The sequence below is a fragment of the Corylus avellana genome, chromosome 6 (genome assembly GCF_965113065.1).
Source record: "Corylus avellana chromosome 6, dhCorAvel1.hap1.2, whole genome shotgun sequence".
In the NCBI taxonomy this organism is placed as follows: Eukaryota; Viridiplantae; Streptophyta; class Magnoliopsida; order Fagales; family Betulaceae; genus Corylus; species Corylus avellana.
Genome location: NC_142495.1, coordinates 12,525,629 through 12,597,717, shown reverse-complemented (window position 1 = coordinate 12,597,717; position 72,089 = coordinate 12,525,629). Strand labels below are relative to the sequence as shown.

The 72,089-nt window shown below is 39.4% G+C and overlaps 1 protein-coding gene across 4 annotated transcripts; it reads right to left on the bottom strand.

Moving 5' to 3' along the window:
- Window positions 1-29,140: 29,140 nt before the first annotated feature.
- Window positions 29,141-67,042, bottom strand: LOC132186271 (P-loop containing nucleoside triphosphate hydrolases superfamily protein). 4 transcript variants are annotated; one of them, XR_009440738.2, is made up of 23 exons: window positions 66,870-67,042; window positions 65,494-65,878; window positions 64,188-64,304; window positions 64,011-64,090; window positions 63,233-63,379; window positions 62,985-63,133; window positions 62,759-62,889; window positions 62,499-62,621; window positions 62,261-62,334; window positions 53,673-54,266; window positions 53,400-53,511; window positions 53,120-53,257; window positions 52,583-52,912; window positions 51,877-52,150; window positions 50,477-51,693; window positions 49,584-49,986; window positions 48,600-49,501; window positions 48,439-48,504; window positions 48,229-48,354; window positions 37,102-37,346; window positions 35,772-37,000; window positions 30,353-30,561; window positions 29,141-30,003 (listed from the first exon to the last, which is right to left on the bottom strand). XR_009440738.2 is itself a non-coding variant. In XM_059600161.2 (22 exons), the coding sequence occupies exons 1-22, from the start codon at window positions 66,995-66,997 to the stop codon at window positions 30,461-30,463; spliced, it is 7,071 nt and encodes a 2,356-aa protein (XP_059456144.2). In that variant the 5' UTR covers window positions 66,998-67,042; the 3' UTR covers window positions 29,141-30,460. The 4 variants fall into 4 exon arrangements, 1 of the variants encoding a protein (XP_059456144.2); XR_009440737.2 differs by having other exon boundaries at window positions 29,141-29,932; XR_009440739.2 differs by having other exon boundaries at window positions 29,141-29,860.
- Window positions 67,043-72,089: the final 5,047 nt, after the last annotated feature.

Here is a 72,089-nt window from a genome sequence, read left to right as displayed (position 1 = left end):
TTTATTTGTCCTAAGTTCAACTAACATGAACCTAAGACACAAAAACAGGAACGGTAGAACGTTAGGTCAAGACGACGTTCTGTGAACATCCTTGGGCGAGTGCTCAGCCCTTAGGAGCCAACGCTCGGCCAAAAAGGTTCAAGTAGAACCTTATTTGGTCCAACTTGCTCCTAAGTGATGTGCGAAATATCTACCTAAATTAATAGGTAAATAATTGTACGTTTTACCTGCAAGTGCACAAGGTCAACATAGTAGTATATGGTGCAAGTACAGGATCATTCCCACGAGGATTGCTGAATTTATGTTTAAAAATAAATTCCTTAAGTAAAACAAAGATTGATTGTTTAAGTGATGATAATAAAAGGTAGGGTCTTGATATCCACCACTAATTATATTTAGTTAATATAGCAATATGCCAATGCTTTGATCATGTTATGCATATCTAATGTTTGTCAACCTAAGGCCATGGCGTATACTCCTAAGGCTATAGATTTTTCTAAGCAACAAGTTAGGCATGGCGTATACTCTAACTCTTTTCTTGTCTAAGGGATTTAGCATGATGTATACTAAGTTGGTCCTTAGAAAAGCATATACTCTTTGAAAATCGACAAACACATGAGGCCTAGGGCATAGCATATACTCCCGGTTCCCCATGTTGATTAACCTAAGAATCGCGGTGTGCATTCTTTTGTTACTTATGTTAAACCCAGGACTTGGCCATCCAAATTGATTCTTCTCCTTACAAAGTATATCTATTCTAGAGGCTTTAGGGTCTATTTATAGGTTTTAGAAGTCCTTGACAAAGTAGTAAACCTAGGGATTTCGTAGGGTTTTGAGACCTATTATAATTGGGAGTTGGAAAACCCTAATATGGAAAGAGGGACATTATGGCCGCCACTTGATGTATCTCATGCGCACGGGTGCGATCGATCGCAGCCCGTGTGCGCTCGATCGCAGGTCTGCAATCGATCATTCTTCTGTCATGCGCTCGATCGCTTTTGGCCTGATTTGTGCTGTGTCCTCTCTGGTATTGCGCTCAATCGAAAGTACCCTATGATCGATCGCAGTGTCAGGGAGCTCCAATTTTTCCCATCTTCTCTCTTTGAACCAAAATCATCTAGATTTACTTCATTTTCTTCCAAAACCCTGCAAAAGTATGAAAAACACAAAAAGGAATTAAAATGGCCTAATTAACTAAAACCAAAGGATTAAAATATGCAAGTTAAGGGCTGAAAATATGAATATTTTAGCACTTATCACTAAGCCTTCTAACTGCCCCTTATGCTACGAAAAGGTTTTCTAACACTATTCTAGGCAAAACAACGTATCCAAATAACAAGATTGAGCCTAGTGGAAAAGAACGACTAAACAAGTTTAAAGCTTAAAACTCTTTATAATAACCAAGAATCAAGCTAACAACCCAATAACTTATGGAAAAAGGGTAGAAATTACCTCAACAAGCAAGTCCTTCAAGAAGACTCCTCCTTATCCACCAAATGCACACAAAATCTCACCACACTCTCAAAACCAAACTAATAGAGTTTCCCCAAGCTTCAGAGGTGAGAAAACTCGAATGGGGAGTGGCGTATTTATGGGGAAAAGAGGCTGAGGGAAAAATAGAAAATTTCTGGAAAGGTGCGACAGCTCGTGTACTGTAGCTTAGAGGGGTTAGGGTTGCAGGTGGCATGCGTGGGTAAAAACCAGCGGTCAACAAAAGGTCAACGAGCTCTTGTCCGGGTCTGAACATGAGCGCTCATGTACGGTTGCTAGGCGAGCGCTATGTGGTCCCCCCACACAAGCGTTCTTCTATTATCGCATCGAAATTCTAAAATATCCAAAATGCCCATCTAGATGTTCCTAGTGACTCAAAGTCCAATTAATCCTACCACACTACCACCATTTTCCACCACTTTAACCACCACCGCCGCACCACACCACATCTTGCAAGGCCCCATTTGGCCCCACAGCCATCATCCTTTCGTACCTCTTCCCATCAACCACCCAACTCTGACCACCTCCATCTCCATTTTTCCTTTCAATTTTAGCACAGTGTGGTGTTTATCCACCCACATTGTCGCTCTGTGTTGATTTTTGTGTTTTTTGCAGGGGGTTTTCAGCTGTTTACCTTGTGTTGCATAGTTGACCATCTCCAGTGCACACCAACTGTTTGATAAAAGTCCCCACTCAAACTCAAAATGCCTAGAACCCGTGCTTCATCCTCCCGGTGGTCCGAGGCCCAAGCCATTTCTCCCCTGCCCACTTTTGAAGAGCGGGAGATACTTTTTGAGACTACCTTCGCCATTCGCGAAGATTTTCAAAACCTTGAAGCAACCAAATGGACGGTTGCCGAATTCAAGCGTCGGGGGCTCAAAAAGCTTTTCAAGCCGGTCACCACCGCGGCCTACCGAAAGCTGGTGATCGAATTTTATGCCAAACTCTCCCATGACTACAGCAATTTGGCTGCTCTCTTCAAAGGTGAAAGGCCAGACTATTGTGGTGACCAGGGCCGACATAGCCGCAGCCCTTCAGTGCAATGATGAGCATCCTCCAGAAGCCACACAACTTGCTGAGCAACCGCCCCGATACTATGTGGTGGAAATCATTGAGGATATGTGCCAAGGGCACTATGCGGATGCCCACCATAATGCCGACATGCTACCTCAAAGGCTTTGGTTTCTGGACTCAGTACTACACCGAAATGCCTTCCCCTAGGGACACAAAACTCAAAGGCGTGATCAATTTCTCCAAACTCTTTACGCCTTCCACAAGGATGCTTGGTACTCCATTCCCGAAATCATTTGGAACCAAATCCATAAATTTTGGAATGGAGTGCACATTGGGGGAGCAGAGTCCACACACTATTGGGGGTTGCATTTCCCACACTTGATCACATACATTCTTCTAAAAAAGGGCATCAAGGGCACTGCAGCTGATGAACCGGTCACTATTACTCCAATATTTGGCATTCGCCAATGGAACAAGAGCTGCGCCCATATGCCCCGAGCACTTTCAGCACCAGAAGCTGGTGAAGAAGCAGATGAGGCCGAGCCAATGGCAGAAGATGACCCGGCAGCTGAGCTGGTGGCAGTAGAAGAGGAGGAGGCCCTAATCGTCTTTCAAGCCGCCCAATAGCGCTCCCTTAGTGAACAGATGGCGGGCCTTCGGAGAGAGCTAGCTGATCAAAGAAGGGAGGCTCGGGAAGATAAAGCACTAATGGATCAATGATTAGCTGCTTTGGAAGAATTGATGCGGTCCATACTTAGCCGTTTGCCACCACCATCTAGAGCATCTACTTCTGGACAGCATTGAGAAGGGATCATCGTCTGGCTAAAGACGTAAAACTTACCACTCATGGGAGGCACCCCATAGTTTATCCTTTTCTTTTGTTTAAAGTGTTTTCAGTTCAATTTTTTTTTTTATTTAGTTTTCGTTTTGTTCCTTTTTACTTGTTTGTGTGTTTTCTTATTTTGCAAGGACAAGTGTGCTTCACTTCAAGTTTGGGGGTGTGTGCTATGAGCCATGCTTTCCACGACCATATCGACCATCTCTCGGGTACATTCTTTCCTTTAATTAGACACATTGGGGACAATGTGTCATTTAAGTTTGGGGGTATAGGCACACATGTTCACACACACTTTGTCCCAATTTCATGTTATTTGTTTTGTGTTGTTGTTTGTTTATTTGACAAAAAAAAAAAAAAAAAATTATGCATATTCATGTTTGCTCTAAAATTTTAAGTTGATCTAAAAAGAATTGTGATTTGAATTCATCAGTGAGCTTAAAATTTTGAACACATGATCTGATGAGTGAATCTGTTAGTTTGGTTACTTGTTGAGGATAGTTGAAAAATCACATGTTTGATCTGATCACACAAGCACATTAGCACATAATTTGTGAGGAATGACATGAGGTCTAATATGTGTGTTTCTGCATCTTGCATGAAATTGGATGACTTATTAGATGACACCATGGCATATATAGTAATGAATAAATAAATGGTCATTGATGACTTAATTGGATGACTTATCTAGATGACTTAAGAATAAATAAATGATCATTGATGGCTTTTCACTGAGTAACGGGACCACTTGCCTCAAAGCATTGAGTGTTCACGTCAAAAGGTGAAAAATTTGGATTTGATCAATGTCATGGTTAGTTGCTTTTGTAGCCTTTTTCACTCAAGTTAATAGGTCCTTAGGGGTGTCTTTACACTTAATGGCCTAAAACCATCTGGTTTGGGAGTCATTGACTTAACACTCGCTACAAGGGTCAAATAGAAAGCTTAAGGGAACCAACATTGCACAACCTGACCAAAAAAAAAAAAAGAGAAGAGAAAAAGAAATATGCCATCGTGTCATTCTAACAAAAATTTCAGTGAATTCTGAGATAAGGAGACATTGCATATTGGAAAGATTTGGAAGCCTCATAATTTTGTACTAATTCACTGTACACAAATTTCAAACTTGTGATGATTTAGCATGTCCTTTGTAAGTAATTGCACTTTGAGATTCCAAATCATTGTGATGATGGAATTCATCTTTTTAAGCTTGTTTAGGAATGAAAATCATAATCTTGAAGTGATGCTTTAATTTTTGGAATAACATGAACTGTGCATGATGTTTGTGGGTAACATTTCTGAAAAACCCTCACGAGACTTCACTCATCCACTAGGGAATTCCTAGGGGTTTAAAACGCTTGTTGCATATGCTAAATGCAATCGTACATCCTACGAAAGATGAATTTATCAAGAGGAAGGAGAGGAATCAAAAGCAAGGGCATGTATGAAGTAAACCTCAGTGGGGGATCAACCAATCAGTTGGCTACTGTAGAAAAGAAGTTGGACATGATTGTCAAGGCCATGACTGTTCAGAAAATCTCACCTCTGCAACAGGACACACCAATCCAGGTATGTGCTATCTGTTCCTATTTAGATCACACCACTGAGACGTGTCCTTTTGCAGCGCAAGAAGAGGTGAATTTTGTGAGACAAAACAATTATCCCCACAAGAATAACCCATACTCCAATACTTACAATCCAGGATGGCGCAACCATCGGAGTAATAATCAAGGACAGCAGAAAGGGCCCCAACAAGCAAGCCAACCAACTTAAGAGTCAAAGATGAACCAACTAGAGAATATGATATACAACCTAGTGACTTCACAACAGCAATTCACGGCTGATAAAAAACAATTCAATGCAAAGACTGATCAAGCCATTCAAAGACTGGAAGTGCAAATGGGTCAGATGGCAAAGGAGCTGAGTGAGAGGAAGCAGGGAGAATTTCCAGCTCAAACAATACCTATCCCAGAGAGTCACCAGCAGTTGAAGGCAACCACAATTCTAAGAGGTCCTGCTCCTACAAGGGCACTTGAGCCAAATTCTGAAGAGCTCAAGTGCAGCTCTTCACACTAGGAGCATTACAGTCACAAGAAGATGCGTTTGAGCAGTCAAGAACCTCAAGCACATCTACTCAAAATAGTGGTACTGAAGCCACTGAAGGCGGTAACATTTTCCCTCTTGTTTTCTTCATATTACTTTCTTTATTTTACATATGTCTCAATTATCCTTTATGTTTCATTTTCATTATTGACTTTTATTTTTACTTTTCTTTTGTTTTGTTTTTAAACAAACAAACAAAAATTTTGACATTCTGTTGCTACAATCGATCGCAACAAGTATGCGATCGAGCGCAGTAACAAAATGAGGGCCTTAACATTCTATTAGTGCAATTGAACGCACCGCACCCACACACACACACCTTTGGCCGAATGCGATCGAGCGCACTCGGACAGCGGGGGCACGTGACCTATTTTAGGTCACTTTCCCCCTAATCTCCCTCACAATCACTCAGCGCCGTACAAGCCACCCCAGCACCCAACTCCGGCCACCTCCAATACTACCACACTACCACCATTTTCCACCACTTCTTCAGTTAGGCAACTTCAGTACTGCTGGTCCGGATGCTCCCTGGAACTGCGCTCGTTCGCAGGTTGGTGCGTTTGATTGCAGAGTGCTCGATCGCACCTGGGTGACGATTGATCACAATCACAGAATGCCAATCCGCAACCTGAACAGAAAACAGAAAAGTTAGGGAAAACAAAAAATATTTTTGATTTTTGCTAACTACTAATGTATCCGTCGAATGAAACACATCGAATATCCAATATATCACAAATATCAATCAAAATATTCAATTAAAAGAAATTAATCTAATAACTGATTTGGAATAAAACAACAATTTCATTTATAGTCGGAATTATACGAACAAAATAACAAGAATGTATCTGTAAATCAAAGTTGTGGCTTCATCTTCAACCTTAGTTGAAGGATTTTGCCTCTCATGACTAAAAATAACACTCTAAATTCAATTGAAAACATCTAAAGAATAAACTTACAAATAGAAACGTACCAAGAGCTCAAGAACAACAATAGGTCGAAAATATGCTCTAAACGGTGCCTCCCAATGTATTTTAAAATAGAAAAATATGCTATAAATACTAAAAAAAACATAGGGTTTCGGCGCTGCCAAGTCAGCCTGAGTGCTCTCGATCGCACACTAGGTGTGCTTGAGAGTACTCGGGATTTCTTCTATGTTTCCGCGGTGCAGTGCATGGGCGCTACTTGCTTGGGTGAATGCAGGAGTGCATTGGAACGTGGTTATGCTGGGCTCGAGTGCTGATGCACTCGAGCATGGTATTGTGCGCTCGATCCCACTTCTAGAATCTCACTTATTCCCACTTGTTTGCAATCTTCGCAGTTTTAACCAAAACAAACAAAAGCATCAGAAAATAACAAAGCTAAAGGTTTAGTAAATGCAAATTAAGGGGTCCAAATATGCAATATTTGGCACTCATCACCTTATGGTCAAATGTGTGTGTGATATATGGGCCTTGGATCCAATTGATGTTTGTGACCCACGTAGTCTTAACGGGCGATCACTACAGGACGTACATCATTAGTAGCGTGGGCCACTCAAGGTTGGACTCAGTCGGGCTACTAGTGCTATTGTAGTGACCCAAATAATTAACTAAGCTTATGTAGCTTAGTTAGAGGGTTAATTTAGCCTTTCGGTCACTAGGGACAGCTGGAAGAGCATTTTTGTAATTTTAAACTTTCTAACCAGACGTACGCAGGGGTACCACCATACGTACGCTCTTGTCTTTACATGAGGATGTACGCCGGGGGACCACTGGACATACTCTACCAATAGTACGCCATACTCTGCAAATAGTAGGCAGACTTACTCCCCAACAGTTGTAACGACCCCAATGGGCAAGTCAATTAACTAGTAATTGATCCCATGGTCCGTCTCCTAGCCCTATCCCTCACGGGACAAGACCTAGGGATTTCAACCTCTCATAGACAAGAGACATCAGCGGAAGACTTTCTAAATTATAGAAATAAAGAGCATTACATATACAACCACACATTCATACACCAGAGTAAACAAAATGCCTCATAATATAAAGATAATCATTAGATGTACCGGTCATCAGACCATCATCAAATAAGGTTACAACCTATAGTATAATTGTCTTAACAAAAGATCATCAGATCAAATCCTAAGTTTAAGCAAAGCTAAGGAGATAACAATCTCAATCATATCTGCTTAGGTGGTTCCTCCATTAGTCCACATTGAATGTAACCAAACTGGATCCAAGTCCTAAAAAATTATTCGAATCAGATCCTGCGCAATCACCCACATCTGCTCCCAAAGCATCTTTGTCTAAGCTAGCTAAACCGTACAAGTATTCATAATGGGGGGGCAGGAAAAACATAAAATAATAGGGTAAGTCTAATAACTTAGTGAAAGTTAACACATATAATGCCCGTGCTAGTTTTTGTAATGAACTCTAATTTTTATAAAGTATGCAATAATTCCATCATGGCAATTTTCATAGGTCTAATATAGATATATGATGTATGCATATGATACAGAGTAACAGTCATAGTTCAATAGTATCCCGAGGGACCTGTATTACAATGCCGGTGCCCCGACTATTGTACACTACTGTACATAACACTAGCGCCACGACCGAGTTTAACCTCTGGTGGCCCACACCACTAATGATGTCCGTCCTTTAGTGACCGCCCGTTAAGGCAGTGCCGGCCACTAAACAACCATTGGATTCAAGGCCCATATAACACACACACATTTGACCATAAAGTTAACATGCATAGTAAAACTATGGCCATTATACTGCACGTACCGGTATACCATCTCATACGATGCAATTTATCTTGTCTGTATTTTACATGCACGCTTTTTACAAGTCTCGCTTTGTTAACATATTCAGCACAACGTTTTTCTCAAAAATGCTAGAGTTCATGTGCAACAAGTGTAAATCGTGATAGTTGCAAATATGCATGTTTTAGTACACAAAATAGTCGTGCAGTCATGGAAAATAACAGTGAGCATTATGTGAGTTAAAACTCACATGGGTCGTATAAATTCTCCGAATACTCTTCCGAACGGTCCGGGTTCCCCAAATCTATGGAAAACCTTCTATTAGTCCAAATTCCACTAAAACAACTCTATAACAAGAAAACATGACCAATCGGACAGCCGAACAAAATAGCGTTCCCTGGAATGCTTCAGACCGTACATTAGGGCTTGATGTTGTGCGTCCACTCCGAAGGATTTCAGGTAGAACCTTATTTTGTCCATTCATCCTCCTATCCTCCCAAATCGATTTCTAAGGCTACCAAAAGACTTTCTAAGACTACCTATCTCAAAATAATGTCTCCATGAAATACAAAACACGCTAAATCAAGATAAACTACTAAACCACCAAGATTAAATCATAACCAATCTAGAAACTCAAAACCAATAACTGAGCTAGCAATTAAACAGCATAACAACTAAGAAACGAGTTAAGCTTAAGGATATTACCTCCTTGAACCTAAACTTCAAGAACCACCTCTCTTCTCCACACAAAACACACAAAATCTCACAAAACACACTCTCACTAAGTTCTGGGAGCTTAGGGGCGTAAATGAGCGTGTGAGAGTTAGGGGGTAGAGGGGTATATATAGCAGAGGACGCTAACAACTTCTCTAAAAAGTAGCGGATGTCTGGTACTATTTACACAACAATCCAAAGGCTGTAGCGTCCATGTCTTATCTAGTGGCTATCCAAAAAGCAGCGTACGTTCGGTGGTCCCCCATCGTATGTCCTTGTACCTTTTTGCAGGCATACGTACGTTGGTCCCCCCACATGTGTCCTTTACTATAGACAAGAGCTTACATCCGACAACGCTAGCGTACGTCCGGTCCGAAAGTCCAAAAGTCCCAAAATTCCCCTCTAGCAGTCCTTAGTGACCTGAAACCAAAATTAACCCTCTAACTAAGCTACCTAAGCTTAGTTAATTTATTTGGGTCACTACAATAGTACTGGACGCACTCTACTTTTTGGTTGACTGCTGGTCAATACCCATATGTACGTTGCAGCCTTTGGACCACTGAGTAAATAGTACCGAATGTACGGTCCAATAGTATCGGATGTCCGCTACTTTTCAGAATAGTTGGTAGCACCCTTTGCTTTTTCTTACTCATAAATACCCCCTACCCTCAACGTTTAAGCCGCATTCTAGCCCCCAGGCTCTCTAAAATCCTGTGTGAGTGTGTTCTTGTGAGTTTTGTGAGTCTTGGAGAAGGATAGGTGATTCTTGGAGGTTTTTGGCTTCAAAGAGGTAGTATTATACGCTTAGTTTGTTCCTTAGTCGTTATGTTGTTTAAGTACTTTTCATAGTTAGCTTAGTTGGTAGTTTTGAGCTTCTAGTTATGTTGTTTCCCTTAATCTTGGTCTAAGCATAGGTTAGCGTTTAATTCTTGTTGGGCATATTTCCTTTTGCATAGAGGTGTTGTTTTGAGATATGAGGTCCTCAGAATCCTTTTGGTAGCTTTAGAACTAGTTTGGGAGGATAGGAGGACAGTTGAACCAAATGAGGTTCTACATGAACCTTCTAGGCGGACGTACAGCCACGAGATTGGACATACGAGCCTTCTAGACAAACGTACAGCCACGGACCCAAACTTACGGTCAGAACTGTTCCTAGGAATGCCACTTTGGCCAGTCATCTGATAGCCTCTGTCTTCATGTTCTAGGTTCGTTTTAGTTGGATTTAGAACTAATGATAGGTATTTTCTCAGTATTCAAGGTTATAGAGCCTCAAGGGCATTTTATGGAGGAGTCTTACGACCCGGGTGAGTACAAACTCACACGAATGCTTGTTGTTACTTTTTCCACATTGCACGTCTGTTTTATATATATCAAACATGCATATTTTGCAACTCTCATGAAATACATTTTGGAACTACTATTACTTTTTTTCGCATTGCACACACACACACACACACATATATATATATATATATATATATATATATATATATATATATATATATTTTAGAATTACTGTGAACTCTCTTTTGTGAAAATGTGTGTCGATTAATAAGATAACATTGAAGCTTGTAAAACTATGCATGTAAAAGACTGATAAGATTAATTGCACTGTATGACATGGTACACCAGTACGTGTGGGATAACAGCCATGGGCTTATTATACAGGTTAACTTTATGGTCAAATGTGTGTGTGGTGCAGCCATTCCCTAATAGATGGTCTTTATAGGACGAATATCATTAGTGATGTGGGCCACCTAAGGTCGGACTCGGTCGTGCCACTAATGTTATGTACGGTAGCATACAATATCCGGGGGCACCGGTGTTGTATTACAGGTCCCTTAGGACAACGCCAACCCTGCTGACAAAGCGTAATATCTCGGGTAAACCATACGGTTAAACTATTACTATTACTATTACTCATGATTATAAGCATATATTATATCTATATCACATTCATGATAAACTGTCATCTCTTAATGTTGCATGTGCTTTATAAATAACTAAGTTCATCATTTAATGACAAATACGTCATGTGCATTTATACTCACTAAGTCATCAGACTTACCCTTGTATTATTTTCCCTTTTTTTTCATATGTACAACTATGTTGTTATAGATAGCTTAGTAGAAGATGGATACTTCGAAGCTTCCAGTTATATTAGAGGATTCGACCCGGGAGATGCTTGAGGACTTATTATGAGCTTAAGCAAGTGCTCACAGTAATTAGTATGTTGCGTTATGCTGTGTCAAATTATAATACTCACGAGTGCACAAATCAATTGTAGTTAATGGATCGCAAGTGCGAGGTCGATCTCACAGAGAATTGTATTTTTTAATACAAAATTTAAATCTAAATTAATCGAACCCTAACCTAGTTCCAAATTTTGAGAGATTATTGTTTGAATGAAAAATCAAAGGCACAAGCAATTTAAAATGAATGTAATCTAATGATGAAGCACTAGGATTTCAGAATCCGCACTCACAAATTCATAGCAATATAGTTCCATGATCTATAATATTTCCCAAAGTTCTCACATGTAAATCTTAGGTTTGTTTTACTATTGCTTCAAAGAATTCATCAAAACATCCTATGTATCTATTCATAACCCAAATCACAAAAGAATCTAATAATTAATTAAATCATTAACTGTATCCGTAAATCACAAGAAAATATCCAATTTTTATCAAAACATCTATTGTATTGAGAGAATAAATCAAAGGGGAAATCCAATTTTTTTACAAAGAAAACCAAGCAATCAATTGTATTGAATAATCTAAAATCATCAAGTGTATCCTTGAATCACAAAAGCTGTCCAAGAATTATTCAATCCAATTGAGTTGAAGTAAAACAATAGGGCAATTAAACCATTAAATTGGGAAACAATACATACATGGAACAAAGTGTTAATCATAAGTAAGGCTTCATCTTCAACCTTAGTTAAGGGTTTAGCCTCTCATGGTATTAAAGGACAAAACAAGATTGATTGAATTCATAATGGAAAATTGAGTACTTACAAATATGGAATCACAAAGTTGAGATCCAAAAGCTAGAAAACCCAAAAACTCTCCTCTTTCTCCTCTGAAATCTCAAAATTCGTAGCCTCCCTAAACTAATCTAATAATTATCTATCTATAGGACTAAAACTAGGGTTTACAAGTTGAATTCAACTAAAACTCGATGCCAGATCGGACAGGTGTGCTCGATCGCACAGTTAGTCCACTCGTGCATCAACTCCTCTCTGCGGTGCAAGCGTACACGCGCGATGAGCTTTGGGCTGGGCGTGTCCGCACTCGATCGTTGGGTGCTGGGCTCGAGCACAGGTGCTCTCAAGCATAATATCTTGCACTTGATTGTAGGTCTATTGGCAGCTTCTCCTATGCAACTTTCACATAAATCCCGCAAGTTTCCCACAGCAACCTACAAAATACTGAAGACACAAAACTAACCCAAAACATCTGATAATAACGCAGCTAAAGGATTAACCATAGTAAATTAAGGGGTCCAAATATGCAATATTTGGCACACATCACGTTATGTTGTAGACTTAGACCTTTTATGCATGTCTGCATATTAAGGTATAGCATGAATCCCTTGTAAAGATGATATGCATAGTATTTCAACTACTTTGATGATCCTTGGTAGATGCTCTGGTTGTGATGATTAATGTTTATCAAATCTTTTTGTTTCCACTATTTAGTATCCTCTCTTTTCGAGGAGTAGAGGTCCCTGAGTCTTGTTCTATGAGGGATAAGGCTGAGAGATGGACCGTGAAGTTAATTAGCAGTTGGTATCAATGCAATTACTCTTCGGACAATAGGAATTGATGTGTTAAGTATTAGGTCTTGACTTATCAGAGCCTTTGGCTTTGCGGACTATAGGAACTGATCTATTAGGTGTTAGGAGATGATCTACCAGAGCATAGGATTGATTAAATGTATACAAGGGATACATAGTTTTGATACCTAATGATCTCGAGAATATTAGGATTTTAGGTATTTGATATGGTATTGAAGTCAGGACTAGGACCGCTTTGATGATGCAACTTTGCAGATTAGGAATGATCTGCACTAAGATAGTTATTTAAGGTCTTAAGCTTAGATCTACATTAGGACATTGGATAAAGTGGTAGTAGCTTAGGCCCTTAGTAAGGATAGGTTTGCGATTAGGTTTGATGTTTTAAATGAGACGCTACGTGACGCTTCGAAGTAGGGGCTAATGACCGTTGTGACTGCACAGATGTCACTCCACGATGGCATTGGGAGCAACGATGGTAAAAGGCCATCCCAACCCAATGAAAAGACGAGGAACGTTCTGGACGCCACCCAAGCATTGGAAACTATGGCAAGTCTTCTGGTGGACGCTTTGGTCAATGTACGAGGAGAAGGGACTCCAAGTGGAATCAAGGGTTGCTTTTTCAAGGAGTTTTATGAGCATCATTTCCCTGTGTTTAAGGGGAACCTAAACTCTAGATAAGCGAGGGATTGGCTTACGAACTTGGAGGACCTGCTACGAATTATGAATTGCACTGAGCAACAAAGAGTCAAGTACACGGCTTACAAGTTCTCTGGAGGAGCAAAGCAATGGTGGTATGCTAAGTGAAGCTCGCTAGTAATGGAATTAAGAAGCGAGGATGCTATTACGTGGACCCGATTCAAGGAAGAGTTCTATTGGGAGTACTTGCGGAGCTTAAGAAGGAGGACACCCCAAGAGTTGCGGTCCAGCAAGAAAAAGAGTTGTTTGTGCCATATGTGTGGCAGGCTACATTTTGGAAAATGCTGATCAAGGAAGAATTGGTGCTACAGATGTGGCAAGGTGGGACACTTCGTTCGAAATTGCAACCAGCCCTAAAAGGAACGGTACTGGTTTACTTAGAAGGAAATGATGGCAGGACATGGTATAAGCGTAACCACTAGAATTGTTAAAGCAGGTGGGTTCGCTTTGTTTTGGAGTTAGGGTTTGGGCTACTCAGACATCAACTAGTTGTATTTTGTTTTGCACTTACTTGATTTGGGGTTTTGGACCTAAAAGTGTAACATTAACTAAGAATTTTTTTAAAATGCATGATGCTTGTTACATTGATGTGTGATGATACGATTCCTGATTTTGTTAATTGCCCATTAGAAGGATGTTAAGGAATGATATTCTTGAACTTGGATTCTGGTAAAGGGCAATTGGTGAATCTTGTACCTTTGGATCTTATATGCATGAATTACATGATTTTGGGTTACATATGAGCTAAGAAATTCAAGAGGATCTTTTTGTACTAGAATGGACTAAGGAGTTCTCGGGTACAATTGTCTATGGAGACAAAGGAGGTGGCTAGAGCTAATCTAAGGATTATGAACACAAAATCAATTATCATCTTGGCAAGACTAACATAGTAGCTGACGCAATGAGTAGTGATGAGAGCCAAATATTGTATATTTGGGCCCCTTTACTTATGTTTGTTAAGCTCTTAGCTGTGTTAATTTATGATATTTTTTGTTAGTTTTGGTGTTTTGGTGTGTTACAGGTCATTAAGAGAAAACTGCGGTTTGAGGGTGGAAATAAGCAAAATAATTGGAGATTTTTGGAAGTGCGATCAAGCGCACAGAGAGACTATCGAGCGCAACTGCGCTCGAGCGCAAGAATGGCACACTCGAGCGCACGACCATGTTAGCCCTAGCATGCATCGCTTAATTGCTGCGCAGCAGGAGCCTTGAAAAAAATCCGAGTACGCTCGAGCGCACCTTGGGTGCGATCGAGCGCACTCACGCTGACTTGGCAGCGCTGAACCCTAGTTTTTATTGTTTATATACAATGTTTTTCTCTTGTAAACACACATTGGGAGGCGCCGTTTTAAGCTAAAATACGACGTTTTGTCGTGTGGAAGCTTGTGCTTCGTTTTTCATTGTAAGTTTTATTTTTCTCATGATGTCAATTCAATTTTTTGTTGTTTTTGTTATCATGAGTGGCTAAAACCTTCAACTAAGGTTGAAGATGAAGCCTCGTCATTGATAAACATACATGTCTTGTCATTTTATACATACAATGAGATTATATTATGAAAGTCGTTCAAAAGCCAATTCAACAGTTTAATTAAGTTTAATTGATTAAATGTTGCTAATATAGTGTCGTTCAAAAGCCAATTCAACAGTTTAATTAAGTTTAATTGATTAAATGTTGCTAATATAGTGTTGTTCAAAAGCCAATTCAACAGTTTAATTGAGTTTAATTGATTAAATGTTGGTAGTATACTCATGTTCAATTTAATATTCGTTGTGTTTCGTCCGGGGGTACATCGAATGATTGGATTGAAACTAATATCCATTGTGATCTACGGATACAGAGGATGATTTGATCTCAATTAAATATTCGTTGTAGTTCTTTGAACGGATGAATTCATCGAATGATTTAATTTGCATGTTTACAACTTTTGAACAGTATATTTGGATTGAATATTGTATGCATAAAATGCAAGATATGTTGTTTGATTTGACGAGGGGGATTCAAAAACCTTAGTAATTTACCATTACTTATTTTTAATTTGTTTAGTTTTAGTTTATGATTTTGCACGACACAGTTACAAAAATTGGAACTAGGTTAAGATAGAATTAGGTTAAACTAGAAAATTGATTCTTGCAAACACGTCTCCCTATGGATTCGACCTCGCACTTGCACACACTTTACTGCACACAACTTGTGCGCTTACGAGTACAATTAAATTTGTACATCAAGTAGGAAGTCGACGGTAGAGCTTGCCGCTCTTGGAATTTCCCAACCCCAATTGGTTATGGAATTCGCTAGGATGGGAGTAGAAGTGGTAGATGAGGGTGCGCCTACACACTTGTCTAACCCGGTGGTTGAATCAAAATTGCTTGCTAGGATTAAGGCCGCTCGGTTGGAGGACGCTGAGTGCACCAAGATTAAGTAGTTGCTAAGGCACAAGGGTTTTGCCTTAAGGATGACGAGTTGCTCACCCATTTCAAACAAGTGTGTGTCAGAGGATGAATGACTAAGAAATGATATCATGAGCAAGGCTCGCCATTCTCTGTGTACTATACATCACGAAAGTACCAAGATGTACAAGGACAAAAAGAGGACAAAATTGAAGTTTAGTAATGCTTTCCACCCACAGACGGATGCTCAGTCAGAGTGGACTAACCAAATCCTGGAGGACATATCACGGCTTGCGTGCTGGACTTCAAAGGTAGTTGGATTTAGTACCTACATTTGATCGAGTTCACCGACAATATTAGCTATAGGCAACTATTGGAATGCCGCCTTACAAAGCACTTTATGGACATAAGTGTCAGTTGCCCTTGTATTTGGACAACGTTGGAGAAAGAAAAATGTTGGGGCCTGAAATGATTCAAGATACTCGTGACATAGTGCTTACTATCAAACAAAGGATGAGTGCATCCTAGAGTCAGTAGAAGAGCTACGCCGATAATCGGAGACGACCTTTGGAATTCGAAGTAGGAGATCATGTGTTCCTTAAGATATCATCGATGGGGGGAGTGATGCGATTTGGAAAGGAAGGGAAAATTGGCATACATGGTTGCCTTACCCCCAAACTTGGTGAGAACACATGATGTTTTTCATGTCTCGGTATTAAGGAAATACATCACTAATCTAGATTTAGTGGTGAAGTACGAACCTTTGAGGATTCGGGAAGAATTGATGTATACCAAGGAGCCGGTGAAGATCATGGATCGGAAGGAACAAGTACTACATACAAAGACGATTCCCATCGTCAAGGTATTGTGGCATAATCATGGTGAGAAGTGGAGTAGGACATTCGGAACCATTATCCGCATTTGTTTAAGACTCGATTGGTTATGACTCTTTTTCTCAAGATTGTACTTGGACAGTATACCGATTCCTGTTTTGGTTAAAGGGATAGTCGAGTAAGAAAGAGTTTGTTTTCCTCTATAGGGTTATGGCATAGGTACCCACCAATCCAGACTGTATGTGGAATCACTCGACTTGGGTGTTGAGATTGACGAGGACTGGTACAGTGTAGGAAACACTAAGCACGATGTCTTTCATGTCTTACATTGAGGTTCAAGGATTTTATTCGTATGGTTAATTTCTTTTGTCTTAGATTGTATGCCTATTTGTTACGATTATAGGTAACCGTTATATTGGGATTGTCTAAGAGTAGTTGATTAAGATAAGTTTGCTTTTGGTTAGGAAATATGGCATCATGTCAAAGATGCCCACGAATTTGACTCCATATGGAACTACTTGTTTTGATGAATTTAGGATCTGTCAAGTTTGACGATGATTGATATAGTGTGGGTAAGATCAACTACGACACCCTTGGTGACTTACAAGTGGATTTGCTACAACTTTTGAGGATGCTGACGTGGATCACTTTTTATGGACGAAGGGGCTCAGTGCCAGAAGAAAGGATGAGATAAGATTTTTCCAATGATGGACTGGGCACAAACCTTATAAAACTACGAACATTAAGGTGATGTTACTGTATCTTCTTGTGTTTTGGGGCTACAAAATTTCGAGGATGAAATGTTTATAAGTAGGGGAGAATGCAGTGACCCAAATAATTAACTAAACTTAGGTAGCTTAGTTAGAGGGTTAATTTAGACTTTGGGTCACTAGGGACAGCTGGAAGGGCCTGCTTGAAATTTTAGACTTTCTGACCGGACGTATGTAGGGGGACCAACTTACATACGCTCTTGTCTTTAAGTAAGGATGTACGCTGGGGGACCACCATACGTACGCTCTTGTCTTTAAGTGAGGACGTACGCTCTTATCTTTAAGTGAGGACATACACTGGGGGACCACCGGACATACTTTTCCAATAGTACTCTGAACTCTACAAATAGTACACGGACGTACACCCCAATAGTACGGGACATACTCTACTTTTTCTTTGACCACTGGTCAATGCCCATACATACAATGCAGCCTTTGGACCGCAGAGTAAATAGTACCAGACGTACGCTCCAATAGTACTGGACGTCCGCTACTTTTTAAAATAGTTGGTAGCGCCCTCTGCTTTTTCTCACCTATAAATACCCCCTACCCTCAATGTTTAAGCCTCATTCTCGCCCCTAGGCTCTCTAAAATCCTGTGAGTGTGTTCTTGTGAGTTTTTGTGAGTCTTGGAGAATGATAGGTGATTCTTGGAGGTTTTTGGCTTCAAGGAGGTAATCTTCTAAGCGAAGCTTTTTCCTTAGTCGTTATATTCTTTAAGTGCTTTTCATAGTTAGCTTAGTTGGTAGTTTTGAGCTTCTAGTTATGTTGTTGCCCTTAATCTTGGTTTAAGCATGGGTTAGCGTTTAATTCTTGTTAGGCATATTTCCTTTTGCATGGAGGTGTTGTTTTGAGATAGGAGGTCCTCGGAATTCTTTTGGTAGCTTTAAAACCAGTTTGGGAGGATAGAAGGACGGTTGAACAAAATGAGGTTCTACCTGAACCTTTTGGGAAAACATATCGCCATGGACCCGGACGTACGATCAAAAGTATTCTAGGGAATGCCACTTTGGCCAGTCGTCTAATGGCCTCTGTTTTCATGGTCTATGTTCGTTTTAGTTGGATTTAGAACTTATGATAAGTCTTTTCTCAGTATTCAAGGTTGTGGAGCATCAAGGGAGTTTTATGGAGGAACCTTACGACCCGGGTGAGTACAAACTCACATGAATGCTTGTTGTTACTTTTCCCGCATTGCACGTTTATTTTATATATATCAAATATGCATATTTTTCAACTCTCATGAAATACATTTTGAAACTACTGTAAACTCTCTTTTGTGAAAACGTGAGTTGATTAATAAGATAATAAAGAGGCTTGTAAAACTATGCATGTAAAAGACTAATAAGATTAATTGCATCGTATAACATGGTACACCCGTACGTGCGGGATAATGGCTATGGGCTTACTATACATGTTAACTTTATAGTCAAATGTGTGTGTGTGTGGGCTTTGGATCCAATGGTTTCATGACCAGGTGCAACCATTTACTAATTGATGGTCACTATAGGACGAACATCATGATAAACTGTCATCTCATAATGTTGCATGTGCTTTATAAACAATTGAGTTCACCATTTAATGATGGCTACGTCATGTGCATTTATACTCACTAAGTTGTCGGACTTACCCTTGTATTATTTCCCTTTTTTCTCCATATGTACCACTATGCTGTTATAGAAAGTTTGGCAGAAGATGGATACCGCGAAGCTTCTAGTTATTGTGGAGGATTCGACCCGGGAGATGGTTGAGGACTTATTGTGAGCTTAAGCGGGTACTCATGGTAATTAGTACGTTGTGTTATGTTGTAGACTTCGAGCTTTTATGCATGTCTGCATATTAAGGTATAGCATGAATCTCTTGTAAAGATGATATGTATAGTATTTCAGCTACTTTGATGATCCTTGGTAGATGCTCTGGTTGTGATGATTAATGTTTATATAATCTTTTTGTTTCTGCTATTTAGTATCCTTTCTTTTCAAGGAGTAGAGGTCCCTGAGTCTTGTTCCGCGAGGGATAAGACTTGGAAACGAACCATGAAATTAATTACCAATTAATTAATTTTTGCGGCGTTGTAGTTATGGACGATAGCAGACAATATTTGGGGCATTGGTATTGTATTACAGGTCCCTCGAGACAACGCCAATCCTGCTCAGAAGAAATAATATCTCGAGTAAACCATACTGTTGAACTATCACTGTTACTCATGATTATAAGCATGTACTATATCTATATCGCATCCTTGGATAACTATCATGACTAAACTGTTGCATTCTTGACCAAACGGAGTTCATCACAAAAATGGCATGGGTATTATGTACATTAATCTTCACTGAGTCCATGGACTTACCCCCTTTATTTTTATTTCTTCCCCCTCCATTGTATACAATTTCACTGTCTAGCTAGTCTAGAGGAGGATGCCTATGGACTGGACCTATGTGGTGGTGCAAGATTTGATTAAGGCTATGCTTGAAGACCTGGACCCAGTATGGCTGAAATCGATGAGGGATGATGAAGGAACTACACAGGCAGACATGATAGAGATTGTCATCTCGCTAGCAATACTCAAGCTTAGGATTTGATATTTTATCTTATTGCAAGACAATTATAATATGGATCTGTAATATGCTTATTTTGATGATGGTCTGTTGACCGATACATTTTGTTAACTTATTTATATTATAAGGTGTTATTATTAGTTTGGTGTATGAATTTGTGGTTGTATTAGTTACTATTTTCCTTTTCCCTAGAGTAACAAAGTCTTCCACTGAATTCTCTCGTATAGGAGAGGTTAAGATTCTTGAGTTCTATCCCATGAGGAATAGGGCTGGGAGATGAACCATGGGGTCAATTACCAGTTAATTGATTTTCCATTGGGGTCGTCATAGCTTCCCACATCAAGTAAATGTCCAAACCTATAGCTGTAGAAGTAGGAATGATGGTAGCATAAATAATATTGTTTCCGTAAAGTAGAGATCTAGAAATTAGTCCACAAATGCCATCAATATCCACTAGAAGAGCATCAATGAAAGCAATAATAAATACGAAAGGACTATGATGGAGATGTATTGCAGCATTCTCCTATTCATCAAATTGAGCTTCATTCTTTAGTAGTTGATGTTATGGATCAGCCTCACTCTTCATGCCAGTAGATTTGCCCAGCATCTTTTGCCGATCATCATCCTAATCAACTAACCTCAGACGATTCCAATCACCTAACACAACATGTTTATTCTTGATTGCGACCTCCTTTGTGAGGAGGCACCCCTTCTTCCCCTTGCTCTCATCAGAACAGAGTTATTCCAAAACAAGGCACCTCACTAGTGCAACTCTTGATATTCATAGAAAATCTGCCTCTACACCTAAAGTTGAACTTAGGCATGTGTGTATATTTCAAGAACGTCCAAAAACGCCTTCTCCATGAGTGGTGATGTAATACCTCGACAAAACACCCGTTTTAAAAGGTTAAAGATTTCTTATTTAAGCGGTTAATGTTTCCTTAAAACAAAGCCTTAAACCAAGAGACCTAAACCTTCTTCAAATAACCCAAACCCCTTGAGACTTTTAGAAGCAAAAACTCCAAAACACCCTTACTGGCCGAACACTTGCCCTGGGACCACATGAGCACTTGCTCTTGGCCTAGATGCGAGCGCTCGCACAAGGACCACATGAGTCCTCGCTTAACAGTCTATTACCCATTGGGCAAAACTCTATCGTACGCCTGAACCTTTTTACTCATTGTGTGAATAGTCTCGAGCACTCGCTCAATAGTACCCGAGCACTTGCTGCCAACTCTGAAAAGCATTTTTAACCCATTATCCAATTTTCCAAACAATGGCAAGCCCCAAGCCTTATATAAAGCCCCCATTCAACCTTTAGCTATCTCCTACACCAAAGAAACCCTAAAACCTAGTGTAAGGAGTGATCTTGAGAAAGAAGGAGGAGATTTGGAGGAGTTTGCAATCTTCTAAGGTAACCCCTTGTCCATTTACAGGACCTTCATATGGTTCTTACTGTTTTCATAAGTATTTCAAATTCTAAAGATGCCTTGTTAAGGTTAAGTGCCTATTTCAAAAAAAGAGGAAGAAATGTTTTGAAAAGGCTTTAAACACCTTTTTTATTCTTTGTATTGTGTTTTCTTATGATACATGTGTCCAGTATCAGCCTAGGAAGAGATGTATCAACCCATAGTTCTAGATAGGAACCTAAAACACATTTTGAGAGTCTGAGCCTTAATGTAACGACCTTGATGGAAAAATCAATTGACTGGTAATTGACCCTATGGTTCGTCTCCCAGCCCTATCCTTCACGGGATAAGACTCAGGGATCATAACCTCTCATAAATGAGAGAATTCAAAGGAAGACTTCTAAACTATAGGGAAGGAGAATAATGATAGAACAACCATACATTCATGCACCAGAGTAAACATAATACCTCATATCCTAAAGATAAGTCAACAAATGTATCAGTCATCAGACCATCATCAGAACAAAATATTACATTCCCAAATGATAATTGTCTTACAAAAGATCAATAGGTCACATCCTAAGCTTAAGTAGGGCTAGAGAAATAATAATTTCCACCATATCTGCTTGGGTAGTTCCTCCATCATCCTCATGGACTTCAACCAGGCTAAGTTCATATCCTCAAAAATGACTCGGGTCAGATCCTGTGCAATCACCCATGTCGGATCCGAAGGCAACCTCATCTAGACTAGCTAAACTGTGCAATTATGCGTAATGAGGGGGAAAACATAAAAACGAAGGGGGTAAGTCTAAAGACTTAGTGAATGTTAACGCACATAATACCCAGGCCAATTTAGTGATGAACTCTATTTGATAAAGTATGAAACAGTTTAATCATGCCGGTTTTCCATAGGTACGATATAGATATATGATACATGCTTATAATCATGAGTAACAGTGATAGTTCAACAGTATAGTCTACCCGAGATATTACCCCTTCTCAGCAGGGTTGGCGCTGTCTCGAGGAACCTTTAATACAACACCAGTGCCCCGGATATTGTACACTACCATCCATAACACTAATGGCACGACCGAGTCTGACCTCGGGTGGCCCACACCACTAATGATGTACGTCCTGTAGTGACCGCCCTTTAAGGTAGCGCCAGTCACGAAACTACCATTGGATCCAAGGCCCATATAACAACACACACATTTGACCATAAAGTAAACATGTATAGTAAGCCCATGGCCTTAATCCCGCACGTACCGGTGTACCATGTCATACAATGCAATTTATGTTGTCTGTATTTTACATGCATGCTTTTACAAGTCTCACTTTCGTTAACATGTTAAGTACAACATTTTTCACAAATGCTAGAGTTCATGTGCAGCAGAATATATGTTTCCATGAGACTTGCAAATATGCATGTTTTGGTACACAAAATAGACATGCAAATGTGGGAAAATATATGGTGAGCATTATGTGAGTTAAAACTCACCTGGGTCGATTAAAGTCTCTGAATAATTCTCCAAGAAGTTCAGGTTCTCCAAATCTGTGGAAAATTGTTCCATTAGTCCTAAGTTTGCTAAAAACAAACCCTAGCTTGAAAACAGGGGCGTTGGGTGCTTGGCCAAACTGGCCATCTACTAAATGTCCCTAGGCGAGCGCTCGACCTAGGGACAAGCATTCGTCCAGTGAGGTTCAGGTGGAAACTTTATTTGACCCACTTAATTCCCGAGCTTTCTAACGGTCTCTTATGCTATTAAAATGCTTTCTAACACTATTCTAAGCATAACAATGTTTCTTAAATAGTAACATTAAATCTAAGCAAGAGGAAACGGTAACCAACTATAAAGCTTACAACAACTAAGCTATTAGAACGAAACTCAAGGAAAATGGTAAGGATTACCTCAATCGAGCAAGACCTCCAAGTGACTCCACCAAACACTCACAAAATCTCATTCCTCTCACAAAACCAAAATGACAATGTTTCCCTAAGCTTCTGGGGTGGAAGAAATCGAATGGGGTTGAGTCGTATTTATAGGGGATGAGTCTGAGGGCAAAATGGTGAATAACAGGAAAAGGGGCGAGCGCGCATGATACTACAGGGAGCGAGCGCTCGTGTACTGTTGCTTAGAGGGGTTAGGTGGCAAGTGACACCCGCGGATAAAAACCAGAGACGAGCACTCAACCTGGTCCCCACACGAGTGTTCGTGTATGGTTGCCAAGCGAGCACTCATGTGTTGTCCGCCACATGAGCGTTCGTCTACTGTAGCTCCGATTTACAAAAATTTCAAAAATGCCCCTCCAGGTGTCCATAGTGACCCAAAACCTAATTAAACTTTTAATTAAGTTGTCTTAAGCCTAATTGATTATTTGGGTCACTACACTTAACCTTTTAGCCGAACGCTCGCTTTCCCAGAAAGCAGGTCACACGCCCCTTAGCCCCAAATATGTGGTACAAAGGTTTTAGTAGCCCTTTTTGTTAGATGGAACCTCGTAGATTTCTCTAGTACTGCTTATAATGATGAGTCATGTTTTGTCATAGTAGAGATTCGTGGTGTCATAGGACTCGAGCAAGCAAATGAGGTAAGTAAACACTTAAGACCACTTTCCTTAAAAACGTGCGATATGTCAGTTGACTGAGCACGCGTATGATATGAGCATGCCTATATTTTTGTACAACTTGGTAACTGCTTTAATAACTGGTTGATAAGATGCATTATATGGCATGATACACCAGTACATGCAGTATAATGGCCATGCGATTACTATATAGACTTGATTCAATGGTTAAACGGTATGGATGTGGTATATGGGCCTTGGATCCAATGGTTATTTCGTGACCGGCGCAGCCTTAACGCGATGGCCACTACATGACATACATTATTAGTAGCGTGGGCCACCCAAGGTCTGACTCGATTAGGCTACTAGTGTTATGAAAGGTAGAGTACAATGGTTGACTCACCGGCATTGTATTACAAGTCCCTCGGGACAATGCTAACCCTACTGAGAATGAGTAATATCTCGAGTAGACCATATATAATAGTTATAAGTTATAAGCATTATTTTTCTACATTAAAATACTTAGTCAATTGCTGCTGGGAGTACAACACTCTTTTATTAACCAAACAATACCTTTACGGTGTATTACGGAGACAACACCTCTTTTAAATGTTTACCAACACTGCACATTTATTTCTACTTAATAATAATAGGTTCATGTCATACTCTATCATGAGGTTTACTTACTAAGCCGTTAGACTTACACGGTTATTACTCTTATAGGAATCCTATTTCTAAAACCCAAGACTGGTATGGTTGCCACTACAAACTTTGCTTTAAGACCTTGATGTTGTTATCAGGTTTGCTTTATATTACTGTTAGTTGCTCCATGTCTTCAATTCGAGGATTATACTTTTCCCTGTAATGATTAATAGACTTCTCATATTTATCTCATGAAGATAAGCATTAACTCTGATGATTCTTAGAGGGGCGGTTTCCCATTTAGCCGCTAGTTGGTTAAAGTGGGGTAATTGCTAGTAATCTTGTCAGGTTGGTCAAGGCCAGTTTTGGGGGTGTTAAAGGCGAAGACCGATTCCCCATCTTTTGTGTGATTGGATTTGGCCACTTATCCATCAAGCAACAACGGTTCTGCCTAACCCTACTTAAGCACGCATATTATGTCAGTGAAGACTTAGTGTGAAGCCTTGGAGCTTATGTTGGAAAAGCAAGCGGCCTCGAGCTAGGGTGCGCTGAGGGGAGACAACATAAGTGGAGCAAAAGTGTGTAACCGAGTCAAACATGACTATCATAGCCAGGTGGCCCACCCAACTTCGAATGGTGTTGGTCCTACGGATCGTGAATGGATTCGCCTATTGCCTCTAGGCACTTCAAAACAACATGAGTTCACCTTGGTGAAGCACGGTCCGCCAATTTTGTTTTTTAATTTTCAGAATTTATTTTATTTTATTTTATGAAGGGTATTTTGGCCATTAGGAGGGCAACATTGACATATTTTGGTAGTTTAGGGGAAACATTGACAAAATTGGTAGTTTAAGGGGATATTGATAATAGAGTAGTAGTTTGAGAGGATTAAATTGTGGGAGAAAATGCGGTTACGGTTCCGCTAACCGTAACTACCAAGGCAGTTAGTAAAATCCATTAACCACCTCTACTAACCACTTAGATGGTAAACCTGCGGTTAGTGGTTAGTAGTTAGTAACTTTAATAACCGCTAACCGCTTTTTAAAAGAAAAAATTTTAAAAATTCATAAAACTTAATTTTAAAAAAATTAAAAAAAAAAAAAAAAAAAAAGGATGTTGTTTATATGGTAATATGATAATATTATACTACATATAACATCGTTTCTAGATTTTTATACATTTTTATATATATTTAAAATTTTTAACACAAAAAGGACATCGTTTCGTGTATATATATGCGGTTAGCGGTTAGCACTCAATTAGAGGAATGATAGAGCCAACTTAGACACACAACTTTGGCCATTTTATTTTATATGGTCATTTCTTAAAAAATAATAATAAACAAAAAAAAAAATTCTAAAGTAATAACATCAGAAAAATGGTCATTATTCTGAAAAAATAAATAAATAACAATAACAAATAAAAAAAGGACCGCATAGGATGTTATTACTTCATAAATTTTTTTATTATTATTTTTATTTTATTTTTTGAAAAAATGACTACATAAGAGAAAAGTTTGGCCAAAGTTGTGTTTCTATCATTTCTCAAGCGATTATTAACCGCCCGCCTTTTCAGCCTTAGGTTACATGTACTTTTCTCTAATACATATAGATTATAGAGCCCTGAATTACCATGTGATTTGACAAACCCTCTCAAACTTCAAAATCTCTCAATTTAAACCCTTGAACTTTCAATTGCAGTCAATTTAAACCTATCCGTCAGATTTAGCCATTAACTTCTAACAGAAATACCTAAAAAGACCAAAATATCTCTGATTTTAGTTTTTTTTTTTTAATTTGGAAGTAAGGTTAAATTTGGAATTTTATAAAAAGTTAGGGGTATAAATGTCATTGTCTCACTTAAACATTTAAAATCTGACGGAGAGGTTCAAATTGACTGCAATTGAAAGTCTAAGACTTCAAATTGAGAGGTTTTGAAGTTTGGGGGGGGGGGAAGAACTTGTCTAATCGCGTAGTAATTTAAGAAGCTAAAGTGAAGTTACCCCATATATATAATATATATATTGGTCATAACTTTCCTTCATATGATTTATTCGGGCTCTTAACCTCTTCTTAATAGAGTTTGCACTAGGGGAGGCAAAACGAGTTGGCAAGTCAACCCAAACACGACCTGGTTGGCCCACTACCTAATTAGCCTCAACCCAAACACGACCTGTTTAGATAAATAGGTGAAAATTTAAAACCCGAACACGACACGACAAATTACCGAGTAACCTGACACAACCCGTTTAAAATAATATTTTTTACTTTTACCTTATTTTTTTTAACTCCAAAAACTATTTTCTTTTCTCTCTCTCTCTAGCATCACTATCTTCTGTGTGGTGTGCACACAAAGAGAGAGAGAGAGAGAGAGAGAGAGAGAGGGGGGAGAGAGTGAGCTTTGCGGCCTTTTTTTGTTAAGGGTTTTTTTTTTTAAAAAAAAAAAAAAAAGGGGGTGAGGCGGGCCACCCGCAAGTGAAGTGGAATGACCCGCCTAAAACAAAAATTACCGGGTCATATACGGGTTAACCCGTTTATGACCCAAACGCTGTAACTTCGTGTGGTATTCATGTCGGGTTCGCAGGTCATGTTAAAATTACTAACCCTAATTTGCATGTTCATGAAAGATCCACTAGTACCATATCGATGCCCCATTGATTTCTCAAGTTTAGGTAATATGCTGATTTTATTCTCATAATTATAACATTTTCTTTCCAAAATAATCTATAATCCACACTATATAGGAATGTACATGTGCAACTTTCCCCACCTCCTAGTGAGGTTTGCCACCTCGTCAGTGAGGGCTTTCCACTGCCTCTATACGGCTGTCAGTGGGGGAGAAGGGAGAGACCTTGTCTTCCCCCCCACCCCCCCCCCCCCCTCCACCTAGTGCGGCTGTTTTCCCTCCCCTCTCCGTCGCTAGTTCTTCTCTTTTTCTTTCTTTTTTTTCCCCTAAGCAGTGGCGCCGCCATCCCCTCTTCCTTGGTCCATGCCATTCCACCTTGGTGTCTCCCTCTGGCCATTCTCCACCCCTGTAGCCGCACCATTCTCGATTCTACAGTGGTCCTCAGCACCGAATTTTTCCATGCCTGATTTGTCGGCCTCCGTTCCTCCCCAGCTCCAACGCGCCACTCCAGGGTCTTCCCCAGCCTCCCAGCCTTCCATCGTCGTCATCCCCACCATGTTTCAACCACCACGCGCCGTCGTGTGGTCCGCAAAAGGCAACTTGTGTCTCTCACGCGCTGGCTCGTGATCCTCACGCGCCGATGCATGTGCCCCATGCTCCGCCTGCCTCCATCCAAGTTGCTGCCAGACACTCCTCCAACTGCCTCCATCCGACCTATCCACTGATGAAGCCGCTGCTCAGTGGGCTTTTTTGCTGTTTTCCTTATTTTCCGTGTATTTTTATTTTGTTTGTACTTTGCAGCTTGTGTTTTCTATTGCTTGTGTTTTTTGTTGGTGCTGTCTCCCTGCTCTTATGCATGTTGATCTTTTTGCAGAGACTTTTTTAACCGGATTTATGTTGGTTCCTCTCTTTGCTACAGTCCCTTCAACAGACTACAACAGTGCCCCTTCAGCTTCAATCACTTTTCGGTGGTTGTTGCTAGTTTCAAGCGGGGGTTCAGTCTTAGTCTATACCCCTTTTGCTTCTGTAACTGCCTTGTGCAACCCTTTAAGATGACCATGTCATTTGTTTGATTCATTTCTTACCTTGTGTAATTATTATTGTACTGTTTTAATTTGTTTTGGATTTGTTATTGGGGAACACACCCCATTTTCATTTTTAGAATCATCCATTTCTTCTTCCTTTCGAATCAAGAGTGGTAAGTATCCTCTCATATAACCCTTTCCTTATTTAATTAGAAGAAAAAAATGTAGATGTCATATCACCAAATTATCAAGGAATTTACAACTATTAAAAACATAATTTAGTGGTCTGATTCCCCCGAAGTGACATCTTTCTCTGTTTCTTTCTTTGTTTCTTTTAGCCTCTAGTTTCCATTCTATTTGTAAGATCCAATTAATCAAGTCAATTTGCTGGGTAAAATGACAACTACTTGTAGACTTGCAGCCCATTATTTGAGATGATTAACTTAAGTAAGCGATGTCAATGTCTTCATAAAACATAATCTTTCAAAGGTGATTGTGAGAGTGAAACGTACATAATCTTTCAAAGGTGATTGTGAGAGTGAAGCGTGTTAGTCTTTCTACAATGGCAAGATAGGATGGATCGAGATCTCCTGTAATTGGGGATCCCAACCAATTTCCCTTGCCCTCTATTATTGCGCAAGTGTTAGAGGGCTTGGTAGGGCCCTCCTGTCCGGGAAGCAACTCTAGCAAAGCAGAGGTCCCACTGCTCTTTTCCCTGAATATGTTTACGCCATTTTATTCCTTCCTTATTTGGACCATGGGTAGGATTATTCTGTTGTCGTTGAACCAAATCCCCTTCTTTCTTTCTTTCTTTTTTTTTTTGATAGTGTAAGAAAACTTTACTCAGATTAATTGCACGTCGCAAACACATATTGTACAACAATCATCACCGTTAATCAAACTCCTACTAGGTAACCCAGAAGCTTTCACCCCTAAACCAAATCCCCTTCTTGCAACAGCAAAACCTCAAATTTACAATAAAGAAAAGATAGTAAGCATTCTCAAGTAGCATTCTCTTAGCATTCTTGTCTATATAACACATTTACATCCACTTGTAATTTAAAAAAAAAAAAACAAAAACAAAAATACAATGCTACGTGAGAATGCTGACTATCATTTCTCTTTACAATATTATCCATCATAAGCTTCCCAATACAGCAACTACGAATATAAAAAACAAAACAAAACAAAACAAAACAAAAACAAACAAACAAAAAAGATCACATGAGAGAGAGTGTGAGAGAGCCTGGCAACTGACCTACGGATATCTAGGTCATGGATGGATAACAGTATCATATTCTTTATCACAAGTACCCTGAATGATCATCCTTGCACTCTCAAAGGTCAAAAAGAAATTCTCTCAACAGTATGCTTGTTCACGTAATAGGCTGGCCCATATCCTTCTGAATGAACTCGATGCTTCTCGCGCATATCCCTTCGAGTTACTGGTTTCACACAATTCAGTAGCAAACAACGGGAATGGGAATGATAACACCGGCAGTAAAAAAGAAGAGAGACACCAGAGGCACAAATGTGAATGACGATAACACGTAATGCAGAGCAGGCATCAATAATTGCAGGACAATGTCTGGGAGTTCCTGCAAGGGTCGAAAAGAGTTCCTGCAAGTGGCAGCAGGTTCTAAAGCCAATTGCCTGGAAAATGCTAGGCAACTCAGCATCCGATCACCATTTGAGAGCCCAAGATTCTTTATAATGCTTCACAATCTTCACATGCAAAATATAGAATGGTAAAAACTGAAGCCAGCCATCACTAGCAAAAGCATGATGCTGTATACCTGTATTGCACCACAATTTATTTGGTTCGGAAAAGAAACTGTTAAAATGGGACAAGTACAAAGGTTTTGAACTACCTCCTTTCCAGCAAAATCAGTCCTATTTCTAGACCATGAGCAATTTTTCATCACAAATGACTATTTTAACTGAATAACCAGTAGAATACCTATGTGTGTGTGTGTGTAAAATTTCAAACCATTTGCATCTTATACAGTGACCTGCTACTTGATACAACTGATGCAGTACCAGCAATTGAGGAATCATTTTCAATAAAAGGACCAGCAGCTTTATAAGAAATTCATCCCAGATACATTGGATATTTGGATACTGAGAAGGAATTCCACTAATTACCTTACTATTGGCACACCAACAGGGCCTTAATTCTCCTTTCCAGTTCCTGCTTAGCTAGACAATTGATCACAAGGCTTCCTTTACAGAACCAGATCAATATATGGTACTTCAAGCTTCACTCATGTCCTGGGAGCGTAAAGATTTATCTCTCTTCCTGCGACTCTGATGGGTCTGCTCTTGTGATGCACTAATTGAAGATGCTGGTGCAACTGGTAGAAGAGAAACTAGACAGTCAGACAGGTAAAGCATTCACAGAAGAAAGATTAAAACCACTGAGATCAAGCAACTAAAGACTCAAAAATTAAACCAATGGGCATTTTTTCTTCTTTTTCCCTCTTTTTCTTTTTTTGGCGCAGGGGGGTTGGGGTTGATACATTACACCCCTGACCCCATAATTTGAAAACCAAACTAAAACAAACCAGAAAGGGATATGGGGGGCAAGAATAAGAGGTCCAGCCAAAATTGGTTGGTGACTTGAACATTAAGTGATAAAACAAGGGGAACATTTTATGAAACTCCCATGCGTTTTATCCTATTTTAACTTTTAAACCTCAATTTCTACTTTTGCAAATTTAAGACCCAAATTTACAATCGCTATAAATCCAATACATTCATCTAGTTTTTCATACAAATAGCGAAAATGATATAAAAATTTAAGAAAAAAATGCCCTTTGGATAAAACAAAAAAATTAAAAAGAAAAAAAGGGACTGACATGCCCAAAGTACAACCCAACCACGGTGGCTGGGCTACCCAACTGCAGCCATGTCTGGGTCATACCTAATTGCAACCATGGTTGGATCTCACAGGCACCACAACTCAACCGTACTTGGCCACAACTACACAACCATGGCCATGGTTGGATTACCTAGCTACGGTGGTTGGGAATGACCCAATCATGGTTGCGGCTAAGGGTGGCAAAATGGGTTGGCGGGTCGACACGATTACAACCCGTAATGACCCACCATCCGATTAATCTAAACCCAAACACGACACGAAAAATAGCTGGGTAACCCAACACGACCAGTTTAATCCGTTTAAAATAACCGGGTCGTATCAGGTTGACACAACCCGACACGTTTGAATGAAAAATAGGAAAAATAATGTAATAATAATACCAATGCCATGAGATTCAATAGAATTCACAAATTACAATATGATAAAAACATAATAGGTTTAACTGTTAACAAATTGCCATTCAATAAAAACATTCACAATGATTAGCAATTTTCAACTCCATAGTCCATCATAGCAAATAGCAAATTTCAAAGTATAAAGTTTACATGGTAAATCATTTGGAATTGCCTCTAATAGGCTTAATTGTCTATTCAAATAACAACTTAATCTCTTGAAATTAAACCTATAAAACAACAAATCACTTACTAAGGTAAAATCATATTAAGAAAATGATAATAATAAAAAAAAATTAAAAAAAAAAAAAAAAAAAAAAAAAAAAAAAAGCTAGCAAAAACAAAATAATAAGGAAAACAAAAACAAAACTCCATCATCATTAGGTTAGGCTTACTCTTTAGTTTAGGTTTTTTTTTTTTTTTTTTTTAATGGGTCTGGCGGCTCAACTCGCAAGTTGACCCATCAGACACGAAAAATAATCGGGTCATAAAAAGGTGACCCGATTATAACCCGAACCTATTTAGATCAAACCCAAAACCTGTTAACTTCGTGTCGTGTTCGTGTCGGGTTCGCGAGTCATGTCAAAATTGCCAGCCCTAGTTGCAGCTGGGTCGTACCCAACATGACTGGCTAGCTTACCTACCCACAATGGCTAGGTCATGACCCATCCCCCTATTTCAATTCTCTTTTTTTCTCCTTTTTTATAAGAGGGACATTGGTGATGAGTTTAAGTTTCATCTAGTGAATTGGTCGAAGGTATTCACTCCGACGACCTTAGGGGGTTAGGGATGAGAAATATGCTTTAGTTTAATTGTGCTTGTTGGGTAAGTGGTTGTGGAGGTTTACTACAAAACAGGATGCTTTTGTGGAGGAAGTTAGTGGACGATGAATATGATAGTATAGTCTAAAGGGGTGGTTGGTGTTCCAAGGAAGTAGGGGGCCCTATGGAGTGGGAGTGTGGAAATGTATTAGATGGGGGTATGATTTGTGCATCATCTGCATTATGGGTAGGAGATGGCTCTGAAGTGTTGTTTTGGCATGATATGTGGCGTGGAGAGCTACCATTGAAGATCCTTTTTCCAGAGTTGTTCAATATTGCTTGTGGTAAGGATGTGTGGGTGGAGAAGAATATGCAGTTTCAAAATGGTATTATTCAATGGAATGTTTTGTTTCTTTGAGTAATGTCCACTTTCCAATCACCTGATTGAAAAGTGGACGTGCTCTCTTGATTCTTTGAGTAATGTATTCCCAAAACGTCAGGTATGGAGGTGAGGATACAATTTGGTAGGTTCCATCGATAAGGAAGACTTAAGCTGTAAAGTCTTACTACTAGGTATTGTCTACTCCGGTACAGTCCACTTGTCCTTAGAAGTCTTTGGAAAGTTCAGGCTCCCCCGAGAGTGGCTTTCTTTGTGTGGACAGCGACTCTTAAGGAAATTCTTAACCTTGGACAATTTACGTAAGAAGAATATTATGGTGATGGAGTTGGGTTGTGTGTGTAAGCATTGTGGAGAGTCAATCGACCATTTATTCCTGCATTGTGAGGTTGCAACAGAGATATGGAATGTGCTTCTTCAGCTTTTTGGTGTTGATTGGGTTATGCCTCGCAGGGTAAGTGAGTATTTGAGATAGTTAGGTAACCGTCTTTCATTACACATATGGAGGATGGTTCCATTGTGTGTGATCTGATGTCTTTGGCGAGAGTGGAATGCTCAAATTTTTGATAACCATGAGAATGGCTTGCTTGATTTGAAGAAGTTGGTGCTACAAACTCTACTTTTTTTTTAGTTTCTAGATTTATGTTCTTTCTTTCTCTATGGATTAGGGGTTCTCTTGGTTACTTCTTGTATACATAGGTTGCACCCCTCTACGCCTTGTTTGAATATACATCATATATTAACAAAAAAACAAAAAACAAAAAAATAAAAAAGGGGGGGACAATTATATTTTCCTATCATTTTTATTATTTATTTGACAAAAAATGAATGAATACCTCGTATTTAAAATGATCATAAACTCAAGTCTTAAATTTGATAAATCGAAAACTGAGGTCTAAAAATCAAAATCAATTAAATTTGATAAGTCTTAAATTGTATGGACAGCAGCTTTAGGGAAAATCTTAACTTTAGATAATTTACGAAAGATGAATGTTATTGTGATGGATCGGTGTTGTATGTCTAAGAAAAGTTGGGAGTCTAATGATCACCTCCTTCATTGTGAGGTTGCAAGAGCATTATGGAGTTCGCTTTTCCAATTATTTGGGGTTGCATGGGTTATGCCTCAAAGGGTGAGAGAGTTGTTGGTGAGTTGAGAGGACAATTGGGACACCATAATGCTTTGGACATGCGAAGGTTCTATGTTTAATGTGGTGTATTTGGACAGAAGGGAACGCATTGAGCTTTGAAGATCGTGAGACTGTGATATTAAAGTTGAAAATGTTGTCCAAGCCCTTTATACATTGCTAGTGGCGTTTAATAGCTTGCATGCTTCTAATTTCTAAGATTTTTTGGAATTTTGTTCTTTTTCTATACCAAGGTTTCTTGTATACTAAGGTGTTGCCCTTTCTGTGATTTTAATGAATTTACTTATTGTTATAAGAGTCATTAGGGTTTGTGAGAGTTACTAGGGTTTATAGGTATTTTGGTCATTGTTATATTTCTCAAAAACTATATACTAAGATGTGTGAGATAGGCTACATAACAGTAATGCACGTCCATCTTGTTCTCTAAACCATTCATGCAAGCTACATGGTAACAAGGTGTTTTTAGGATCCTGGTCTAAACACCTTGTTTGTAGTCTTGGTTTTTCTTCCTTCTGGTTGATGTTTGATATCTTGGTGATGTTGTTTATAATCCTAGTGCACTACAAAAAATCAAAGGGTTTAGTGATGTGGCAACTGTTCATTAGACGTGACCACGTGGTAGCACTACCCATGTTAGGGCTGAAATAGCAAGCAGTTATTAACCGCCCGCTAACTGCTAATCGTTAACCGCCTAATTGTTTTTGAAGGTGGTTAAAAAAAAAAGCTAACCGCCTATATATATATATATATATATATATATATATATATATATATATGAAACGATGTCGTGTTAGTATTTAAATATATAAAAAAATATATATAAAACTCTAGATACGATGTCGTATCTAGTAGGGTATTACCATATTATTATAAAAACAACGTTTTGGTTTTTTTGTTTCTCCTTTTTCCTTTTAAAAAGCGGTTAATAGCGGTTTCTCTTATTTAAGAACCACCAGTTGACGATTATGAAATAATCACTATCTGCCTAGATGGTTAGCAGAGGTGCTTATCTGATTTTACTAACCACTTAGGTGGTTGTAGTTAGTGGTTTTAACCAATAACTGCTACCATAATCTCATTTTCACCCTTAGCCCGATCAGGTTAAAGCTCTAAAACAAGTTGTTCATGGTGACCGGAAAGTCTCTGGCGAAAGAAAAGAAAAAAAAAACTACCGTCTTCAACTCAGCCCAACCCCCAACCTGTACTCCGGCTGTTTGTTTTGGTTTCTCAACAGTTTCTATGGCAATTCTCAGTCGAATCTCAGCACTTTTGTGGTGTCTCTCAGTAGTTTGGAGGTCGGCGACATTCCATTTGTGCTTGGTGGCTACTCCGGCGAATTATGGCAATTATCAATGATTTTCATGGTTTCTAGCAGCTGTTGTGGTGTTTACCGGGCGTTTTTTGTACTCCTTGACGATGTATGAAGTGTACGAAGGTTGTAGTTGGAGTCATTGGCATATTATGTTCGTTTCCGGCGAGGTCTTATTCCTAGCAAGTTTCCAGCGAGTTGTTGGAGACGAGGGCCCTTGTTTGGGTTCTGGAGCTTGCTATTCCTTATTGGAAATAAGGATATCCTTATTGAGGATAAGGGTTACTTCGGTTTAGTTTAATTTCAAGTTCTTCAACCAGTTCTGGCTATTTTTCTGTGTTTCGTGACTGGTTCAAGATTGTTCTCAGTGTTCCTCAGTGGTTTTCAGCCAGGTCAGGAGGTTTGCATTGTTTCTAATCTGGTTCAGCCGGTTTTTCTTGATTACTGGCCAGTTCAGGCTGGTTTATGTTGTTTTTCAGGCGGTTCAGCACCTTTCTCATCTGGTTCAGTGTCTTCTTCGACCAGTTCATTTGTTTTCTTTCCGGTTCAGAGCATATTCAGACCGGTTCAGTGGTTTTATTTCTGGTTTAGAGCAAAAAAGTATCATACCTAAAATAGCAGTCAAGAGCAAGATTAGAATGTGTCATACCTAAAATAGTAGCCAAGCAAAAATGTATACCTTTTCTTGTTTTGGCTGGTTTTATGCCACCACCAACAGTTGATGATGAGGAAAGAGGCCTATTAGCAGGCACAGGTTTCATCGATGCTTCAGGCTTCTTAGATGATATCAGAGAAGAGTAAAGAATAGCATCAACAGCTTCACGTTGTTGTTTCCTTTTTGCAATCAAATCTCCAGGGCCTACCTGACTCGGGGCTTTACCTCTATGATTTACATCTCTCTCCTTCAGGCTGCCTTCAGTTAAAGGAGCGGCAACTTCCTGATTCCCCAGGCTTCTATCTACTTCAAAAGATTTTTTTGGTCTTTTGGACGCTTGTGATGTCAAAAGGTTATGACTATCACCCAATTCTCGTCTAGAGTGGTCTGGATTACTCATAGAATTTTCAAAATTAACTTTCCGCTTGCTCATATGAGTATTCCCTAATCTCACTTTCTTTTCACTACTCTCTTTGCCTTTTCTTTCACCACCTGTAACACGTTTCCCTGAGATTGCAGACTCAACATCCACAGAGATTCTGTTGTTACCATCTGCAACTAAAGATGAATCTTTCTTTATTAGAAAATCATCTTCATCTTTGGCACATCTGTTATTTAGCATATTTTCTCTACTTGCTGGCAGATCTTTTTCATCTTCTACACCTGTTCTTTTACTCTGATCTGCATAGCCTGCATATTTTGTTTTCCTTCCAAAGGTTCGCTTTACAGTGCTCTCATTTTGTTTTGCATGCTGGCTAGCATCTTTACCCTTTTCAACATGCTTCTGCTGTCTTGAATGATTATAAGAATTTCCTGGAACAGCATCTTTATAATCGGCTGTTTTAAACATGGACTGGTACGGCATTTTAACAGAAATAACCAAGTTTCTCTCTTTAGCATCCTTCAAAAGGGCAGCCCATTTACGGTTTTTCTGCAAAGTCCTGGCATTACCCAAGATCCAGAGAGAAAGCTTGGCTCTTGTCAATGCAACATTCATCCTTCTCACATCAGCAACAAACCCAATACTGCTCGAGTTGATCCCAAGTGAAGCAGAGCTAGGCTCCCCCGCTCTAACAGTGGAAAGTATAAGTATATCAACCTCCCGACCTTGGAAACCATCAACTGTATTAAATTCCACATCATCTACGACAGAAGATCCAAATGCACTTGAAAAACGAGAACGTAAAAGTGAGAGTTGACATTTATATGGAGTTATGATCCCAATTCTTCCACCAATAAATTCAGATGGGAACCTAAACAATGTATCCAAATACAACATTAAAAGCAATAAATCAACAAGTAGAAGTTTGTGTATGTCTTCTTGATAAACAACGTATCCAAAAGAGTCGCCTACCTTTTCTTGCAAAACCTAATAACTTCAACTGCAGCATCAGCCTCATTTTCATTGTAAAGGGACAATGCACCTGAATTCTTACTACGATGCTCCCGGCCATCAACAATGTCATAAAATACATATGGCCCAAGACCCTCAATTTCATGAAAAGGAGCTGACTTGCTCGACATTTTATCACCATTTAGCAGCTTTCCATCATAAAAATGCAAAGAAGGAAACCGACATATTTCCGGGTGCATTCTATACTGCAAAAGATAAAAACTTGTCACTAAATGTTTTCATAACTCGCAAGAAGGAAAAAATGTAAAAAGACAAACACTTACCTCGATCAATTATAAATAATACAAGATATTTGGTTGATCTTTCCCTTTTTCCCCTGGTGAAAAAAAGGGGGAGATATTTCGGGGATATATTTTTTGGATATTTCTTGACTAATGTTTACTTATATTGGTTTGTGGATGTACTGAATTAATTTTAGTGAACTTAGTATTCTACCATCAATGTCATGCTGTAAAGATATATGAAATGAAAATTCAGTTACTTCTTCAGTACTTGCTCATGAGTTTGATTTCAATTTTATAGTTGTTGAGCTACTTTATTTATTTGTCACTTCCCCATGCGTTTTATAACTTTGTTCATGATTTCAGGAAATACTCTTTCCAATAATTCATATCGAACCTATTTCCATGGTTTGTTAGGTTTAGATGAGTCTTGGGGTAAATCCGGTAATCTTGTCCAATTTTATTGTTTTGTCACCAAATGGCCAAATAGAGAATTTGTCAGGTTTTTGATTAGCCAACTCGGTGCTCAAAACAAGTGCCAAAATGTAATATGTGGTTGGGTAGATTTGTACTTGGGTTTGAGTTAAAATTCCTTCAAGAAATTCAAGTACATAGAGCTCCATTCACAAGTCCGCCTGTAGGTGTCTGGACAGAATGTGAAGGCAGTGTATCATCTAATGGTTCATTCACAGGTGTCCGATTGCTCAGACAGTATGTTTCGTTTGCAAATCCATTCTCACCTGCCTAAATGTTTTGGGGAAACAGAATATTTTGTCAGTTGGAGTGTTCACACATGTCCGGACGGTTTAAAGATACATAAACTCTTGTCTGCCGATTTCCTGATGGCTCACATGTTAAAGGAATGTAACCCTAAAAGTGTCCAGACAGCTCACTTACCTGTCCAGATGCTGCCACTTTAAATCTAAACTAACTTCTTTAAGTTTTAAGTCTAATATTTCAAGTCTATAAAAGGACTTCGAGAGGCACAATTTTCCATGAGCTGAGTTGAGCTAAAGTTGAGGTCTTTAAGACATTATAAATTGAGTGCTTAGCCGTTTATTGTGTGCCAAGAGAAACCTTATGTTGCGAGTTGAATTGTTCATTCTCTTGGAGTTGATCAAACCACGTAGTCTACATCAACAACTTAAAGCTTACTGGTAGGTCCGTAAAGGAGACCAAGTAAAAGAATTGCCCAAAGGGGGATCTAGAGTTACAGTGGCAGGAGGCAAGTGAGGGTACTTGTCTGCATACAAATGTCTAAACCATTACAAGAGTTGTACGTGTGTTTTGCTTGTACTATGAATTCTTCTTAGTGATTGGTTTCTTGAGTTTGGATGCTCCATAATGGTTTTACCTTTAATGTGTGATTCAAAGGGTTTTCACTCCATTAACAAAATTGTGTTGGTGTATGCTTGATTGGTTCATATTTTTGTGGTTTGATATATTGCTTTTACTGCTTGCATAATTTTAGGTATATTTATAATTGTTGGTATATTGCATTGGGGTCTAAACACCCGTTTTTCATATCCTATATGGTACTGGGCTATATAAGCGATTTCGAAAAAATCTAACTGTGACTAGCCCCTTTCATGTAACGCATATGGCTAACATTTCCTCAGTCATGACATTGGTATACTTATAAAAACAAATCATGACAATTGGTATCAAAGCCAACTTAATCAAGTCATGTGCTGCTAAAGACAGTTTGGTCCAATGCGAACCTGACAAGAACATTAGGAATTTGAGTGAAGAAGTTGAGATTCTCCAAATTACATGGATTATATAGGCATTACACGGGTATATATGTGTGGGGGAAATTGTGATACCCCTAATTGTGAAGATTGTGAAGGCATTGCATGACTATATGATAAGTTTCACATTTGGTGTCTACTAGATGATAATGCGTTATATAAATAATTTCAGGGAGTTAACTATAACTAATCTTTGTGGGGTATAATATAGTTAGAACTGATCTTTCTAGGGTATAGATATGGCAGCATTTTTTTTGGATCGTGATATAATAAATTCTATATCAAATGTGATAAATTTCCTGGTGCTTGCTAGAAGACAAAAATTTAAAAAAAAAAAAAAAAAAAAAAAAAAAAAAAAAAAGCACTCTTCTCTCTCTTCTTTTCCTTCCCGGAGGAGGTGTGGGAGGAATAGCTTTTTGTCTCAGGCGAGCTGCCAGTGGTGGCGAGATGGGTTTATTAAGAAGCTGGTCGGTGGAATCCAAAGATTTTCAGATGACGGTGATGGATGGTGATACTAGTTTGATATTCAAGGAGAGAAGCAGGGGGCTAGTGAGGTTCATAAGGTTGGGAAGTAGTGAAGCAGTATGGCTTCTGAACATTTTTGAGGAGTTGATGTCAGTGAAGGATTCAAGGGTGTTTAGAGATCAATCTAAACCAGGGTACCCTCGAGTGCTAGCCCAGAAATGTTCTAATAGGTGCGGCATATTTTTGGTGATTGAAGAATGTGAGGGGAGGGAGAAGCCTAAGGCAGTCATGGTGCCGAAAGGAAAAAATCAGATAGGATGGAGTAAACTTGAGTTTGAACTACAAATAGCCATAAGGTTTCTCCAACCACATTTGGCCCAAAGAAACGATGCAGGGAAGAAGAAGAGAAGTTTTACTGAGGTGCTGCAATCCACACTGCGTCTGAATGAGGAATTATTTGGGCCATCGTCTGAACCTATCGCTAGGGTGCCCAAATGGTTGTCAGAGGGAAACGTAGGTCCAGGCGAGTCACAGACGAAGAAGTGTAGTCATGTCTCTGTTCCAGCTAGTTCAGGTCCAGTGACCATCCTCAAGTCTCTGGTGGGTTGTCCGGCGACATCAAAGGGCAAGGAAAAGGATATGGGAACTTTGCTGAAAGATGAAGAGAGACAGAGGTACGCCAATGAATTTCCAGCGATTCTGTCACCGGTGCAGTCCATTTCTCCGGCAAATCCAGCTCCGGCGACAGCTGTTTTGTTAGGTAGCAATGCTTTGTCTCATGCTATGGCGGTTACGAAGGGTTGTACTGGACCTGATAGGAAGGAATGTTCTGACAATGGGTACGTGGTATTTGGAGACATCGAATACGGCAATCTAAGAAATTCGTTGGAAAAATTACAGCTGGAGATTGGGTGTAGCTTGGAGCGGCTAGCAGTGGGCAAACGGGCTTCATACATCAATGGGCCTTCGGAGCTTGGGCCTGCGTAAACCAATCTTGAAGCTTTGGAAGGTGATGGCATCCAGCTCAACCAGAAGATGGGCGTGACTCATGCAGTAGACGCTGGGCCCAAAAGGTTTGGTAAGAAATATAGGAGAATAAGGCCGAGAAGAGTGAAACAATTTCAAAGGACTAGGATGACGACCAAATTAGGAGATCCAGGTGCTTCCTCGTCTGTCGTCGGGCATTGCTTTACGCTGGGTCAACCTCAGGTAGGCTCATCGGCAATATCTGAGTTGGGTATTTTGGGAAAAGCCCCAATCAGTGTGGGTATGGAGCTGACTGGCATGATGAATGGTGTTTTACACCTGGGTCGAAGACAGAGGACGCCGATGAAGCATTTGGAGGAAGCGGGTGAGGTGAGGGGAGGCGATAGGGGCTTAAATCTTCTGGGAAAACTACCAGAAGGCGCTCCGGTAGTCTCTGAGCATCGGGTTGTGCCAGCAGGGGCTGTTCCTGGGGATTCCGGCAGCGAGGGGGATAGTCATGGGGGGGTAGAGATATCTAGATCAAGTAATGCAGCTAACCCATCATCCTTGAAAGTTTGCGAGATAGAAACTAGGATTGTGGATTTTTTTCCTACCGAGGCAGAGGTGGAAGATGGGTTGACAAAAGGGATGGAAGATACGATGGGAGATTGTCAGGATGTCACTTTGGAAATCCGAAAGGACACGGATAGTGGATCCTCTAAAGCCAGCATGGAAGTGTATTGTTTCTCAGTTGGTGGAAAATCCTATTATTCTCAGGGAGTCCAGGTTGGCAAGTCTAGAATTGGAAGTATATGAGGTGGAAGAACACAGTCCGCTGGCGTGCTGTCCAGCTAAGGGGTTTTTGATGAAGAAGGGGTCCAATTCTGCTGATAGATTTCTAAAGCTTGTAGGGAGTTTAGTCACTATGTGGGGATCTCGTGTGATGGGTATGAAAGGAAGCTTTCAGAGCTGTTCACGACTATTATCGCACGTAATGAAGGAAAGGGAACGGGTGTGGCCTCAAATACGGGGAAGAAAGGTATGAGAGAACTCAATAACCTTGCATGTTAGGGGGAGGGCTAAGGGAAGAACTCATAGAGATCTGTCATGAAGCCTAGGATTGTTTCTTGGAACGTGAGGGGTTTGAATGAGGGCAATAAGTGCATGAGGGTGAGGAATATGCTTAGACAATGGAAGGTGGACATTGTGTGCTTCCAGGAGACGAAGATGGAATCGATTTCCAGCAGTTTTGTGAATAATTTGTGGGGTTGGGCTTACGTTGATTGGTGCTTTGTTGCTTCTGATGGAGCTTCTGGTGGCATTTTGTTGATGTGGGATAAGAGGGTGGTTACAAAGATCGAGGTCTATGTGGGAGAGTTTGTTGTAGCTTGTTTATTTAAGAATGTGGAGGATGATTTTATTTGGGCTTTTGCGGGGGTTTATGGCCCGAATCTAGACTACTTTAGACGTTTTCTTTGAGAAGAGTTGGCTGGCCTTTCTAGTTGGTGGGAGGTGCCATGGGTTATTGGTGGTGATTTTAATGTCACTCACTTCCCTAGTGAAAGGTCGGGGGGAGCGCGGTTTACTACCGCAATGTCAGAGTTCTCGGACTTCATCTCCGAACAGGGGCTTATGGACCTTCCACTCACAAGAGGGACATTCACTTGGTCCAATTCTTATTCTCGGTCTAGGATTGATCGTTTTTTAATTTCTTCAGAATGGGAAGCCAAATATCCTAGCCTGCTTCAGAAGAGGTTGCTTAGATTGTGCTCGGATCATTTTCCCATCTTACTTGATTGTGACGGTATGATTGGGGGTAAGAGGCCTTTCAAATTTGAGAATATGTGGTTGAAAACTGATGGTTTTGTGGATAAGGTGCGAACTTGGTGGTCTTCTTACAATTTCGTTGGCACTCCGAGTTTCATTTTGGCATGGAAGCTTAAGAGTTTAAAGATGGATATCATAAGATGGAACGTGAATGAATTTGGAAATGTGAATGTTATTTGCAAAGAGAAAGCGGAAGAGTTGAAGGCTATGGATAGATTGGAGGAAGAGAGAGAATTGGGAGAAGAGAATAATAGAAAAAGGGTGATTGTTAGGGAATTGGAGATTGCTCTTTTACAAGAAGAAATTAGTTGGAGACAAAAATCTAGGATCCGTTGGCTCAAGGAGAGTGATAAGTGCACTAAGTTCTTTCATCGGATTGCCAATTCTAATAGAAGATGCAACTTTATTGAGTCCCTGTCCATCAATGGTGTTCTTTCTTCTAATCAAGACATCATTAGGGATCATACGGTACACTTCTATAAGTCTCTATTCTCTGAACAATGCAATTGGAGGCCTAGGTTGGACAACCTTGCCTTTGATTGTTTGGGAACGAGAGAGGCTGATCGGCTAGAATGTTCTTTTGAGGAAAGGGAAGTGTTGGAGGTGGTGAAAGGTATCGATAGAGACAAGACTCCGGGGCCGAACGGTTTCTCAATGGCTTTCTTCCAAGATTGTTGAGAAGTGATCAAGGAAGACATTATGGCAGTTTTTTCAGATTTTCATGCTCGTGGTAAGTTTGAAAAAAGCCTTAATGCTACTTTTATTTCTCTTATTCCAAAGGTTCCTGGAGCATCCGAGCTTAAGGAGTTTCATCCTATTAGCATTGTTAGTGGGATTTATAAGATTATTGCTAAAGTTCTTTCTAATAGGATGAGGAGGGTGTTGGATAAGGTGATTTCAAAGCCTCAGAACGCGTTCATTAAAGGAAGACAAATCACGGACTCGGTTCTTATAGCAAGTGAATGCCTGGATAGTCATATCAATTCTTGGGAACCGGAATTGCTTTGTAAATTGGATGTAGAGAAGGCCAATGATCACAGTGACTGGAAGTTTCTCTTGTATTTATTGAGGAGATGTAGATTCGGTGAGAAGTGGTGTTCTTGGATAGAGCAATGTATTTCAACCGCTCGTTTTTCCGTATTAATCAATGGCACTCCTGCTGGCTTCTTTAGTAGCTCCTGGGGGTGAGGCAGGGAGATCCATTGTCTCCGTTTCTGTTTGTCATTGTTATGGAGGCATTTAGTAGGATTATTGTTGTTGCCACCGAGAGTGGCTTCATTTCAAGCTTCTCAGTGGGAAACAGTTTATCTGAGACGGTTAAAATTTCCCATCTATTGTTTGCAGATAACACGGTGGTATTTTGTGGGGCGAATCTGGATCAAATTCGTTCTCTTAAAGCCCTACTTGTTTGTTTCGAAGCTGCTTCGGGTCTAAAGGTGAATATGGCTAAATCAGCTTTGGTCCCGGTAGCTGATGTGGATAATAGGGAAGAATTGGCTGGTGTTTTGGGTTGTGAGACGGATTCGTTGCCTTTGAAATACCTGGGGCTCCCCTTGGGTGCTCGCTTTAAGGCAAAATCTATCTGGGATGACATTTTGGAAAAGATAGATCGGAGATTGGCAAGTTGGAAAAGAATGTATCTTTCTAAGGGAGGTAGGGTTACTCTAATAAAGAGCACCCTCTCTAACCTTCCTACTTATTTCCTGTCCCTTTTTCTTGTTCCTGTTTCAGTGGTTAAGCGCATAGAGAAGCTCCAATGGAATTTTCTATGGGGAGGTTTAAATGATGAATTCAAATACCATTTGGTTAGTTGGGATAAGATTTGCTCTCCGATTTCCAAAGGAGGTTTAGGGATCAGGAAATTGAGACTACTCAACCAAGTTTTGTTAGGGAAGTGGCTGTGGCGTTATGCGCACGAGAGAAAGGCTTGGTAGCGAATGGACGTGGATGCCAAATATGGTTCTAAATCGGGTGGTTGGCATTCTATCAACATCTCTAGGGCTCATGGGGTGGGTCTTTGGAGATACATTAGTAGGGGGTGGCGGATGTTGTCTAGCCATACAAGATTTGATCTAGGAGATGGTTCCAAAATCAGATTTTGGGATGATGTTTGGTGTGGAGAAGCGTGTCTTAAGGATGTTTTTCCAGGCCTTTACATCATAGCTAATGCCACATATGCGTCTAGTGCTGACAATTTCGATCCCATGGGGGGAACTCTTCAATGGAATGTTAGCTTTTCTCAGTTGATTCATGATTGGGAGTTGGAAGTGCTAGCCTCGTTCTATACTTTGTTGTACTCTCATAAAATGAATAGGGAAGGAGAGGATAAAATGAGGTGGATTCCGTCAAGTAAAGGGAAGTTCGATGTTCAATTTTACTATAATGTTTTCACTAGTACTGCGACTAGTCATTTCCCTTGGAAGAGTATTTGGCGCACCAAGGCACCCACAAGAGTGGCCTTCTTTACTTGGACGGCAATGTTAGGGAAGATCCTCACAATAGATAATCTTAGGAAAAAGAATCTCATTGTGATCAATAGGTGTTGCTTGTGCAAATCAGATGGGGAAACAATCGATCTTCTTCTTCTCCATTGTGAGATCGCTCGCTCTCTATGGGATGCTATCTTTAGCCGGTTTGGATTGTCATGGGTCATGCCTCAAAAGGTGGTGGATTTGCTCGCTTGTTGGTGGTCGGGAGGGCGTTCTCGAAGTGCCGTTGTGTGGAAAATGGTTCCCCTTTGCCTAGCATGGTGTTTATGGTTAGAAAGGAATGCGAGATGCTTTGAGGATTCTGAGAGATCTCGGAGGACCTCAAGGCGTTCTTCTACACGCTTTTCACTTGGACAGCAGCTTGGCTTGCCCCTTTAGTGATTAGCTATCTTGATTTTCTTGTCCTTTTTTCTTCTCCTAATTAGGCATTTTCTCTTGTATACCTTCTGTGTACTTGGGTTGCACCTCTCTGCGCTTTTGATATATAAACTTTACTTATCAAAAAAAATGTGATAATCTTGGAATCCATATATAGTTGGGGGGGGGGGGGGGGGGGGGGGGGGGGGACTCTATTTTACAGGCTAATAATTTATTTTTATATATAAATTAAGTAATTGAATATGATTTTTTTTTTTTATAAGTAATGTAGTATATATCAAAAAAAGCGCAAAGCACCTCTAAGTACACAATAATGTATACAAAGGAACCCAACCAAACACCCTAACAAACCAAAAACCCAGAAAAACCCACTCAAACCAAACACCCAACCAAAGGGGAATACAAGAGACCCAACCAAACCCCAAGAAAAGCCCTAGTGCATCTCAGGTGGAACCCTAGTGCACCTCAGGGGGAAATGAAAAAGCATTTTTCGATCCCAAAAATCCCCGCCGACGCTGGCCCTTCACTGGAGAGATGGAGCAATCAAGATTATTGAGCTCCCTCAACCCCTTAACCTTAGAAGCAGAAGCTTCAACCTTAGGGGCAGAAACTTCAACCTCAGCAAGCAGGTCCTTGTTCTTATGCAGCTGCTTTGCGACTTTTTCCTTCACCCTCCGGGTATAAAACAGTTGGGACGAGGATATAGAGGAGTAAATGGGAGTACCACTCTCTGTCATGCGAGGAAAAGGACGGCTAAGACTCCTCCCCATCTCAGCCGCCCCATCGAGCAGGGAAGTAGTCGAGAGAGAAGTGCATCCCTGCGACGAGAACAAGGAGGTAGTAGCAGGGGAATGAAGACCCAGCTCAGCCACCCCAAAGGTAGGTGAGACAGTAGAGCCTACTTGAACCTCCACCGGCGCAGAGGGAACCAGAACAGGGTCCTTTCCCTTAGAAGACAAGGAAGAATCCTTCAACACCACCGGAGAGGGAGAGACAGCTCTCGGACCAAAGAACCCACGACGAAACAAACCTTTCGCCGGAGAAGAAGGACGAACAACCAGCTCCTCCTCCCCCGAAAAAGGAACCTCCCTATCCCTGCAAAGAGGGCTCGCCGGAGAGTCCACCTCCCAAGGAACAGAGAAGGCCTCCTTAAGAATAGAAAGACGTGCCGAATCAGAAATCTCCGAAGACACAGTCGCACCCCGGCAGGCTTCAGGCATCGAAGAAAGAGAACCCTCCCAGTCCCTGCGCAACGTGCTCGCCGGTAAATCCTCCGCAGAATGGAAAAAAGTAGCCCCCTGAGAGGACCCGTCACCGGCAGACCCAACAATCTCGCCCAAAACTCGCACCGGAGAGAGAGAGAACACTGCCGGGGAAGACCCATCGCCGGAATCCAAACCGGTAACCTGCAAACTCAAAGAAGACCTAGCCAACGGCTCCAAAAACTCTTCAGAGACTAGAGGAATCCCAGCAGAAACAGACTCCAAAGGTAATGAAAACGAGTTATGGACTGGATCCGAGTAATCCGGATCCAAGTAATGAACCGGATCCAAATTTTGGCCCAAACCCACTTCAGAGACCGACCCGGAATCACAACCCAAAGCAGAAGTTGATAGGCCCAAAAAACGAACCCTTTTACTCCTGCGATTGGGCTTCGAGACAACCCCAGCACGGACCCAGTCCAACTTACGTTGGATTTGCCCTAGAAGCCTCAACAATCCACTAATACCGATCTTGCCCTTCTTCTTCTTCCTCAAACTCACTGACCTAGCCGCCTCCGCCAGAGGAGAAGGCAAACTCTCCAACGCAGAGCAATCCACGACAGAACGCAACCCCATACCGTCATACTCCGAATCCCAACAAGACGACCCCGGAAGCAAATCGAGAGACCTCGGATACTCAACTGCTCTCGCCTCGACTCCCGGAGAAGATCGAAGGACATCCACGAAAGACCTCCCGGAGTCGACCCCCAAAGAAGGACCATCCATGAGAAACCCCGCCGAAGATGGAACCCCAGACTCCGCCATACCATCCAACTTGATCTGTGCCGCCAACAGTTGCCGAAGCTCTCCCGCAAAACGCAGCCAGCCCCTCCCAAAGCGTCCCTCCGGAAGCCAAATGACTCCCTTACGACCACCCTCAGCCAACACCGATACCTCCAAGAACCTACCGGCCTTATTACCTCCCCCGTGGATCATCGTGGCCTTATCACCCTCACGGTAAGATTTGGCAATTTCTTCCTTCACCTGAACCTGAATCGCCGCTTCCACCATTTCCACCAACCACGACGAACACCGAATGCTCGCGTAAATATACCCCACGAATCCTTTTCTCCTTTCCTCCAGACGAAGGTTAGGACACCCAACCTTTGCCGAAAGGCAGAAGGTTTTAGCTTCAAAAGAGAAGCTGCGTTCCATAACTAATGCGCCGAACCCTAACGCGCAGCACCAGCCGCGCCACCGATCGCAGAAAAAAACTTTCAAAAATTCAAATTTTGAAAATCATCCGAATCTAGAGAGAGAGAGAGAGAGACATTCTAGAGAGAGAGAATGTCTATGAATGTACACCCTTAAAACATTAAACATGAAAAAAATAAATAAAAAATAAAAATAAAAAATAAAAAATAAAATAAAAAATAAAAAGTGAAAAACGTAATAAGTAATTGAATATGATTAAAAGTGAAAAACGCAACCCAGGTACACAGGAAGTATACAAGAAAAACGCTTAACTAGAAAGAAACAAAAAAAAAAGGACTATTTTATAGGCTAATAATTCTTTATATAAATTCCACGGACTATCAAAACTGACCACCCCAGTATAGTTTGTCACAAGTGCCAACCTTCATTTCTATAGCACTTCTTTTGTGCTGAGGTCTAATTACAATAACAATCCTAAATATGATTTTTATCCAATCTATCAAGTAATACAACTATAATACAGATGAGGGGAAGATTTTGCAATCTACTTCACCTGTTTGGTCAACATAATGACAGGATGACCAGCCTTTTGTAAACGTTCAAACATGCTGCATTCATATTGGAATTTACTGGCAACACTAGAGAGAACTGTCGCTGGAAGCTGCTTTGGGTCGCCAACCTATAATGGGAGATTGTAAATTTCAGATCCATCTCTTCTCACAGGATATGAAATTTTAAGAATAAAGAAGTTAATGGTCCTTACCATAATACATTTGGTCCCGCTTGACTTTAAAAGTTGAAGAGGAATGAGGGTAGCAGGTTCCAGAGCCTGCAGTGGCAAGAAGCAATGTTTAAAAGACAAAATGCGAGAGCAAGACCGGTGCTAAAAAGACTATAACCTTAATCAAGCAAAGAATATTTTACTTGAGCAGCTTCATCAATCACGACAGCATCAAAAAGAGTATGCTCAGAGGGAAACCCAAAGTTCTTAGTCGACACAGATTCAGAACACACTCCATACAGGTCTCCACCACAGCCGCTTAACGTAGCTACCACAATCTCAGCTTCCTGTAATATAGACTTCCGAAGCTTACGTCTAAGAAATTTAATTTCTTCATTAGCTTTCTTCTCCTGTGTCTGAACATTACTAAGATCTTTATAAATTTGCTTCTTTTGTTCATAAAGTTTTCTTAGCTTCAACCCTATTTCTGTATCAGACATTTCTTCCGAAGAATTCTTAACATCATCATTTCCATCCCTTAAGGTAGCACGCTTGGTTTCAAAGAATCTGATACGGTCAACTAATTTTTCAAGATTAGAGCGCAGAGCCACTAAAGAGTCCACACTTGTTTCGTTCTTTTCATTGCAAACTTTCATCCTCTCTTCCACCAAACGTTGATCAACAAGTGTATCAACAAAGAATGGTAGTGAATTTGGATGGACTGTCTTCACATTGCCAACCCTTACAAGATATGGCTTGTACATCTTTCCATCACTGCCATGAAGGCCTTGACTAGAAATTCTAGATACTAACTCGTCAACTGCAGCATTCGACTGAGCGCAGATAAGCACTCTTCCTCTTGCTGAACTTTCCACAGATTTTGAATTTCTATGGACATCCTCGCTCAATTGTTTAGCCAAGGCTGCATCCTGCCATGCCCTTGCAATTGCAGCAGTCTGGCTAATCCGTGGACTCGATTTGGTGCATATCATACTATTTGTTTTCAAACTGGCACCAAGGGAATGTTTTGCAATACCTGTCCTCTGTAAAGGTGAAGCAAGCAAGCCACTGACAATGGCCAAAATAGTTCGGGTCTTGCCAGTACCTATAAACAAAAGCAATAAAGATAATACATAAATAACGTATACAAAAATCTGCAAAAAGTTGGACCAAGGTAAATCAGATACCTGGAGGACCCTGAATAAGAGATAATTCAAAATCCTTCTTCAACTTAGGTGATCCAATAGCAACACTTATAGCTTGAAGTTGACTGTCATTAAATGATGATCTCAGTACTTCCTGCAAGGGTTGGGACAGCTTACCCAGATCCACTTCCTTGAATGCGTCATTACCAAGAGAATCATTGACAGGCTTTAAAATTACTGGAAGTATGGGGATGTCCTTAATTAATGACAGTGCCTGAAATTCTCTGAGTTGAGGTGTAATGCTCATGATGCGACTTGCATGCCATTTACTTCGTTCAATGAGGTTCTTTCTAGCTTGATTTAACCGTGAAAACCCATTTTGAAGATAGAACCTGATAACTAATATAGTTAACCTTCTCTTGTTATCTCTCTCACGTTTCTCCACCTGAAAATATACAGGTTGCTTTAGCAAAATATGATGTGCGATGTAATCTGGAGGAATAAACCAGATTATCTAAACAATTATCATAGCATGAATATTTAGTCAAGGGCCCTCCAAGTTTGGTATCTAATTTTCGTGATTTGCCACTTTAACATATAACATGGATCTAGCTTTTAACTTCATAGCTCCTGTAAAAGTATGCCCAGACAGATTACTTTTGATTGATTCAGAGAGTGTAATTACTTCCTGAAACACTGAAAGTTGCAATCTTTAGTGCGTTAAACATTAGTAACCATTTAATGAATAAATTATTATGGTTTCTTAAAAAGTGATTAAAAGCAGAATGAGCAAAATAAAAATCACAATCAGAACTTAGGAATCACTTTATGTAAATAGGGACTATGGCCAGTAAAGATAGCCACATCAATTTAGAAATCTGTTTCATCTCTTTTGATTGTGAGGAACTCTCACCCAACTCTTAGAAAGGGCATACCTTTCCAACCATATGAATATCATGGGAAGATTTTTGCAAAGGCTCTTTTGTTATCAAAACAAGATCATTTTCTGAAAGGCTTCTAGAAGCTGCAGAATCATTGTCATCATAAACAAATCGAACCAGGTGAAAGTCATCAACTCTCTCAACCACCATCACAGATAGGCTTCCAAAATACATCTCTTCCCATGAAGGCATTTCCAGAAAGGAACTGTGTAACTGTGCTTTGAACTCCTCCAAAACCAGTGGCCGAAAAATCTCCACATATTGTTCAGGTGATTGAAAACACACAGGAACCTCCTTCAATTTGCTAACAGTTCGACTCCCATCTTCACCTGCGGATGCTAATCCAACAGTTGCAAAGTAATCAATTTCCAAAATGGGTCTATACCAGTCATCGAGCTTTGGCGGCTGGAACCTTTTCACTCCAGCCCCTGGTCTATGTAAATGGCCAAATCTATTTAGAAAAGAAGATTTAAGCTGAATGACTTGTCGTTTTGGAAGAAAAGTATTTGACTTTGCCATAAATGACTGTTGAAGTCTTGCAGATTTAAGTGCAGACTCCAATGGATCATCTTCAATATAGCGTACTGTCTCCTTCAGAACAGAAGAGTTACTAAGTCCATTCTGGGATTGAGACTCATTTTTTTTGTATTTGGAGTCTATTTCTTTCCTCTTACTATCTACATCTTTGGATTCGAAGGGAGAAGCAGATGCTGGTATACCTTTTAATCTATCAAAGCTCTTATCCTGAGAAGCAACCATAGAACCATTAGTGGCATCTTTTTGCTGAAAAGTCTCCTTGCAATTCTTAGAAGTGTCAGTGCCAGAAACGTTCTTCTTTGCAGGGTCAGAATGCAATGCGCTCCCAGGACCTGCAGCCTTTCCATCCAAAATGCAGGAACCTGTCTCAGTATCAGATTGTACGACCTTATCAGCTGATATAGGTTCTTCAGTTTCACTGTCAGACAGAACAATCATATTATCTCTATCCTTTTCATGAGCTTCTGTTATCAAGTCCAAGATCTGCACATCTCTATCATCCGCAGAGACTGGCTGCAGATCTGAAACTGAACGCTTCTTCTCATTAGACAAGCACTCAGGAATTAAAGATTTTGACCTAAAGATCGTCCCTCCCATGTTACAAGAAGCTTCCTTAGATAATGACACAGAAAGACGTGAAACTTGTTCCATCAATTCATCCGTGGCAAAGTTATCTGTATCAAGTGAAAGCATAACATATGATGACTATCTAAATGATGGCCTGATGATGCTCAACAAATAATAATAATAATAACAACAAAAGTAGTAATAATTATCATTTATTTATTGGGTGCGCTTGCATGTGCATATGAACACACACACATATACACATAAATAAACAAATAATGAAAGCTTACCGCAAGATATTAGATTTTCAATGGTACTGATTATCATTGTAGCAGTGTCACCAAATGAACGTCTGAGAAAAGACAGCAAAATAGAAACTGTCCGTTTCCAATACACAATTAGGACTTTGAGCGATGACTTTCCCCAATCCATCAGGTCATTTAGCCACGAGAAGTTACATAAACTTTCCACCATCATTCGGGAATCCCCAGGCTTTTTACAAAAGGATGGGTAAATTATTTCAAAAACAACAGGGAGGATCTCAAGTAAGCGGACACAAGTCATCTGAAGCAACAAAGAACTAGTAAGAATGCCTTCCAAGTGAACCAAGCCGTAATACATCAGCTAAAGCTATAAGGTAGAGTTTAGGTGATTTTCTTGTACTATTAGATTTCCACCAGAAAACTAAACTACATTTCAAGATATTTGAAGGGAAAAAATAAAAAGAGATCAGTACATTTCAAAGCAATAGTATTGCACACTTAACCACAGAAGTCGCATCATAAAGTGTGTGCACCAACACAGAAAACTACCAAGGACAAACACAGAGAGAAAGAGAGGAAACAAGTGGCTACAAAGAAAGTGATCATGGCACATTATATGTACTCTAAAAAAATGAATATAAAAATAACCAAGATTTTACAAGTAGGAGAAGCAGACATATAAGCTCTAAAGCGGAAAGACAACCATTCACAAGTAGGAAAGATTCCAGAATACCTGACAAAAACTGTGATCAATAAATGCCTTCCCTTCTACTAAGCACCTCCGAATAGAAGGCCAAGCAGTTTCTGATAGTAAGTAAATGAACTTTTCCTGTGCTTTCAGGGTATCATTTGAAGAATGATCATTGACATTCACCAGCAATGAATCAAAGGCTGGCTGCCTCAGAAATCCTCCTTGGGAAGAGAAGCTCGTGATATTTAAATTATCAGATGAATTTCCAGGAAAACCTAGGGTAGGTAAATCCCCTTCTTCGAGTAATTTGCGTAGAACAAAGAAAAAATGTTGTAAAATTTGAAACTTTTCTAAAACAGAATCCAGTCGAACCTGGAATAGTGCAAACAGAGCTGTTAGGAACAATATGACAAGGATGATTTTCTTTTAGTAAAATTCATGATTTATCACATCTTAAAATGACATCCTACAACTGTATGACAAAAAATTACACCTGGCTATACGAGCTTCTCCTAGAAACCAAGTAGCCAAGTCAGCTATTAGTTGATCCAAAATTTAATAGAGAGAGGAAGTCCTTACCAATTTACAAGCATGTGTCAAGCCCAGAAAAATGGCTAACAATGAAGATCTATTAGAGCAGAGAAACTTCAAACCATAAGCAAGACCCCGTGTATTTGAAACCTGTTCCAAGATACACTTCCCAAACTGCCTCACATTCTGCATCAACCCATAATATATACAAATAGCAATTAATGGAATGCCAACCACAAGAAGGAAAGAAAGAACATTAAATTCATCACTTTAATCATAGATGTAAATGAAATGATGTGTCAGATGTAAAAAGATTTATTTGACATACATCATTGGGATCCAGAAGTGAAAGTGTCAAGCTTTCACCCATCCTTGATTCCCACGTCCACTGCTTCCGGATTTCTCTTTGCCCCACTTGAACTATGAAGTGTGTAGTTAACCTGTAACACATCTCTCATGTAATCACACTCAAGAAATGTGTTCCCTACCAAGCTATGCATTGTCTGATAATACAGGCATCAATTTAAAATATATACGACTTCCATAAGCCAACCTAAAAATATATAAAGGAGATTCCTACTTTTACTGAAATGACATCAACCTGCTGAATGTTCTTATTAAAGGGAGACACATTGACGATACTTTTACTGAGTTTGTTGGCTCCTTCCCCTCTCCACCATCATCAGAACCAGTTGGGATTTTCCAACTAAAAGAAGTGGAGATCTCTGTAGAAGAGGATAAAAGCCAAGTTCTCACTGGAAGTGCCGTTTCTGCACTGCTTTCAGCTTCAACCAAAGAAAAACGAGATCGAGCCCAGAAAACAGCCTTGGAAAATGATATTGGAAAGACTAAGGGATCAATTTCAACTAGAACGTCAATCCATAGCATGGGAATGCACATCCACCCTTGATATTCCCGAGAAGAAATTTTACTCTGCACACTGAATTCCCTCCAAGAACTATTATCCTCCTCTTCAACATCTGGAGTAAATGGAAGCCCATCAGATTGTTCATCATCATCACAGTCGTGAGACATGTTTCTATCAATACTCCAAGGCATGCTGCAATTCAGCAGCATTGTAGTTATAAGGGCAGCAGCATCAGAGACTATAATAGTTTGTATAAGATCAAAGGCAGGTTGCCTCAGAGAACTGTGGAGTGAAGAATCCTTCAAGGATGACACAAGAGAAGGGCCCCTGTCCAATAAAATTGCAAGGAAATGAATAATATAACTTCATGTATGTCCACAACCCATGTCCAACTGAATCACCGACAAAGTCATAAATACATGCGAATTTCAAATGTTTATAATTGTGCATTTAAATTTATTTGAAAAATTGTTAACATTTATAATAAATTCAGGACCATGACAAACATCACTGTGTATAAGGGATCACAATTCAACCATAGCCAATGTTTGGAAGGCTGGTTCACATAATACATCTTTTTACCAAAATTAGCTATCTTAGTGAAATTTTAAGATCAAAGAAAAATTTAAGATAAATTACATCTGATTGCTCAGGATTTGGACCAGTGCAATGATGGGGACCAATGGGGCCCACATGCGCGGGCAGGTGTGGGACCCGCAACTCAGGCTGCCCGGCACCTGCCCAAACAGGTTGAGCTGCCCCCTGCATTGCATGCAGGACAGGCAACTCACTGCACCTAATCTCTATCTGATTGTTCAATTAATTGTCTGGTACAATTAAGTCGGCTCATTTTTATTGTTTGTAATTTTCGGCAAATCACAGTATGTTAAAGAGGAAATACCAAAAAGGAAAAAATACAAAATAACAGTTTGTTTGGTAATGGTTAAAATGTTCAAGTTAAAACCACTGGTTTAAGATTCTTATAAGCCCTCATACATGATGCTTATACCCTAATGGAACGTCCCAGTTTTATGCAGGTTAAATAGAAAACCCATTGGTTAAACAAACTTTGACCAGGCTTTTAAGCAACTGAAATTGCCATCACATCTACATATAGAGTGGCCATAATTCAATATGACCCTAACAAAACAGATCTTGGATCACTCAATCTGACATGGAACATTTTACTCCAAATGCTAATTTTGGCAATTTGGTGGGAACATAGATTCAAAACTTTTTAGGCAAACTAAAGATTCACAACTCAAGACTTCCATACCACCTTTTACATCCTAGTCAATCTGACATGGAACATTTTACTCCAAATGCTAATTTTGGCAATTTGGTGGGAACATAGATTCAAAACTTTTTAGGCAAACTAAAGATTCACAACTCAAGACTTCCATACCACCTTTTACATCCTAGTAGAACCATCTATATAAGCCTACCCCTGTCATTCTGCACTACAGGTAAAGTGGCAAACCACATTCGCATTGTCATTCTGCACACCACAAAATCAACAATCTAGGTAACTAAAATACATACCAAATTGGACCAAATAAATGCCCAGTTCATAATTTGCAGCCTCAACCACTGGATCAGTCTGGTTTTAATAACATTACCATAAAAACAAGATTGCGAAAGACAATCAAACAAGAGAAGCGGAACATGTTTTTATGGTAATGTTTTAATAACATTACCATAAAAGCGGATCGATCTTTCTGGGAATACAATAACTCAAAAGATCAACCGACCACATCCACCTCCCAATCATGCACCGATCGAGTAAACAAGATATTCCAATGGATGTTACCATTATGAAACTATATATTCTCCTCCACCCACGCATCCTTACCACATGCAATAGGGAACGACTCCGGAAAGAGGACCTTCAAAGGTAGTTCCCCACACCACACATCATGTCAAAACAACACTTTAAAACCGTTACCTACCTCATAACGCACATAATGCGCAAAACCAGCCCACCCCCTCCAGATATATTTCCACACACCCACTCCATATGGGGGACTATCTCCTTGGAACACCAATCACCCCTCATACCATCATATATGATGTCCACCAACTTCCTCCACAAAGCATCATTTTCCATAGCAAACCTCCATACCACTTGTCCACCAAAGCTTGATTAAACTAAAGCATGCCTCTCACCCCCACCCCCCCAAGTTCTTTGGAGTACATACCTTCGACCAAGTCACTAGATGAAATTTTGAATTTGTCACCAATGCCGCCCCAAAGAAAGTCCCAGAAGTTTTTCCAAACAATTAGCCCCTTTGATAAATACAATCTCTACCAGCCCCTAACCAAAGCTTGATTAAACTAAAGGATGCCCCCCGCCCCCCCCCGGGAAGTTCTTTGGAGTACATACCTTCAACCAAGTCACTAGATGAAATTTGAATTCGTCACCAATGCTGCCCCAAAGAAAGTCCCAAAAGTTTTTCCAAACAATTAGCCCCTTTGATGAATACAACCTCTACCAGCCCGCTAATCTCTTCTCCATCTTTTCCAATATGCTACTCCAAATAGTTCATGCCTTATTGTGAGCACCCAAACAAAGCCACACGACACCCAAGGATGCTAGCCAAGCTCGCCCTAGAACAATCTCAGACTTGGACAAATTAATTTTCAGCCCCTACGCCGCTTCAAAACTGAGCAACAAACATCTCAAATTACTGAATTGTTCAACACTAGGCTGACAAAAAAGTAGCATGTCATCTGCAAATAACAAATGCAACGCTATCATTTTCTCCTGATTTCTCAAACCCACAAAGAACCCAGAAAGAAGACCTCTCTCCACCATTGCAGACCTCCATCACCAACACAACTAATAAAGGAGACAAAGGATCCCCATGTCATAACCCTCTTGAGCTCCTAAAGAAACCCCGAAGGCAACCGATTTATTATAATGGAAAATCAGACCGTAGAAATGCAATGATGCATCCATCCTTGCCATATCGCCCCAAAACCACATCTCTACATCAAATGTAACAAAAATTCCCAAATCACATGATCATATGCCTTTTCCAAGTCCAATTTACATAACACACCCGGTACCCCAGACCGAAGCTAACTATCCAAACATTCAATTGCCACCAAAACAAAATCCAGAATTTGTCACCCCTTGAAGAATACATTTTGCGACAGTGAAATAATCTTCCTCAAAACTAACGTCAACCTATTTGTCAGAACCTTCGAAATAATTTTGCATCCCTCACCTACTAAGCTGATAGGGCGAAAATCCTTAATCTGCACTGCTCCAGCTTTCTTTGGAATAAGATAGGCATAAGTAGCATTAAGACTCTTCTCAAATTGTCCACGGCTATAGAACTCCTAAAAAACCACCACAATGTCAACCTTAACCACCTCCCAACACTTCTAGGAAAATGCCATAGTACAACCATTAGGTCCATACGCCGTATCTCCATTGAAATTCCTCACCACCTCCCACACTTCACCTTCCTGAAACTCTCTTTCCATCCAAATTCTCTCCTCACCATCAATGGAACTAACAGATAAATTATCCACCTTTGGTCACCACTAATATTGTTCACAATACAACTTTTTATAGAAATTCACAATGTGATCTTGAATAACCGTCGACTCCTCAGTCATATTCCCATCCACCATTAAGGATTCAATCAAATTGTTTCTCTTGTACGAGTTTGCCAATCGATGCAAGAAGAACTTCGTATTGTTGTCTCCCTCCTTCAACAACAATGCCCTTGATTTCTGTCTCCAACTCACTTTTTCAAGATAGAGATCCCACTCTAAATTTCTAAAATACTCTTCTTGCTTAAGATGTTCATCCTCAGATGGCGATCTTCCCTCTACAATCATATCCAGCTCACAAAGACCCGCCTCCATCTCCTTCTTCCTCTTCCCTACATTCCCAAATACCTCCTTATTCCATTTTTTCAGATCACCTTTCAGTGCTTTCAACTTTTCTGCCAACACATAACTCGACGTACCTTCATAATTATACGCTCCCCACCACTTCTTAACATCCACAAAACCCTCTGCTTGCAACCACATATTTTCAAATTTAAAAGGTTTGTTACCTCAACTCCCCCTCCACAATCCAACAACAATGGCCTGTTGTATAGGGGGCTGGTTGCAGGGTTTTCTATAGGTCCTGTGCATAATCCTGGTCTTAGCGTTTCGCACTTGTTGTTTGCGGATAATACTTTGATCTTCTTTGAAGCGGATGAGGAACAACTTCGCAACTTACGCTGTCTGTTTCTCTGTTTTGAAGCTGCATCAGGGTTAAAGATAAATTTGTCAAAGTCTGAAATTGTTCCTATTGAGGAGGTGCAGAATATTGATCTGTTGGCTAGCATTCTTGATTGACGGGTGGTCAGCTTACATATGAAGTATTTGGGGCTTCCTTTGGGAGCACAATACAAGGATACCACAATCTGGAACGGTATGCTTCAGACCACGAAGAGGAGGTTGGCTGGGTGGAAAATGGGCCTTTTATCAAAAGGGGGAAGGCTAACGCTGATTAAAAGCACTCTCTCTAACCTTCCAACCTATTTGTTATCTATTTTTCTCATTCCCTCGAGTGTGGCAAATAGGTTAGAGAAGTTGCAAAGGAATTTTTTATGGGGCGGTACCAATGAGGAGACTAAGTTTCATTTAGTTAAATGGTCTTTAGTTTGCTCTCCTGTGAAGGATGGTGGCTTGGGGATTAGAAATTTGCGTCAGTTCAATCAAGCTTTATTGGGGAAATGGTTATGGCCTTATGCTACGGAGAGGGAAGCTTATTGGAGGAAGGTCGTAGAGGTAAAATATGGAAGTATGGAGGGAGATTGGTGTACCAAAGAGTTTGAGAGGCCATTTGGTGTAGTGGTTTGGAAGCATATAAGAGGGTGGGAGTTTTTTTCCAAGTTCATCAGATTTGAAGTTGGTGATGGCACCCAAATTAGGTTTTGGCATGATATATGGTGTGGTGATCAACCTTTGAAGGAGTCTTTCCCTGAATTGTTTCGTATTGCAAGAAACAAAGAGGCTTGGGTGAGTGATAATATGCAGATTATGAATGAGGAAACACATTGGAATGTTCCTTTTTGCCGAGCGGCTCAGGATTGGGAAGTGGAGGTGGTGGTGACTTTCTATGCGAAATTGTATGAGACTCGGTGTCATGATGGGGGGGTGGATCACATTTGGTGGATCCCTTCAAAAAGGAAGCTTTTTGAGGTACGTTCTTTCTTCGGTGTGCTTCCTTTTTCTGCAGAGAGGCACGAGGTGGGGAGCTATTCTTTCCCATGGAAGAGTATTTAGAAGGTTAAAGTCCCGCTCAGAGTTAGTTTCTTTGTGTGGACAGCAGCCCTTGGAAGGATTCTCACATTGGATAATCTTCAGAAGAGAGGTTTGATCGTGGTGGATTGGTGTAGTATGTGTAAGAGGAGTGGTGAATCCATTGATCATCTCCTCCTCCACTGTGACGTGGCTCGTGCTCTCTGGAGTGTTCTCTTTTCCATTTTTGATGTGAAGTGGGTCATGAATGGCAGGGTTATTGATCTCCTAGCTTGCTAGAAAGGCCAAAGAGGTAATAAAATGGTGATGGAGGTTTGGAGAATGGCCCCTTTGTGCCTTATGTGGACTATTTGGAGGGAGAGGAATGCTCGATGTTTCGAAGATAAGGAATTGACAATGGTGGAGCTCAGCAATAGGTTTCTCAATTTGTTTTTCCATTGGGCGGGTGTTTTGAACATTCCTCAAGTTTCTTCGATGCATTAATTTGTAGATTTATACTCTTCATTTTATCTTTAAAGGAGTGTCTTTGTATATTTCCTGTATACTTGGGTTACGCCCATCTGCTCTTTTCAATGATATTCTTACTTATTTATCAAAAAAAAAAAAAAAACATGAATACACCCCCACATACTCCGCACCAACTCCCTACTAAAATCCTCCATTTTAGTTTCTTGTAAACATACAATATCAGCTTTACACTCTCTTAATAACCTCCAAATCTTCCCTCTTTTCTCAATATCGTTCAGGCCTCTCACATCCATGAAATGATCTTCAGTTTCATAAATAACAATTATTAGCCTTCCCCTTTATTGTCATTCTAGATGATTATCCACCCCTCACATCATAGTTCACCGAACATACCAATCTCTTTAATTCTCAGGTTCCTCAATTCCCAAGTTTGCCACTCAACCAAGTGCCAATACCCGCCCCATAGTGACGTCGATCAGCTTCAATTGCAGTGGGCAAATCCATTAATTTATCCTCAAAACCTTCGTACGAGAAGCCCACAACGTGACAAAATTCTTTGACTCTCTCCACCACCCAATATGGTGACACCACAGTCGCCCTTTTTTTATCCCTTGTTACCGCCAAAGGTTGAATATCCAGGATCGAGAATCCTTCACTGTCCTCTTCTGGTCATGTCACCACTGCCAGGGCAGCATCACCACAGCCCCACCATGTAATCCCCCTCCCCACCCCCAATACCCCCTTCTCCCTAAGAGAAGGGGAACTAAACAAGGACATAACTTATCCACTCTTTGTTCTTGGTGCAAAAGAACAGAAAAAAGCAAACAAACAGACAAACAAAAACAAAAACAAAAGCAATTTAACAGAAAAAAATGTCTATCGATAATGTTAAAGTAACGATTAAGTAATTAAATTTACATCTTTCTATAAGCTTAAGCTTTTGGAATAACTGGTAATTTAACATAGTATCAGAGCCAAAGGTCATAAGTTTGAACCTTAACTCCGTCATTTACCTCCCATTTCAATTAAATATTTCTTGTATTGGACATCACCTATTAAAAGGGAGTTTGAGCCCACATTTGAGGGGGTGTTAAAATAATGATTAAATGACTAAACTTACATTTTTCTATAAGCTTAAGCTTTCAAGATAATTAGTAATTTAACAGATGATTTCTATGCTAAGTATTTCGGGACAAATAGGAGCAACAGTGATTTTCTTTTTTTTTATAGGGAAGCTACTGTGGTCTAGATTTCACTCATTGCTCAATCTTCGTTGGCAGTTGGCAAGAGGGAGTGGGAGGGAATTTCCTTAGAAAAGGATCATCCCCGGAAGGGTAAGGGTAGTAGGGAGCTATTGAACCTAGAGTGCTCCTTAATCTATTCTTCAAGAGCATCTTCTAGGCGTGGGAAAGGAAAGGCTCGCATTTGTTAGCATTGAGTGATGGCTGTTGTGAGGGTTTCGGGCTGTTGGGTGTTTCTAGGGTTTTGGGTATGAGGGTTAAGGGTTTCTTCGCTTCTAATTTTTCGTTTTTGTGTTCCTTATGTATACTCCCTATGTATTTACGAGCACTTCATGCTTTTTTAAAATATGCTTGATTATCTATCAAAAAGATTCACACCCAAATTCTATTTTCTTTCAAAAGCTCTCAACCTCTATAGATATAATCTTCATTGTTGAAATATAAATTAAGTTAAATTCATTCTTTCTTATTAGCTTAAACTTTAAAATAAGTGGTTATTTAATTTGGTATCAAAGCCAGAAGTAATAGAGCTCGAACCCTGACTCCCCAATTCACCTCCCATTTCAAGTAAATAATCCACATATTCGGCCTCACTTATTACGGAGAATTTAAACCCACACGTGAGATGGACTATTAGAATATAAATTAAATGAGAAAATTCATCAATTCCTATTAGCTTAAGCTTTTTGGATAAGTGGTTACCTAACTTTCATCATATGCGAGACTTCTTTTTTTATTCCTAGTCTTCACCACCAACATTTTTGCTAAATGCACAACCAGGAAACACAAGCTCTATGCCTTGTCGTATCTATAAAACCCTTATTCGTAATGTTATGCTAAAAGTACCCAAGCAAATCTAAAGGAAGTTCACATTCAAAGAATAAAAATTATTTGACAAGTACTAGACTTCATTAAAAGAACAAAAGAGCACACCATAGCAAACAAGAGTTATACAAGAGAAATTTATATAATACGAAAATAAAACAAAAATAATAATTAAGAACTAAGGCGACTAAGGTTTAAGAACTCCAAGAATGAAAAAGAAGATATTGGTAGATGACTATAACGACCTAGAAAAAGCATTAGCAACATTTGCACTATCACTCCAAAAGGACTCGTCAATTTGAAATTTTTCTTAAATCATTTATAAAGACTAGTCTCCCGTAATAAAGAACCAATGTGGGACTTACCACCCATGGGTGTCTTTATAAACCACCCTCTATTTAGGCTATTCATCTTCTCAGTGTGGGATTGGAGTGTTAAAACAACATTTCAAACAACAACCATAGAAACACCGGATATAAAAATTATGTCAACCACAAAACAATTAGGATTACATACCACATATGTGCACATTCAAAAGGTGGGCATGGCGGGTTCATCTTATAACCTCGGAGTATAATAAGAAGAGCTATCTGAAAATATAATCTTGCAATAAATAGCAAAAGGTGAGCCAAAACAATAGAATTGTCATTAATACTGATCGTAACAAACAGTATTAACATCTTTTAGCACCAATACATGGCTATACACCATATTTATGGTCACTATTTGACAATCTAGAGGTAGAAATAAGAACCTGGCAAGCCTTTTTTCTTGTTAATACACTGAAGTTACTGCTCACTGGCACTTGATGAAGGAGAAAATATAGAAAATGCCTACGTTGTTTTTCATGTTCCCCATCTTGCAAAGCTTCAAGAGACTGGATAGAATGAATGTGTGCATATCAGTAATGCCAGTAAAATATTACACACATAACTAAAACAGAAAAATAGTATATTCAAAGAAACATTGGCGAAGGACTTAAGGATGAAGTGGTATAATGGTCCACAGACGTGCCTGCAGAAAAGGCTGAAAAAGATCAAAAATGTCTTTATGGCTTTTCTCGTTTCGAGAATGAAAACACTGACCCAATAGAGTGTTGCGCATCACACTTGGAGACAACGTAGATCTCAACCAAAGCTTACAACCTTAAAGGGGGCCCAAAACATCAAAGGCAAAAATCAGCTCAACATTAAACAGAATATTGACCTTTTGTGATTGAAAAAACACAACACGTGCTCACCAAGCATTTCAAAGAGTAGTCTCAAGCAAGTAACTGCATGAGAAAACACAACCGAATCGCCACTGATATGATTGAGTACAAGGTCAAGAAAAATGGGGTAGCGTTCCAATATCCCTTCTTCAAAAACTGGAGGTTCTAAGAACCCAAGCCTTCAATAAAAAGAAGGGCAAATTTACCATTAGCAGGAAAACAGAGAAAAAAATAAAGGGAATACTTGTTGAAGATGAAATTTAGACAACATTTCCTACAATGATTTTATTCCAAGCCATATGGACACACGGTCCAGCTTCGCTCTTGGCCTTGAAGTCTCAAAAGTTGATGGCAAAACTTCTGTATCCAAAAAGCCTATAAATTTCTTAAGCAAAGGCTGCAAAGGTTCCAAGTCTGTTACTCTCCTGCACACACAGAATACATGAAACACTTGATGCGGATTTACTGGGCGGCAAAGCAAGAATTAAGAGACCGAACCCCCCCCCCCCACTCAAGCCCTCCTCTATCAGTGATTAACTGATTATATTGATTTGAAATTACATCCTTCGAACCCAGCCAAGCTTTAATTTGATTCTGCACATGGTTTTTTAGCCAGAATCACTAATAAGTTGGAACTCTTTGTGATTTAAAAGTCACTCTGTCAATTTAAAAGTCACTCTGTCACAAGATAGTTATTAATCTTTCTTTTCTTGGCTGGAAGAAGAAAATAAAATTCACAAGACTAATAAATTTTGGATGCACATATTAATAGCAGTGCTTAAAAAATCATATTAAATTAAACAAAATAAAGACCATCAAATATCATAGTGCCGAAATCCCCCAAAAACAACCCCACCCCCAACCGCAAATATCAATGCTAGTAAAAATGATATTAAATTAAAAGAGAATGAAGGCATCAAATATCATAGTGCCGAAATGCCCCCAAAACAATTAGCTTCCCCCACCCAAATAGAGGCCAGACAAAGAACCTAAAAGTAGCAATAGCTTTAATGGAAAAGGAGCGGGGAGGGGGGGGGGGGGGAGAGGTAGTATTACGTCAATTTTCCCATAGATCCAGCAAGACGATGACCAACAGAACGCACTCCTCTTTTGAAAAAAAACAATGCATAAATACCCTGAAAGGAAATACATTACTTTGTAAGGCAAAATAAAATTTTAAAGATAAGTGAAAGCAATTTGAGAAAACATGCAAACACGTAGCCAAATAAATACCGGAAACTGTTGATGTCTATCCAAAGCCAGTTCATGCTTACTATCAATTGCTTCAATAAATGTTTCAAATTCAGTGAACAATGACTGATCATCCAACAGGATAGGGAACATCAAAACCTGTGATCAAATAGACAACAAATTCAAGTCACCATCCACCCCAAAAATAAAGGTCAGCAATCAAAACAAAATCATTTCTGGGACTCCCAATTTAATGGGATAAGTACTGTACAGATGCATGCAAGTAGTTGCATGATACATGGGCAAAGAATTACAGTTTGAACTTATGGCATACCATAAGGAAAAATAGCATTGCAATACATATAGAAAAAGACATTTGAGCATCAATTGCAATGCACAAAAGCAAATATAAGACGCTTCTGCATAACAAGCCTAAGAGGTCCAGCACATAACTATAGATTTGTCTATCTGTTTGCTGAAATATGGCAAAGTCCTCAATAAACAAACACAATCTTTTAAGTAAATACCCCAATAAAAAGGTCAGAACTCTATAATCACCTTATATCTTGTGTGGCAACCACGTAAAGACTTGAGTAGATAAATACTTTGTAACATATTAGGATGATCAATTGATGAGATTCGCATTCAAGATTCCACTATGTAGAATATATTTGAAAATGATACCCCAAAGGAAGAGTAATACTTAACATGAGTGATGTTTATCACTCATGTTTATCATCACTTGAATCGATCAAGAGAGGAAGGGAGCTAAAAAGCAAGTGCACACAAGGGGAAGAGAGAGAAAGTTACTCAAGAGAAATATGGAAATGGAGCTCAAAACACATCAAATTATCAAAGAAATGAAGAAAACTCTTCAGCAAAATTAATCAAGAAAAACAAAATAAAAAGAGAGGAAAGAGAAAGAGATGTGTATATGGTCATAGTTTGATGTTAAAAGGTTTATGGATTGTTAAGGTTTGTTAGAATGAGAACTTAGGGGTGGATCTAAAGGTTTTTACAAGTTTAATTCAAAGATTATAGGTCTGGCAACAGATCAAATCTGGTTTCAGAGAAAAGAAGAAGGAAAGGATAATTCCCTCCCCATTATTAAGCCACTAGTGAATACCATATACATTAAACATATCATTCTATAGAGAAGTAGATCTTGTACTTTAAACAAATATAATTACAAAAACAAAACAAACAAACAAAAAAGTAGCAATTCACCGATGAAAACAAAAACACTACTTGTTATCCATTTTCAAGCTAACACTGGCATCAACATGATGTTGATTATGTTACAAAACAAGTAAACATGAAGAAACATCACAAAGAACAATGTACATGCCTCATACATGACACTAACAACTTCAGCATTATCACAAGCTGGATCATATTCTTCCCGTGCTATTCTTGCTTTGATCTCTCTCAAGCACTGAGTCACCCTTTCCTCATCAAGACATCGTAACACATCAAGAAGGGGACTGATGCAACTCTGCTCATACTCCATATTGTATGTCTCTAGGGCTTGATGGTGCTGAGAGATGCACTGGATGCATTGCCGCATTTCTTCAGTGATCCTCTTCCATAAACGCTTGAGAGGAGAATCAGGATTCTCATCTTTAAAGTAATTGTAGAACGTCTCCAAAAGAGGGCCCATTAATTCCCAAGAGCCACACCAGATATGAGTTTCTTTTGGCAAACAAATTAATAAATTAAATGCGTCTGCAAACCTGACATAGCAGAAAAGCTACTTTACCAAATAATGAAAAGGCAACCAAACCAGAAACAAATTGAGAACAGTTGCAAGATATGATAAATTGGAAGAACTCCAAATCAGGCTATGCATAGAAATTATATTTAAAAGTAACAGATTTTGCTATAAATAAAAAGGACTAGTATTACGAGACAAAATTATACAAAAAAAAAAAAGTTTTAAAAAAAAATCTGGAAAATCCAACAAAGAAAAAGCAGAGAAACCATTGGAGGTCCCAGTCCACTAATAAAATGATCTCAAAAAGAGAAACTTCAACCTGGTAAAGTTTAATTAGTGATTAGAGAATCTATGCAGACTCTTATAACATGAACCTCCATTAAAAGTAATGCATAAACTTAATTTTTGTAAAAATTCGCTGAAAAAGTACAATTTAGTTAAAATAAATTATACAAAGTTGCCAAACTCCTTATGTTGGTAACAATTTCCAACATGTAAAGCCCCACAAATTAATACAACTTTCAAAAGAAAAAGATAGAAAAAATTAACAAAATAAATTAAAAAAAAAAAAAAAAAAAAAAAAAGAATCAAATAATTTGGTTTTCGGAAAAAGGAGAAAACAAAATAAACAGAGTAAAGGCAATAAAAATTCAAAAATGTATAAGAAGCCTGAAATCCACTGAAAAAAAATATATCAAAAACTCAAAATCAATCAAACATTCTATTATCACTTTATTTTTAATGACTCTTCTCTCTCTTTTTTTTTTCTTTTTTTTTTTTTTTTTTTTTTTGGTATTTCGACCATTTTGTAAGCAAACCGAACTATTTATTATTACATTGGAAAAAATTCCAAATCAAAATTAAAATTAAAAAAATAAAAAATAAAAATTGATCAAATGCATTAAAATAAGAAAAGGAAAAAGGAAAAATAAGCCTACAAGAACTGCTACGCTTCATCAAAATTCCGTTTCAAATCAAACAAAAAAAAATAAAATGGCCTTGCTCGTTACCATTGCTCCTTAAGGTGGTGAAGACGGCGTCGTTTGGAAGGGTCTTGAGCGTCATCGTCATCTTCTTCTTCTTCGATGGCTCTCCAGCGGCCCAATAGATCTCGTCTTGTCGCCAAGCTATTCGACATTTCTCAATTTTAACTTCCGTTTTTTCTTAGGGTTTTCTCTTTTTTCTCTGGCGCGCGCGAGAGAGAGAGCATTTGATTACAAGGCGTATATAAGCATACCGTGAAAGGGAGTAATCGGTCATTAAACTAAATAAAGGGGTTAAATTTGGCTTTAACTATACGGATTAAAGACAGTGCAATGGGCAGCACTTTAATTTTCCTATCTATTATTTTCCACAAAATATTTCACTTTCCTCTCTCATCCCATCTTTTCTCTTTTTGTCTTTCGCCAGACTTGTATTGAAATTTTGTAAAAAATATAAAAATAAATAAAAATATTATATTTCGTAAAGAAATAATACTTTAATAGCATAAAAAATAATAAAGAAGTTATCGTATAATATATTTGGTTATGAAAGCAAAAAGTATTCCCCTTCTGAGCATTCTTTCATCAATTGGGAATCAAAATTTGTTTCCATTTCATGTAATTCACTTAGATAGATTTTTTTTATTTGGTTATGTGTCCATTTGGATGCACAGTTTTGGTCCTCTTTTGGGTGGACAAGTGATAATGGTTTGTTAAGGTGAGGCATTGTAACTTAGAGTCCAATATAGTAAATTAGAACTTCCAACACAATACACATTTATGTATCACTATAAATTCATCAAAATGAGCATTACATGGAAATTTTTCTTAAGTAAACTAGAATAACACAAATCACACTGAAGCATTGAATTATGCCTAGAACTGCATATGCCTGGCATCCTCCCCCCTCCCCAATGCCGCCCAAACTTCATTCCTAAAAAGATTCACTTTGTGTAATCATGGAAGGCAGATCCCTACTTCAGATTTACTTTACAAAAGCATCATTTAATATTATTTCCTATATTGGACTTTAATACTATATATGATCACGGTCAAAACGCAGTCTTTCATGTAGGAGTTAAGGTGGGGCATTGTAACTCCATTGAGGAAATGTGTAAGTATCAAGATAGAGGAACATGATCCTCTATAGTCTAAAATGAACTGAAAAATATCTAGTTTACGGCTAAAATTTCTTCTTATAAATCCTAAAGCCACAAATAGAACACATGTTTACTAACCAAAAAATATTAATAAAATATTATTTTAGACTTGAATAAAAATAAAAAACCAAATTATAAAATATTAAGGGGTGGTTCGGCTACCCCCAAGGGCCAAACAATTTTTTTTCTTTTAGATTTGGCACTTGAAGGTAGTCGGGCCACCCCCAAGGGCCATGGGGTGGCTTCGACCACCCTAGACGGCCGGTCTAGGGTGGCTTCGGCCACCCCATGACCCCGGCCACCCCCAATGGCCAAACGATTTTTTTTTATTATTATTATATTTGGCCCTTGGGGTGGTCCGGCCACCCCTTAATATTTTATAATTTTGTTTTTTTTTTTAAATCTAAAATAATATTTTATTATTATTTTTTGTTAGTGGACATGTGTCATATTTGTGACTTTAGGATTTCTAAGAAGAAATCCTAGCCATGAACTGGATATTCTACAGTCCATTTTGAATTGGAGAAAATCCTATTCCTGACGTAGCGGAAGACTAAGGTAACTAATCAAAGAGCAGCGTCTTTGATTCTGCAAGGAGAAGCGTCTTCGTCTTCTACCCAAAAAGATAAAAACAAGCCCGCAGGCTAAAAGAAAGATAAAACTCCGCAGAGTATTTGAGAGAGAATTCTCTGATTTTATAATAATTCAATTGATTGAGTTTTACATAATAGGCAAGCCTATTTATAGAAGAGAAATCCTTGGAGAAAAAGTAAACCTACTTCTAGTAGAGAAAGTAAATCTAATCTTAGTAGGAAAGTAAATATAATCCTAGTAGGGAAAGTAAACATAATTCTAATAGGAAAAGTAAATATACTCCTAGTAGGGAAAGGATTAAAAGTAAACTATTTATTCTTGGGGGTGGGGACACACATGTCCTACATCAATTCCCAAGGGAGAGGATACATTCTTTTAATTTCCAATTAATGTAAGAATGCTAGAAAGTGAAGATTAATTAAGTCATTGAAGCATGCGTGTTATAGTGATTTGAGAAACATTATTGGCCTAGAAGTTAGGAAAATTTAAATAATCAAAAACTGAATCGCAAATAACCCCCAAAATACAATGATAAATGATCAAAAACATTTTATTTTTTTTAATAGCTTAGAAGTATTTGTCACTAGTGGCTTCTCACTTGACCGTTGGTCACCTTTGCATTTTTTTTTCGCTTACGAGCAGAATCTTTGAAATCTTCATTTCTTCACGAGGCTTGGACCATGTCTTCCGAACAATCTTGGTACATATTTGAAATCTTTATTTCTTCGCTAGGCTTGGACCATGTCTTCCGAACAATCTTGGTACATATGGTGCAAGACAACTCCACATATCAAGGTCGGAATGGGATCTGGTGTTTTCATGTCTCACCTTGGTGCTCAGTTTGTCTTAATTTCTGATTAATATCAAAATCGGTTTTATTTTACTAAACCTAGAAGTATCTTGATAGGGTCGAAATTCCTAAGCAGTAGTTGAGTATAATTAGTTGAGTTTTATTTTCTCCAGAAGTCTTTAATTCGAATAACGAACGTATGTTTCAAGTTGAGTCCGTTATTATCTTTTAATTCTAAGATTGAGTCTGTTATTATCTTTTAATTCTAAGATTGAGTTTTATTTTCTCGTAGTCGATGTAGGCAAATTGCTAGTGTGTTTTGTTTCTTCGTTGTAATCGACTTCTTATCTTTCTTCTATAAAAGAAAGATCTATTAATAAAGCTATTATGTTTTGAATCTTAAATTAAAATACAGTTTCTGTATTCGGGAGTCCTGGCTCACTCGAAGTAGTCAAATATCTGTTGCGTAGGTTTGGATTCCATTGGTACACATCAAGTGGTATCAAAGCCAGGCATCATAGGCAAGTCCAAGAACAAAACTTGGGCATACCGAGACTTCTCATTAGACTCTCGGCTAACTACGGGTTCAATTACAACAAGAAGACAACAAGGTGAGATGGACAACCGTATGGGCAAGATGGAGCAGTCCATGAAGTGTGTCTCTACGACACAAGAAGAGATGAGAGACCGAATGACAGAAATATATAATCTTGTGGCCAACATCAAGAAAACAAGACAAGAAACAGGAGAAAATTCACCTGGAAAAAACCGAGACATAGGGGAAGAATTCTAATACTGGTGAACGGCGGTCATTCAAACAAAGGCATGTCAAGTTTGATTTTCCACGGTTCAATGGTGACGAAGATCCAACGACATGGGCCTGTCGCGCAGAACAGTTCTTTCGATTTCAAGGAACAGCAGAGGATGAGAAGACAGCTCTAGCATCGTTCCACTTGGAGGGGGAGGCTTAGCCGTGGTTCCAAATTCTCCTACATGAAGGACGTGACGTGGAATGGAAGGAATTCAAAGAAAGGTTGTTCACCCGATTCGGGCCCAACCAATTCTACGATCCCTTTGGGGAATTAATCAAACTGCAGCAAGAAGGGAGTGTGAAAGAATATCAAGCTCAATTCGAATCCTTGCTCTCAAAAATTGGGAATTTATCACAAAAGCAACAAGTTAGTTGCTTTATTAGTGGGTTGAAGGAGGCGATTAAGGCGGATGTTATGGCAGGAAGACCAGCCAGTCTTACCTCTGCCATTGGTTTAGCTCAGCTATATGAAGCTCGCAACACAGCCATCCGAAGGAGTAACTTGGCAGAAGTGAAAAAACAACCACCCCCTAGCCATCGGTACCCAACAACTTCACCTACAATGTCGGTTAAAAGATTAACACCAACAAAATTAAAATAAAGGCAAGAGAAGGGTTTGTGTTTCAAATGTAACTACAAATATGGACCGGGACACCGGTGTAAAAGGTTGTTCATGCTGGAAGCTTATTGGGGAGAGGACGTGGATAGAGATGTGGCAAAACAAGAAGAGGAGGAGGAAGATAAGGATCCCCCTGGAATTTCTTTACATGCTATCACGGGCAAGGACGCATTAGAAACCATGAAAGTCTATGGAGTGATCGGCAGGACAATCACGTTGGCACTCATTGATTCAAGAAGCACTCACAATTTTCTGAGTCTTGGTTTGGCCCAACTCTTACAAATGCAACCCCTAAACAAAAGAGGGATGGATGTCATAGTAGCCTCGGGGGAAAGAATCTGAAACCCAGTAAATGTGCACAAATTTCCCTAAAACTACAAGGGTTGAGTTCTTTTGTGGATTTCTATATACTACCAATAGAAAGTTACGGCATGGTTTTGGGTAGCCAATGGCTGCGTGTTTTGGGCCTTATATGGTGGGACTATAACAAACTGAAAATGCAATTTGTATGGGGAAGCAATGATGTGCAGTTGCATGGTCTCAAAATGAAGGAGAGCATAAATAAGGGCCTACGTCTCATGCATCCAATAGATACTGATACTCAAATGGAGGAATGTGAGCACCTAGATGGCAAAAGCATAGAAGACATGGAACTATTATGTAAGGAGCACGAATTAGTCTTTGTGGAACTCCGAGAGCTGCCACCACCCCAGAACCACGACCACAGAATTGTCATACAACCAAGTACGAGGCTAGTGAGCATAAAACCCTATAGGTATCCTTTTTTTCAAAAAAAATGAGATTGAAGAACAGGTGACTGATATGCTGCAGAGAGGGATTATTAGATCTTCCAACAGCCCTTACTCATCACCAGTCCTCTTGGTCAGGAAGGGAGATGGTAAGTGGAGGATGTGCGTAGACTACCGCAAGCTCAATAAAATCACAGTTAAAGATAAACTTCCAATATCGGAGATCGAGGAGCTCTTAGATGAATTACATGGGGCAAAGTTTTTTACAAAATTTGATTTATGTTCCGGTTATCATCAAGTGCGCGTAGCCAATGAGAATGTGACAAAGACCGCTTTCTACACTCATCATGGGCACTATGAGTTTCTTGTCATGCGTTTTGGTTTGACCAATGCTCCCTCAACCTTCCAAGCTCTCATGAATGAGGTATTCCATGATTACCTTCATAAATATGTGTTAGTATTTTTTGATGATATACTAGTATATAGTAGGAATTGGGCACAACACCTAGAGCATGTTAGAACTG

Excerpts from the sequence above, each read along its gene's own strand:
- LOC132186271 (XM_059600161.2), bottom strand. The coding sequence starts at position 66,997 with ATGTCGAATAGCTTGGCGACAAGACGAGATCTATTGGGCCGCTGGAGA. Across the intron at positions 48,355-48,438 it reads GCGGGACCAAATGTATTATG|GTTGGCGACCCAAAGCAGCT; the intron begins GTAAGGACCATT and ends CTCCCATTATAG. Across the intron at positions 30,562-35,771 it reads ACCAGCCAAAACAAGAAAAG|TTGCACCAGCATCTTCAATT; the intron begins GTATACATTTTT and ends CTCTTCTACCAG.